Source organism: Phaseolus vulgaris, chromosome 8 (assembly GCF_000499845.2).
Source record: "Phaseolus vulgaris cultivar G19833 chromosome 8, P. vulgaris v2.0, whole genome shotgun sequence".
NCBI classification, from domain to species: domain Eukaryota; kingdom Viridiplantae; phylum Streptophyta; class Magnoliopsida; order Fabales; family Fabaceae; genus Phaseolus; species Phaseolus vulgaris.
In genome coordinates, this window is record NC_023752.2 from 39,362,068 (window position 1) to 39,432,287 (window position 70,220).

The 70,220-nt window shown below is 47.2% G+C and overlaps 6 protein-coding genes across 6 annotated transcripts; 3 read left to right on the forward strand and 3 right to left on the reverse strand.

The window, feature by feature from the left end:
* Window positions 1–1,948: 1,948 nt before the first annotated feature.
* Window positions 1,949–4,809, reverse strand: LOC137825099 (uncharacterized mitochondrial protein AtMg00810-like). The gene is made up of 3 exons (XM_068630774.1): window positions 4,643–4,809; window positions 3,042–3,972; window positions 1,949–1,987 (listed from the first exon to the last, which is right to left on the reverse strand). The coding sequence occupies exons 1-3, from the start codon at window positions 4,807–4,809 to the stop codon at window positions 1,949–1,951; spliced, it is 1,137 nt and encodes a 378-aa protein (XP_068486875.1).
* Window positions 4,810–8,924: 4,115 nt separating this feature from the next.
* Window positions 8,925–9,557, forward strand: LOC137825100 (uncharacterized). The gene has a single exon (XM_068630775.1). It carries the CDS (start codon window positions 8,925–8,927, stop codon window positions 9,555–9,557), a length of 633 nt encoding a protein of 210 aa, XP_068486876.1.
* Window positions 9,558–12,272: 2,715 nt separating this feature from the next.
* Window positions 12,273–13,307, reverse strand: LOC137825102 (uncharacterized). The gene has a single exon (XM_068630776.1). The coding sequence runs from the start codon at window positions 13,305–13,307 to the stop codon at window positions 12,273–12,275; it is 1,035 nt and encodes a 344-aa protein (XP_068486877.1).
* Window positions 13,308–19,795: 6,488 nt separating this feature from the next.
* Window positions 19,796–21,521, forward strand: LOC137825103 (uncharacterized). The gene is made up of 3 exons (XM_068630778.1): window positions 19,796–20,034; window positions 20,297–20,529; window positions 20,587–21,521. The coding sequence occupies exons 1-3, from the start codon at window positions 19,796–19,798 to the stop codon at window positions 21,519–21,521; spliced, it is 1,407 nt and encodes a 468-aa protein (XP_068486879.1).
* Window positions 21,522–34,336: 12,815 nt separating this feature from the next.
* On the reverse strand, window positions 34,337–37,952 carry LOC137826491 (cellulose synthase-like protein G2). The gene is made up of 8 exons (XM_068632467.1): window positions 37,193–37,952; window positions 37,016–37,123; window positions 36,579–36,701; window positions 36,089–36,301; window positions 35,897–35,996; window positions 35,622–35,791; window positions 35,185–35,532; window positions 34,337–35,084 (listed from the first exon to the last, which is right to left on the reverse strand). Exons 1-8 carry the CDS (start codon window positions 37,796–37,798, stop codon window positions 34,527–34,529), a joined length of 2,226 nt encoding a protein of 741 aa, XP_068488568.1. The 5' UTR covers window positions 37,799–37,952; the 3' UTR covers window positions 34,337–34,526.
* A 7,588-nt stretch (window positions 37,953–45,540) lies between these two features.
* LOC137825104 (uncharacterized) lies at window positions 45,541–46,254 on the forward strand. Its single transcript, XM_068630779.1, has one exon. The coding sequence runs from the start codon at window positions 45,541–45,543 to the stop codon at window positions 46,252–46,254; it is 714 nt and encodes a 237-aa protein (XP_068486880.1).
* Window positions 46,255–70,220: the final 23,966 nt, after the last annotated feature.

Sequence of the window (70,220 nt, forward strand, 5' to 3'; positions counted from 1 at the left end):
ACTGCCCAGTGCATAGCTAACTTAGGAGTGCGATCTCTACTGAAACTGGCGAGTTAGGGCCTTCATACACCTTCCCTGTGGTCTCGCCGGCCGCCTTCATAACCTGCTTCTCCTTCACCTTCGGCGATGTGCTTGTTCTGGCGATCTCCGACTGCTTGGTCGCCTGAGTCTGCATCTGGCGACTCCATCTGCAACCTGGCGATCGCCTATTCTGGTAAACTGGAAGTCGGAACACGCCAACTTAACAATCGGCGATCACACGTGCCTCCCGACTTCTTTCCTATCTGCCAACCTGGCGCCTTGTCAACACGCCTACACTGTAGCAGGATGCCACGTCATCACACCCGTCCACCAGGGCGGTACACTTTCATTATCCAATTAATATATCTTAAAATATAATATTGAAATAATAAAATAAATACTTAAATAGTAAAATAAATACTTTAGATAATAATGATTAAAATAAATAGTATAATATATAGAAAATATTTTAAAAAAATTATTTTTATTACTATTTATCATTATCAATATCTTATAATCTTACGCAATAAAAGGATAAACATATAAGAAAGTTTTACCTAGTATAAAAAATTAGTAAAATCCCAGTGAAAGAGAGAAAATATGTATACGATAATTTTATTTTTTTATATAGAAATGATTAAAAAGAAAGTTTAATAAATAGTTAAAAGATAAAATATTATATAAGTCATAAATTAAGAACTAGCGCCTTTTCTAAATATTACTTCAACCAGTGTTTTAAAAGACTAATGAAATTTTTTTGATTACTTATAAATAAAGTCAAACAATTTTTTTTTTTCGATTACTTAAAAACTAACTTAAATGACATAGGAAACATATTCAAAGTTTCATCTATTATATGTAATAGACGTATTATTTAAGTGTTATTTGACTTTTTCAAAGGTTATTTTTTAAAAGTTTAATTTTACTTATTTCATATTAAATTTTAAATATCTAAATATGATAGCGAGAGAAAATAAAATGTTAAACAAATTATGAACTATAAAATTTAAAATAGTTGTCACTAAATAAATGAGATCAATCTAGGTTGAATTTTATAAGAGTCAATACAATTTATTTACTAGATTTTAAAATTATATGATGCATGCGTTGTTTAATTCATGTATTTTTATATTGTATTTAATAATTTTATAAATACATACATAAATAAAACTATCAGTATTTAAATAGTTCAATCTATAAAACTTAATAATAGATTGTTACCCTTTTTCTATTAAATTGACTTTTATACATGCCTTAAACTTATTTTATAAAAAAAGGCCTTACTTGAGATAGACTGGGTATAAGCTCATGAAACAGTACATGACACATTTGTATCTCTAATCTCAAAGAATAGCTTAGAATATTTTTCAGAGATATTTGAATTTACACTAAATAAAACATGAAAAATGATATATATATATATATATTATTTAAAATATTCTATTATTTTTTAAATTAAACTTTATTATTTTAAGAAATTTATTATTGAAATGCACTATTTTATAAAAAAAATAGAAATACTTTTATAAATTATTATTGAAAATTCAAAAAAATTATACATTTAAATTTTTATTTATAATTTATAATATAATTATATTAAAAATATTTACTTATTATGAAATTTAATACATAAAATAAATGTATGGTATGTGGTAGAAGCTTACATATAAATTGGAGGGTATTTGCCTTTATTGAAACCAAGATGTACTCCTTCAAATCAATAACATTCTGGATTCTTATAGTCTATTTGGGAAGCATACCTATGTTCATTTAAAATAAAGAAATTGTTAAAAAAATATATATTGAAAAGTTGTGATAACAAAATTTGTCTTGCATACATTAGTGTGATGAGAGGATACAGGACCATGATAAGTTAGGGCCACAACCACCATTATTTTTTCACAAGAGGAACCCTACAAACCATTACTTATTGAGGTGACATGAAAAGTAATGGTGCAAAGATCATCTGAAAGATATGAATTACAGTCATAGAAAGAGAAGGAAGTTGTAAGATTCAACTAAAAAATATTTAATTTAGACTTTTCTGAAGGAAAGATTTTATTTAAATTTAGCCAATACATGATAGAAAAAGAAGGTTTACTTATTCAATGTATAGATTTTGGATTAAATGTAATATTGTTTCTTGTATAAACAATTATATTTTAACTCTTTATTAATAAGATAGATGATGCATAATGTTATTTCTGAAATATATAATTTCGATTTCAAATCTTATTTATGTCTCTGTCAAATATTAATTAAGTATTTTTTTAATAAACAACAAAAATTTTAAGAAATGTTATTAAGAGTTCTTATTCATATTTTTTTCTTCAATCACAAATTTTAAGAAAGAAATCTAAATAAATAAATAGATTATTAAATAATAATTGTATATATTAATTATAGTAAAAAGTAAACAATTACATATAATTAAGATTTTTGAGATAAACAATGAAAATGGTATAACGAAGAGTTATTCAAATAAAGTAAACCGAAACTAAGAACCAGAAAAAGAATAAACTATTTTTTAAGCTATCTTATTACTCGATTGAATATAAAAAAGTTAAAGAATGAGATTAAAAAGCATAAAAAAATAAAAATATTAAAAATAAATATTAATATGTTTCATAGAAACGATCTAATATAATAAAATTGATGTTTTTGTTATATGAAATACAATACTGGAAAAAAAAAATATATAATGAAGTTTGTGATAGAATAAGAAAATACCTTGTAAATATTTATCTTGATTAGATGTGTTATAAAACTTAAAATAGTATTTGTGTAGTATATCTGGTTGAAAGTGAAAATACTCCATGTTTATTCAATTGAAGCAATGAAACTTTTATGAAAAACTGTTGATAATTAATTCTAGTACATGGCTACGAAGTAGGACACGTACACCTAAGCACACCTAAAAAATAGCTAACTGCTAAACTAGTTCTACCCTGAGAAATAGGGTTTATTTAATTTAAAACAGAAAGATAAACTAACAATTCCTCCCTTAAGCTATAACTTACTGTAGTAATGTCAACTACTCCAAGCATTTGTCGAAGTTTCTCAAATTGTTCAAGTTTCACAGTATCCACCACCTGTTCTTGAGTATTGCAGTATTTCAACTGATCATTTACTAGATCTCTGAGAAAGTGAAATCTCACTGCAATGTGCTTACTACGTCCATGAAAGACAAGATTTTTGGACAGCTGAATAGTGGAGTTGTTATCACATAGAATTGTGATTGCTTCCTTTCTTTCAATCCCAAAATGTTCTAAAATTATATGAAGCCAAATGCATTGATAGGAACATGCCGCTGCAGCTATATACTCTACCTCTGTAGTTGATAGACTAACCACTGATTGCTTTTTTGAAGCCCATGATACAGCCCCTGAACCTATTATGAATACTGCTCCAAAGGTGCTTTGTCTGTCATCCAAGTCCCCAGTATAGTTGCTGTCACTATAGGCTGTGATTTCGGTCTTTCCTCCCTTTAGATATAGAATACCATATTCAATGGTACCTTGTACATACCTCATAATACGTTTTGTAGCAGCCCAATGTGATGCCTTTGTTGTAGCCATGTATCTGCTGATTAGGCTCACTCCAAACATTAGGTCTGGTCGGGTGACTGTTAGGTACATGAGACTATCAACAACTTGTTTAAATTTGGTGGCATCAACTGATGTTCCTTCATCATCTTTAGATAGTGCAGTGCCTGACACAATTGGATTGTGAACAAAGTTGCATTCTGTCATGTTGAACCGAGCTAACATCTCACGAGCATAACTTCTTTGGCAGATGAAAATTCCCACATCACTTTGTACCACTTCAATTCCCAATAAGTACCTCATTCTTCTCAAATCTGTCATGTCAAATTCTAATTGCATTGACTTCTTGAAGTCCTCACACATTTGACTACTATTTCTAGTGAAAATTATGTCATCAACATATAGACTAACAATTAGAATATTACCATGAATTCTTTTAATGAACATACTGTGTTCACTAGGGCATCGATCAAAGTGTTCTTTGGCAAAATATGCTTCAATCTTGCTATACCAGGCTCGTGAAGCTTGTTTAAGCCCATAACGAGCTTTCTTGAGCCGATACACTTGATTTTCTCTGCCTTTTTTTTGATAAATCCTTCAGGTTGCTGGACAAACACTTCTTCTTGAAGTTCACCATGTAAGAAAGCACTCTTTACGTCAAGCTAAGACTTCCCATGTGCCTTGAGCTGCCAAGGCTAGTAAGACTCGTATCGTATCAAGTCGAGCAACTGGAGCAAAAACCTCTGTATAGTCGATTCTGAACCTTTGAGCATAACCTTTGGCCACCAATCTAGCTTTATATTTCTCGAATAACCACTTTCATTTAGTTTGGTCTTAAATATCCATTTCACGCCGATAGGCGTAGTTTCTTTCAAGATCCACGAGTTCCCATGTGTGATTTCTTTCTATTGCATTGATTTCAACGTACATTGCATCTCTCCATTTTGGAATTTGTGTGGGCTTCTTCAAATGAGGGAGGATCTTCAGATTCACACATCATCATGGCTAGTAAACTCTCTTCCTCTTCTGCTATCGAGAGGTTAGTTTCATAATCAGTCATCCATGCAGGTGGTTACCTGTGTCTTGTTGCCCTCCCTTCAGCTGAAGGAGGATGAGATTCTGAGTCTGAATTAGGATTGATCAGTGCCTCTGAACTGGTGTCATGATTGATTGGAACATGTGGGGTAGAGTCTAGTGATGTATCTTCTAGAACTGTCGGTTCACCTTCTCGAGTACCATCCATGCACTCCTTTATATTGTCATGCCAAATCCAACTTTTGTCCTCCTTAAACACTACATCCCTGCTTATGATGACTTTATTGTTAGTAGGATTATATAATTTGTAAGCTTTTGATTCTTCACTTACTCCCAGAAGTATACACGGTTGACTTTTATCATCTAATTTGCTCCTTTTCTGATCTGGAATATGAACATGACCAATGCAACCGAATATTCGAAAGTAGCCCACATGTGGTTTGACTCCACTCCAAAGTTCTTCTAGAGTTTGGTGATCTATTGCAGATTATGGGCTTCGATTCTGGACGTGAACACACCACCGGAAAGCATCAAACCAGTACAATTTTGGAACACATTTCTCATGTAAGACTGCTCGGACTGCATTCAGGATAATGTGTTTCTTTCTTTCTGCAACTCTGTTTTGTTGTTGAGTATAAGCTCTGGTCTTTTGTCTTGAAATCCCTTGATGATTGCAGTAATTTGCAAACTCCTTAGAGGTAAATTCACCACCTCTTTCAATTCTTAGACATATAATGGAAGCGCTGACTTCTTTTTCAACACGAGCTTTGAAACTTTTGAATGCACTAAATGTTTCAGATTTTGCATGCAGAAAGTAAACCCATGTCTTACGAGAGTAATAATTAATAAAACTCAAAATGTACCTTTTGTTGCTGTGAGATGAGGGGGAAATGGGACCACACACATCAGCATGAATTAGTTGGAGTTTCTTCAAGGCTCTCCATGAACTTTGTCTCGGTATAGTGTCCCTATGTTGTTTTCCAATGATACACGAGGTACATATTTCTTTGGGAGACTTTAGAGGAGGTAGACCGATTACCAAATGCTTGTTGGCAAGTGTGCAAAGTCCTTGAAAGTTCAGATGAGCAAACCTTTTATGCCAAAGCTGTGCTTTTTGTTCTGCACCGTCACTCACAAGAAGGCACTGATAATTCATTGAAGATGTTAGGTAAAACATCCTATTTCCTTTCATGCTGGTATGAAGAAGTAATCCACAGTCCAGATGGAAAATTTTGCAAGTATCATTTTGAATCAACATCGCCAATCCTTTCTCTTGGAGTTGCCCTAAAATTAAAAGATTGGTTTCTGGCACGTAATATACATCTGTGATGATATGTGAGATGCCGTTGATAAAAACTGGAATGACCTTTACTGCTACTGCCATAGTGGTGTCATTACCAAGTTTGACAGTCTTGCACAAACCCTGTTCGTGTATCTTGGTAAACCATTGTTTATTTCCAGTCATATGATTACTACAACCAGAATCAAGAAACCAATTTTCTTGCTGCGCAGATAGATTTGTTTCTTTATATGCTACTAATAGTAATTCATCCTCTACCTCTGATGAGTCCTCACACATTGCATAATGCGCTTGTTTTTCCACTGGTTCCCGCCGGTTGACCAGGGACGTCTTTGTGCGTGGCTTATCCTCGCGAGCTAGGGCACCTCTGTTCTGCACCGTCTGTGAGTACATGAAAAGAAGTGGACAAAGGGGCGCCCTCGCGGCCGTTTGCACTCAGACGATCATGTCAGCTAGCGAGAAACATCAAAGGGACATACCTCCGTATCGGAACACCGTGAACGGATGTTCTGAAGGTGGTCAAATAACTGAGTAACTAATACTTTTTTCCCTAATTGCCTGTGCGTACAGTGGGTGCGCGAGTAAAACAACTAGGGTTTTCTGTGAACTAAAACTTGGATCAAAACTCGGATCCCCGTCTCAAACGTCTAAAGCCCCTTTTAAATGTCTAAAGCATTTAAAGCGTCTTAAAGCGCATTCAAAGCGTATAAAAATGTTCAAAGCATTTAAAACGTTTAAAGCATTTAAAGCATTTAAAGTGCTTTAAAGCGTTCGAAACGTAAACAAAATTAATGCGTACCTTAACGAACTTTTAAGAAAACATTGATGTTTCAGTGCTTACTGCCACGTATTCTTCTGACTTGATCGCTACTCTTCGTGGAGGGCCTTACAACGTCGTAACCCAACTTAGGGATAATCCATCGTGCAAGTCCTCCTGCTCGGAGTGCATCTGGCGCAAGGGGTGACTTTCTGGGTGCCAACTCATGCGCCCCAACCTCTAGTCACTCGCCCTGGGAGTGTATCTACCTTTCTCTCGTACCATGCACGTGGTTCTCCCCTGGGCATGACCCTCTCATGGGTCGTATTTGTCCCAGGGGTCTCCCAATAGTGGTGTGGGTACTTCACAAGTCAGGTTACCCCCTATTGGTACTAGAACTATGGCCTTGAAGCCACCTTTCTCTTCTCTTGATTATTGTCTTGAGGTACTGAGGCCTCTCGCGGTGTCGCCCCCTCCACGGTCTTTCCTACCCATGGGTATCGGGGGGTGACACCGTCGATGCCTTAACCTGGCGACGCCTACACCTGGCAGCGCCTCGTCCCGGCGACGCCTCACCTTGGCGACGCCTCATCTTGGCGACGCCTTAAGCGGTCAACCTATTGACTTTCTTCCCTTGGACGCCCTTGAGGGGTCCCACCATATGTTGACTTTGACTTTGACTTTCCTTTTCTTCATTCTTCAGCTTCTTCATCAATCTATGGCACGCTTAAAAACAACCACCAATCCTCCTCCCCTCGGGATCAACTACAAGGTTCAGTACCCCTGGGCCCCTGATGAACTCTTAGCTGAGTTCACGACCTTAACCACTGTCAGAGATGTGGAGGACCATCTGAGTGACCCACGGTTATACAATTTCAATGCTTTCTGCAGTGTCCACGACTCCCATGTCTCCGTTCGTCACGGCACCCCCGGGGAGCCGGTTTGCGTGGACGATAGGTCCAACAGTGGGAAACCCTTTTTCTTTCTTTACCAGACAGTGTTCAAACGCGTCGGTCTGCGCCTTCCCTTTACAACCTCCGAGAGGGAGCTGCTCACCGAAATCAACATAGCCCCTGCCCAGCTACACCCAAACAGCTGGGCATTCATTAGGGCCTTTGAAATTCTGAACGGGTATCTGGGTCTTCTACCCTCAGTGGACGTCTTCCTTCATTTTTTTTGAAGTGAAGAAACAAGGGAAAAGCCTCTGGTGAGCTTTTCTGGAATCGCTGGCAGGATACTCCTCACCCTTTTCCAGAACTCGTACAAGGGGTGGAAGGGCAAATTGTTCAGGGTGTGTTGCACCAAACACGACCCCACAGCCTTGGACGACTTCCCCTTATATTGGGTGCAAGAACCGAGGCTGATTAAGCCCAATTCTTTAGACGAACTACCCTCTGCTGATAGAGAGGTATGTGTGGCTTTAGCCAGCCTGAGAGTCGTCTTCAACACCGTGAAACTCATAGCTTGTGAGTTCAATGCGAGTGCCCTTTCTGGGTACTTTGGTAAGAAAATCTACACCCCTACTTATCTTTCTTATATTTGCCTCTGGATGTGCTTTCTCTGATTGTTGTGTGCGCTGTTCATCTGCCCCAAACTTCTGTATGTGCTATATGTGTGCTTTCTTGTTTAACTGGTGTTAGCTCTAACCCTTGTTCTCTTGTTTGTCTGGTGCAACATCAGTAATGGACTCCTCGAGGCGAGTTGCACTGGCCAAGACCTTGAGAGCTCGCCCCAAGGCAACATCTGCAAAGGCTGGCGCCTCCAGCACCCCCATTACTGAGTCCAACCTACCCCCATCACCAACACCACACACCGCCCAAACACCCAATTCTCCCCATTCTCTTCAAACTCCCAACTCACCCCCACCAATTGTTGCAGTCCCACTGGATGTGGCCGCCAACCTCACCCCAACCCCCCTTGACAAGGGCAAGGGTGTCCTTGTGGTCCCCTCCGATGACGAAGGCTCAGGTGAGGGGCAAGTCTTCAAGAGGAGGAGGACCAACAGAGTCATTACTTCACGATCTGCATCCCCCCAGCGTGAAGAATCTCTAAGGGAAAACCCTCCCAGCGCCACATCTCCCCCACCACAAGCAGGCCAAGAGGAAGGGGCAGAGTCCACACCCCTACAAACACAAACTGCTGCACAAGCTCCCCCCAGAGGTCTTGACGATCCCCCCTTGCAATCATGCAACTGATGAGGGGGTTCAACGAGAGGTCGCCGGGGAGCTCTTCTGGCGAAGCTAAGAAGGAAGGTATGCCCTACTACATGGGGCCCTTCCTGGCTATTGCACTCGATTGGCGCGCACAAGCAAAAACCAAGGCCATCGAGATGCAAACCCTTCAGGTTCTCAAGCGAGAGGTGGCCACCCTGAAGGAAGAAAAGATGAAGCTGGAGGATGCTTACCAAGCCTCCCTGGCAGAGACCCGGAAGGTGGAGGAAACGGCCACCCTGAGGCTGCGCGAGGCTGACCAGAAGCACGCCGACCTTCTGGGCTCCATGGCCCCTCTGCAGGCGGAGGTGACTGATCTGAGGGAGGTGGCTGAAACCTCCAAGGCCCTTGGGGTGAAGCTGAACGAAGTTGAGGGGGAGCTAGCTGCAAAGACTGAAGCTCTCAGCCTTCTCCAAGATGAACATGACAAATCCCAAGCTGGAGTGAGCAAGCTTCAGGTGGAGAAGGAATTCTTGGAAAAGCAGCTAGTAACCAAGGACTCCAAGATCGAGGAGTTGGAGAAAGCCAACCGAGACCTCCTCGACGACATGGCCGACACCTTTGATGAGGGGTTCAAAGAGGCTCTGGCCCAAGCCACATGTGAGAACTTAGGGATCAATACTTCCAACTGTGACCCTGGCAACCACATCGTCGACGGGAAGGTGGTGCCCCTTGACCTTGGAGAATGAGCTGCCCTCAATAGACTTCTATCTTGCTTGTAAATTTGTATTTATAACATTTTGAACTTTATCTGTAATTCTGACTCTTGACTCTGCTTAAATGTTATTCGAGCTTTATCTTTACATACCTGTGTACTTTCAGCTTCTCTTGTTCTTCCATCCGCCTATACTTTCTTTACTATATCGAATGTGTTACCCTTTATACATCTCTTCATCGCTGTTGATTTTAACTCTTTAGGTAGCACGCGACCTTCTTTCTTACCCTTCCCTTCTGAGTCGCGATGCATACCCTTCTCCTGATCTTTCATTTAGAACTTCATTCGGCCTTCGTATCTGCGAGGAATCTTCCTCATGAAGACGTCGCCTACCTCGTCATTGCCCAAAGGCAAAGGAAGATTCAACTTCGCGTATTTTTCTTGTCTTTGATAACTCGTGTTTTTATGCTTCTTCTTCTTGCTCTTCGAATTTCTCTTGCCTTCTGAACTTAGAAAAGTTTTCATCTTGATCTTTACTTACCTGTCTTGAGTCCCTAGGCACTTACTACGAAAGGTGTTGCTAGCTTTATCATCGCTTAAGATGAAAAAAAAGGGGTCTCATCTTCTTTTCTGGTCTCTACATCGCTCAAAGGCGAGGGAGAACTTGATCTCTTCTATGGCCTCAACGTCGCTCGAAGGCGAGGAAGACTTATCTATTCTTCTGTGGCCTCAACGTCGCTCGAGGGCGAGGAAGACTTATCTGTTCTGTACTGTGTGTCCACGCTCGAGGAGAGACCTGCTGAACGCAAGGTCGTATCGTCCTCAGCGTGTCTAAACACTTGGGACAAAGTCATGCTTTGATGCCCACGCCCGTGGAGAGTCCTATTACAGCAACACCGTATCGTCCACAGGGTGTCTAAACACCAAGGCAACTTAGCCCTTATCTCTGCGCGCTTGGTGCCCACACCTGGGGGAGGCCCACCCAGGGGTAGTGCCGTTCCGTCCTAGAGTGTCTGAAAACACCAAGGCGATCAGTGTCCTTGTTGCCCACGCCCAGGGAGAGGCGTGCTGTAAGCATCGTCGTATCGTCGCTGGTGTGTCTAAACACCAAGATGACCAGGGGTTTTGGTGATTGCGCCCAAGGAGAAGGTTTCCCGAAGGATGGCGTTTCTCCTCAGCTGCATGTATCTGCACCAAGTGACCTGGTTCTCCACTGCTCCGAAACTTCTTACTGCCTGATGCCCACACTCGAAGGAAACGCCCCCCGCCACTTCCTTGCGAGGCGTCTAAACACCAGACACCGGGGCTAGCTATTCATACCTAAGGAGGGGGCGTCCCGAAAGAATCCCTTAACCCCTGCTCAGGGACTAGACTCCCGGATTTTAACTTATACTGAACGTATCTTTTGTCTTTATCTCTGGGTATGAGCATGCGCTCCTGCTACTTGCTTTGAATTTGACTCCCTTATCTCGGCGATGCCTCATCTTGGCGACGCCTTAACCTGGCGACGCCTGCGCCTGGCGACGCCTGCGCCTGGCGACGCCTTCGCCTGGCGACGCCTACACCTGGTGACGCCCACGCTTGGCGACGCCTTGAGTCTCTGTTTTGTTTCTTAATCTTTGCTCTTACATCGTGTGGGAGGGAAAAACTGAGAAAAAGTTTTTTGAATTTCTTTTTTACTTGGGTGACCTCATTAAAAAACCCCCGAGATGGAAAAAGAGTGTCCCCTTTACAACTGTGTGCTTCATAACTTTCAACTGAAATAAAATTTTAAATTGGCCGCATTCCAGCTGTGTGGAATGGGACCCCCTTCTAGAGTCTCTAGATTGTATGAACCGTTTCCCTTGGCTTCGGTTACTCTGAAGGGTCCGGTCCACTTGGGAGACAACTTGTTCTCCAACTCGTAAGGATGAGCCTTCCTCATGACCAAATCACCAACTTGGAACTGTCCCAGCTTCACCTTAGAGCTGTACCGATGCTCTACTCTTCTCTTCACGGCTTCCGCCTTTATTCTTGCTTCCTCCCTGGCCTCGTCTAACATGTCTAGATTCACCTTTCTTTCTTCGTTGGATTCTTCTGCCACAAAGCTTAGGAAACGTGGAGAACTCTCGTGGATCTCTACCGGGATCATGGCATCTGACCCGTATACTAGGCTGAAAGGCGTCTCCATGGTGGAGGATTGAGGTGTGGTGTGGTAAGCCCACACTATTCTTGGTACTTCTTCTGCCCACGCCCCTTTAACCTTCTCAAGCCTTCGCTTCAATCCCCTCAGCAAAACTCTATTTGCTGACTCTACCTATCCATTCGTCTAAGGGTGTTTGACTGATGCGAACACCTGCTTGATTCCCACTTCTGCACACAGCTTCCCCAACTGTTGGCTCGCAAACTGAGTGCCATTATCTGAGATGAGACGCCTTGGCACCCCAAAACGACACACAATGTTCTTCCAAACAAAGTGTTGTACCTTGTGCGTAGTGATCTGTGCCACTGGTTATGCCTCTATCCATTTCGTGAAGTACTCGATGGCGACTATCAAATACTTCATCTGCCTTATCGCCAGAGGGAAAGGCCCCAGAATATCGATTCCCCATGTGTGGAAAGGCCATGGACTGTAAATCGATCTCAGCTCCTCCGAAGGTGCCTTATGCCAGTCTGCATGCATCTGGCACTGCTTGCATCGCTGGGCATATCTTACACAATCCTCCCTCACCGAAGGCCAATAAAACCCGGTGCGAATCACCTTGGAAGCTCATGATCTTCCCCCCACGTGGCTTCCGCAAATCCCCTCGTGAAACTCTGACATGATCCTCGCACACTCGTCGCCACTCACACATGTCAGAATTGGGTGCGTGAACCCATGCCTAAATAGTACTCCATCAACGAGAGTGTACCTTGCAGAGTTCTTCTTTATCTTCTTTCCTTCTCTGGGCTCTGCTGGGAGAATTCCGTCGGCAATGTATCGCCTATAAGGCGTCATCCACGTGTCGCCTTCCTCCAAGGCACATACATGCACGCACTTCTCTCTTTCGGGCGAGGCCGCATAGGTGTTGATGCGGGGTGCCCTCGCCGTATCTTGAATCATAGAGCGATGGCTCATTGGCTTTCCTCTTGCTGCGCTAATGTGAAGGACATCCACCCTATTGTCTGCCACAAACTTTCGTGGCGTTTTGAGCATCTCTTGGATGACTGTCCTCTGACTTCCCCCCTTGCCTGAGCTGGCCAGCTTGGCGAGCAGGTCAGCTCTGGCATTTTGCTCTCTAGAGACATGCACCTGCTCAAACGCAGCGAAGGCTCCCTTCAAAACTTCGACGTACCTCAAGTACGCAGCCATCTGTGGATCCTTTGCCAAGTACTCTCTTGTTACTTGCCCTGTGACCAATTGTGAGTCACTCTTCGCCAATAGGCTTTGCGCGCCCATCTCCTTGGCCAAGAGCATTCCAGCGATCAACGCCTCGTACTGAGCTTGGTTATTGCTTACTTTGAAGGCGAAGCGTAAGGCTTGCTCGATCAACACTCTGTTAGGCCCCTCTAAGATTATTCCAGCGCCACTCCCCTGCTGGTTGGAGGACCCATCCACTAAGAGCATCCACTGTGATCCTAACTCCACCTCTTGAGAGTCTCCTCCTGGTGAGAGCTCTGCCACGAAATCTGCATAGACTTGCCCTTTGATGGACCCTTTAGTTTCATACTGGATGTCAAACTCTGACAGCTCCACTGCCCAGCGAACCATCCTTCCAGCTACATTTGGCTTCTGAAGTAGTTTATGGATGGGGAGGTTCGTCATCACCACCACTGTGAAACTGTGAAAGTAGTGGCGGAGCCTCCTGGCTGAGAACACTACTGCCAGCGTTGCCTTCTCCAATGATTGGTATCATGATTCTGGTCCTTGCAAAGCCTTGCTCACAAAGTAGATGAGCCTCTGCACTTGGTCCTGCTCCTGGACCAGCACAGAACTGATAGCCCACTCAGTCACGGCGAAGTATAAACGTAGGGGGACGCTTGCCCGTGGCTTGCAAAGCACAAGTGGCGTCGCCAAGTACTCCTTCAACTTGAGGAATGCTGCTTCACATTCACCTGTCCATGCAAAAAGGCTATTCCTCTTGAGGCACTGGAAGTAGGGGTGACCCTTCTGACCTCCAGTAGACACGAACCTTGATAGGGCCGCCATCCTCCCAGTCAATTGCTGTACTTCTTTAACTGAGATTGGGCTCCTCATGGTGATGATAGCAGCACACTTGTCAGGGTTCGCCTCTATCCCCCTCTCAGTGAGCATAAATCCCAAGAACTTCCCCGCCTCGATGCCAAAAGCGCATTTCTCCGGGTTTAGCTTGAGGCGGTATCTGGCTATTGTGGCAAACAACTCTTCCAGATCCGCTGCGTGCTGCCCTTTCTCATGCGAAGTCACTACCATGTCATCTACGTAGGCCTGCACGTTCCTTCCCAACCTGGGTGCAAGGACTTTGTCCATTAGCCTCTGCTAGGTGGCGCCTGCATTCTTCAGCCCAAATGGCATCACCTTATAACAGTAACTGCATGTCTCTGTCATGAACGCCGTTTTACACTCATCTCTTGGGTGCATCTTGATCTGATTGTAACCTGAGAATGCGTCCAAGAAACTCAGCATTTTGTAGCCCGAGGCGCTGTCCACCAATGCGTCGATGTTGGGCAGCGGGTACGAATCCTTGGGGCACGCCTTGTTCAAATCTGTGAAGTCGACGCACATCCTCCACTTCCCATTCGCCTTCTTCACTAGAACTACGTTGGCCAACCACTCAGGGTATTGTATCTCCCTGATGTGCCCGGCGCTTAGCAACTTCTGCGTCTCTTCCTTCACGACGAGGCATCGCTCTTCGTTGAACTTCCTCCTTCTCTGCCGTACAGGGCGAACCTTGGCGTCCATGGTAAGGTGGTGGCACAAAAAATCCGGGTCGATGCCTGGCATGTCTGAGGTGGTCCATGCGAACACATCTAAGTGGCGTGAGATCACGACTGCCACTTCATCTTGTTCTTCTAGGCTCAACAAATGTCCCAGCTTGAACATCTTACCTCCTATCTGCCTTTCCACAACATTGTCTACTGGTTGGGGTCGCCTATCCCGCACGCTCTCTGCACGAGACTCATTTCTGCGATCTTCTTCTATAGGGGTCGCCCCATCGGGTGATTCGGGCGTCGCCTCCTCTGACGCTTCTTCCATGGGCGCATCCTCCTTGGGCGTCGTCTCCGCGTGTGAGGCCTCAACAGGCGTCGACTCCGCAGGCGTCACCTCTTCCAAGGGCTCTACCTCAATTGGCATATCCGAAACGGGCGTCTGCTCAAGTACCATGAACACGCATCTCTTTGTATTCAAGCTATTCTCATAGCATTTTCGGGCCTCCTCTTGATCAGATTTGATCATAATCACCTTGCCACTTAGATCTGGCAACTTCATCTTCATGTGGCGAGTGGAGGACACTGCCTTTAGCCTATTCAGCGCCGGTCTGCCCAACAAGATGTTGTAGGCCGAATTGGCGTTTACAACCAAGTACCGAATTGTCTCGGTACGTGACGCCGTTCCATCTGTAAACGTCGTCCTCAGCTCTAGGTAGTCTCGTATCTCAACTTGATTCTCCCCGAACCCATACAAACACCCGGTGTAGGGCCTCAGCAGGTCAAGGGACAATTGTAACTTATTGAACGTCGACCAAAACATGACCTCTACAGAACTGCCCTGGTCGACGAGAACCTTATGCACCTTCCTCCCAGCTGTGACAACTGAAATGACCACAGGGTCATTGTCATATGGGACAACATATGGGACAACATCTCGTAGGTCAGCCCTGGTGAACACAAGGTCTGACTCCCACTGGTCATCCGAATCCCCCTAAGCGACTGAATTCACTGACTTCACATACCTCTTACGCTCAAAGGCAGTGGGCCCTCCTCCAGAAAAGCCACCAGAAATGGTGTGCACTTCTCCATGGATCGGAATTTCATGCGCCTGATCCCCCTCTAGCACCACTAGGGCTGTGGTCGTAGCAGACCCAGCAAGATAATCTTTCAGGAAATCATTCTTCACAAGCTCATCTAACTGATAGCCCAACGCCAAACAGTTGTTGATATGGTGCCCGAACGCCTCGTGGAACTCGCACCACGACTCTTTGTGAGGTCCCAACACCTTGTCAGACTTCACCGGTGGCCTCAGCAGGTCAGCTATGTTGGGCACAACAATGAGGTCTTTTAGCTCCACCACAAAATTGTGCCTTAGCGGTCTATTTCCTTCCCTCGCTGGCCTGTTTCCTTCTGCTCGACCCCTGGGCTGGGGCCTCCTCCCCTTGTAGGGGCGTCTCCTTTCCTGGCTCTTCCTTCCTGTCGTGGCCTCATTGACCCTGGCGGGTTGCGCACGCGTCTGCATTCTTGGGCGCGCAGGCGCAACACTTGTTCGTTTCTCGTACACTTCACCCTCAGAGGCGATGTGTTCCGCCGCGCGATGCCTGATCTCATCGAAAGTTTTTGGGCGGTTGCGGATGATTGATTCGCAGAAAGGCCCAGGGTACACCCTCTTTCTGAATGCGTATACGATCATGGGCTCTTCTGTGGTCCCAACCTTCACCACTTGCGCCCCGAAACGATTTATGTACTTCTTCAAGGTCTCGCCTTGATATTGCTTCACGTCGAACAGGTCATATGAAACTGGTGGTGGAGCCCTGTTGGCTAGATACTGCTCTCTGAAAAACTGCGAAAGTTGCGCAAAAGACGTGATATGACCCTCTGGAAGGCTGATGAACCAGTCCATGGCCACCCCAGTCAAGGTGCTCATGAAGAGTTTCCACCTTACGGCATCGGAGCCGCCTACCAGCATCATCTGCGTGTGGAACGCAGTGAGATGCGCCTCAGGGTCCTCCATCCCTGTGAACGTCACCTTGGGCCCAGTGAATGTGTTGGGGATCACCGTCTCCAGGATCGGCTGCGAGAACGGCGTAGAAAACTCCCTTGGTGGAGTGAAAGGTTTAGGTTTATCTATGTTGCGTTGTCCTGTGTGGTCGCGCCACCCGTGGCACAACTCCTCATTTATGCGACACAGCTCATCATTTCTCGTCTAAGACGCTGCGAGATCCGCCTGCATGCGCTCTTGCTCAGCCTTCGACGCTGCCATTGCCCTTGCAATCCTTGCATCATGCCCATGACCTGCTGCATGGTCATCTATTCACTCTCAGCGTGCGTCGTACCTTGCCTCGTGGATCTCATCATCTGTGGTTTCTGGAACTTCTTCTAGCTGTCGTGCAACTCCAAGGGATAAAAAAAATCGAACGAACACGATCAAACTGTGGATCAACCAAAAGCAATCGGTGAAAACTGCACCAATTTCTCAATGAACTTGGTAAAATCTCGAGTGAACTGGGTTGGAAACTGCAATTGGAACTGAATTCTTGCGGTGGGACTGAAGTTTTAGATCGACCCCACGGTGGGCGCCAAATGTTCCCGCCGGTTGACTAGGGACGTCTTTGTGCGTGGCTTATCCTCGTGAGCTAGGGCACCTCCGTTCTGCACCGTCTGTGAGTACCTGAAAAGAAGTGGACAAAGGGGCGCCCTCGCGGCCGTTTGCACTCCGACGATCAAGTCAGCTAGCGAGAAACATCAAAGGGACACACCTACGTATCGGAACACCGTGAACGGATGTTCTAAAGGTGGTCAAATAACTGAGTAACTAATACTTTTTTCCCTAATTGCCTGTGCGTACAGTGGGTGCGCGAGCAAAACAACTAGGGTTTTCTGAGAACTGAAACTTGGATCAAAACTCGGATCCCCGTCTCAAACGTCTAAAGCCCCTTTTAAACATCTAAAGCATTTAAAGCGTCTTAAAGCGCTTTCAAAGCGTATAAAAACGTTCAACGTGTTTAAAACGTTTAAAGCATTTAAAGTTGATCTTGCCGGTTGACCTAGCGCAAGAGCGTTGCCTCGTCACGATCTTCGTCACCAACTTGACACCACGTGCCCTTCAAGTCCACACCACAGATAGTCGCTCTGAGAACCTGAAAACACAAGATGGCGCCTCTGCGGCTGGTGGCGCTCCGACGCTCAAGTCAGGAACAAGAACACCCAAAAACTGAGAGAAAACTATACTCTGTAAAACCGTACTAAAGTGCACTCAACCCAAAACAATGAGCCGTAATGAAAACATACCTCTGCAAATTCTGTTAAGTTTACCTTTATAGCTAGGTTTTCTCTCTCTCCAGGCAGTTACGCTTTGGACGCGTGGCTCGCATCCAACCCTGCACGTGTCATCATCTGGGCTGGGGTAACAGGTAGCACCCAACCCTACACGTGTCATCATCTGGCGGGGGTAACTTGAGCGTCACTTCTATGTAGCATCCAACCCTACACATGTCATCATATGGGTTGGAGCAACAGGTAGCATCCAACCCTACACGTGTCGTCATCTGGGTTGGGGTAACTTGAGCGCCATTCCTACGTAGCATGCAGTTGTGCAACCAAGTCTCCTACTCAAGGTGTAACCTAGCATGCAACACGCTCTGGAACGCCACCTAACAAGGCGAGTATCAGATGCAACAAAGTACACCATCTCTGTGATACTACTTGTCGCAGGTGCCACCTTCCTCTTCGCCACGCCATGCACGTTCTAACTGAGAGGAACTCGCCATCGACGAACGTCCACTCTGGGAATCCTGTCGTCGAGGAGCAAGCTGTTTACTCCAACTCATTTAACCTTCGCGCCTCATGCTGACGTAACGATGATCTTTACTGAACTCACATGCTTGAACTTCCTCGCCCGAACCCCCAATCAGCTACAACTGAGTTTACTGGTAAGTCCGGCGATGTGCTTCTTGCGGCGATGCCAGACCACCTGATCTTCCATTATCTAATACGTCGATGACACACAAACCCGGCGACAACCGACTATGTACACTGCAGAACGCCACTTCCACGAGCGGCGACTATGCTTACTTCTGAACCATTCGTCTTTCTCTTGTCCACGTGTTCTGCTGAGCACGCCCCACATAGTCACGTGCTGGACACGTCATCAGACCCGATGACCTGGTCGGTACACAAGCCCCCAGTCTTGTGCTGCGACTTGTTTAGCGAAAAGACTAAAGGGTTGAATTTCCAGCGACCTACGTGGCCTTACGGGTTGGCGCTCATACTGTTCACTGATTTGACACTTCACCAACCCCTTTGATCATATGACACGTGGACTTATCAACGACTATTATTCATTGCCGTTTGCGCTTCTCGCAACGTTCCAAATTCTTAAAAACTTCGCGCCACTTCACTGTTTCATTATCTTCTTCCTCACTCCAAACTCTCGAAACGCTTCAGCGAACGCTTCTTCTCCTTCAATCACCATCTTCCTGAACGCTCTTCTGATCATCAAAAGGTAACTTTTTTATCACTCCCGCTGATATTTGTTGCATTTTAATCGGTTTGCATCATCCATTAACTGTCTGGAGCATACGTTGTGGGCTGTTTTCGTTCTTTGCTTCGCTCTCTCCTGCGTTTAGGGTTTCTAGCCTTTTCTCCGCGAGCCCCCCTCGTCCTCTCTGTCTTCTCCTTTTTCTGTTGGGTCCCTCTGTTTTCAAGCTCTCATCTCTTCCTTTTTCATTTTCTTTGCAGCTCTTCTGATGGCTCGCTCCAAAGTCACTCCAAACCCTCCTCCATCTCCTCAAAACCCTCCGACGAAAACTCGAACGGCCAACCCCTCCTCCTCTCGCAATCCACCAAGGGATCCTAATATCCCTTCGAGCCAGGCCGTGAGACCTGCACCTTCACGACCTACCCAACTGCAACCAAACCCACCTCACACCAGCACAGTTGTGCGACCACTCCCAGACTATAAACAACTGTATCCCTGGGCCTTCTCAGCTTTGCTGGGTGAGACCTCCTCCATTAACACCGACCTCGACATCCTCCGCCTCAAGAAAGGTGATCAAGCTCACCTTTCTTTCAGCAAAGAACATGACGACAAAGTGGTTGTTCGACCTTGTCCTCCCGGAGAACCCATTTGCATTGACAGCTAAGGGAGTAATGGCAAGCCTTTTTGCTTTATCTATGCCACGATGTTCAAGAAAGTCAAACTCCGCTTCCCCTTCACTCGCTTCGAGAGGGAGATTTTGACTGAGCTTAACATAGCCCCCGCCCAGCTTCATCCCAACAGCTGGGCGTTCGTTAGGGCATACCAAATCCTTTGTGCACACTTGGGACATCCAACTTCGGTGGACGTGTTCCTTTACCTGTTTGAGGCCAAGAACCCAGGCGATCGTCTATGGGTCAGCCTCAATGGGGTTGCTGGGAGGTCCATCCTCTCCATCTTTCAGCAAACCTATAAAGACTGGAAGGGGAAGTTTGTGCGCGTCTGCTGTAATAACCAAGACCCCACTCTTCTCGACGGATTTCCCTTGTATTGGATGGACAAGGGAAAGAAAGAGACTAGCTTCAGGAGGGCTAGAGGGCCGGAAAAGATGGGGGAGCTCGACAAAGACCTGTGCAATTTCTGGAAAGGAGTTGCCTCCTCTAACGTAACGTTGGCCACCTCCTCCATCATCGCCTATGAATTTCACGAAGGCCAACTGGACGTTCATATAGGTTTGTCCTTCCCTCCTCCCTGAGTTCCCTTTCCTTGAATTCGCGTCACCTTGCTTTTTACATTGATGTCGTCGTTCTGATTCGCGCGTAGTCTTAACTAGCTAGTCCATGCATTAACTCATATTGCTTATTTCCTTGTGCATCATCAACTGCTTGAATTTGGACTGGTTTGTGATCGTTGGCTTCTTTGTGCAGATATGATGTTGGGACGGCTGAGCTGCGCTTCATAGCCAAGCTTCACAACCTGGTGGCGGGCTCCCAAACCGTGCCAAACTCTGTTGCAGAAATCGCCGCCGCCCAATGCAAACTTCTGCCAGCTGGCTCATCCACCGCTGCTGCTCTTCCAGCCCCCGAGCGGAAGAAATTACCACTCAAAAAGGCTAAGAGGAAAGCCCTCAGGGTTGTATCGGACGAAGAAGCAGATGAAAGTACCGAGGACGGGCTGATCTGCAAGTGAAAGAGGGGAGTTGCAACTGAACCACCAGCGGCTGAGGGCGCCCTTCCTGACTACGTCGAGAACCCCCCTAGCGCCTCCACGCCATTCGAGTCTGCTGGGGATGTTCTTGCTTCAAACGCCTCGGCCGCTGAAGTTGCACCTGAACAGCTTGCTGATATACAAGCTTCCTCTCAAGATGCAACAAAACTCCCCTCCTCACCACCACGCCTCGAGGCTCCCCTCGCCATCCAACCTTGCGAGGGTGGTGGTGAGAACCAACCTTCACCTCCTCCCTCAACTCCAGCTCTTCCAGCTGCTCTCCAGGAAGCCTTGAAGTCCTTCACAGTGCGCCTGAACGCCATGGTCGATGAATGTCTTCCTCAAATCGTCAGTGAAGGGCTAAAAGACTCCTTGGACAAGTTCGCGCTTGATAATCGAATCCGTCAGGAGGAGGCGACCACCGCGAGAGCCGAAGCCAAGAAAGTCAAGTGCGACATGATGATGCAAGGGCTCGAGTTCTCCCGGGTAGAAAACGCTCTCAACGAAGAGATCCGAAGTTTGCGCAAGGACAAGACTGAACTGCGCCGAAAACTGCACGACAAACTTCAGGACGCCGTCAAGCTAGAGAGCAAGCTCGTCCCTATGAGGGAGAAAATTGCAGAGCTGGAGGAGGCCCGAAAAACTGACGCCGAAAAGATGGCCAAACTCGAGAAGAGGTCAATCGAGAGGGAAACCCTTCTGGGGAAAGTTGAACAAGATCGGGACAAAGCCTCCAAAGAACTGAGCGAAACTGCTGCCGAGCTTGCCCAAGTTCGCAAAGAGAACAGCGGGGTCAGGAAGAAGGTCGACGAGCTTGAGCTTGAAATTGCCCAGGTTCGTGAAGAGAACAGTGGGTTCAAGACAAAGATCGACGAGCTTCAGCTTGAAGCTGCCCAAGTTCTTACCTTCGGCTTTGGAGCAGTTCGCCAAATTTCCCGACCTTGACCTCTCTGAGTTTTCGGTGTACAACGAGGTGGTGGATGGGAAGATCATGCCTCCAACTTAATTGCCGCTCCCATCTGCCACTTCAACTTTACCGCCTCTGAAACTCTTGTATTTTAACTTTGATTTATGTAATAACTTTCATTTTGCTCAAACTGTTTGATATACATGTGTATATTGTTCTCGCCGTTTGACCAGGATCGTCTTTGTGCGTGGCTTATCCTCGCGAGCTAGGGCACCTTCGTTCTGCACCGCTTGTGTGTACCTGAAAAGAAGTGAACAAAAGGGGCGCCCTCGCGGCCGTTTGCACTCCGACGATCAAGTTAGCTGGCGAGAAACATCAAAGTGACACGCTTCCGTATCGGAGCACCACGAATGAATGCTCTGAAGGTGGTCTAATAACTGTGTAACTAATGCTTTCCTTCCCTAATTGCCTGTGCGTACAGTGGGTGCGCGAGCAAGCAACTAGGGTGTGTGTGTGTCAACTAAGTCTCAATCCTCTCTCTTTCTCCTGTCTCCAACGTCTAAAGCTCCCTTTAAACGTCTCTAGCATTCAAAGCGTCTTAAAGCGCATTTAAGGTATAAAACGTTCAGCGCCTTTAAGACGTTCAAAACACTTAAAGCGTTTAAAGTGCTTTAAAGCGTTCGAAACGTAAACTTAATTACTTCGAATTAATCTTAATTACCTCATACCTGGCAAACTATCTAGAAAACATTGATGTTTCTATTCTTCCCGCCACGTGTCCTCCTGACTTGACCGTTATTCCTCGTGGAGGGCCTCACAGCACTGTAACCCAACTTAGGGATATTTCATCGTGTGATTCTTCATTCCTTGGAGTGCATCTGGCGCAAGGGGTGACTTTTTGGGTGCCAACTCATGCGCCCCAACCTCTAGTCACTCGCCTTGGGAGGGGATCTACCTTCCTCTCGCACCCTGCACCTGGTTACCCCTGGGCATGACCCTCTCATGAGTCGTATCTATCCCAAGGGTCTCCCTGAGGTGGCATGGATACTTCATGAGTCAGGTTACTCCCTACTGATGCTAGTACTATGGCCTTGAAGCCACCTTTCTCTTCTCTTTATCATTGTTCTGAGCCATTGGGGCCTGAGGCCTTCCCGAGGTGTCACTCCCTCCATGGTCTTTCCTACCCAGGGGTATCAGGGAGTAACACTGTCGATGCCTGGCTTGGCGATGCCTTGGCTTGGCGACGCCCTCTCTTGGCGACGCCTTGGCTTGGCGACGCACTCTCTTGGCGACGCCTTGTGTTGACGACGCCTTCTCTTGGCGACGCCTGATGCAGTCAATCTGTTGACTTCCTTCTTTGGGCCCTTTGAGTGGTCCCACCATATGTTGACTTTAGCCTTGACGTTGACTTTGGTCAACGCCCGGGGACGGGACGGGACGGTACATATATATATATATATATATATATATATATATATATATATATATATATATATATGCCTTCTAAGTTTATCTGTTGTGCGATCACCTGGTATAACTGGCTGGTTTTTACTCATATATATATATATATATATATATATATATATATATATATATGCCTTCTAAGTTTATCTGTTGTGCGATCACCTGGTATAACTGGCTGGTTTTTACTCAACCCAATGTACTTCGCACAAATTGGTACTTAATTCTCTTGAAATCACCTTAACTTAAACAAACCGTTAGTCTATAGCAATAACGTTTAACGCGAAATCACTTACTTGGCAGTAGGGGCGTAGGTCGATCTTAGCGTCTGAAATCTCGCTCGCTTGACCTGCCAAAGGATAAGCGTATTTCTACGTTATCGCCCAAAACTTCGTTGATCTGGCTCTCGCCGTGTAATCCTCTTTCTATTTCAATCTCAAAGCCATAGGCTTTCGGCGACGCCATTTTCCTTTTAACTGAAAACGTTCCCTGTGGGGCCACCTCATGATTTCATCTTTGCTCAACTGGAAGGAGAGATGCCTTTTGGATCTCCCTCTACCTTCCCCGAGTCTTTAACCTGGGATAGCTTAAGTCATTGTTCCCTCATCTGGGGGTAGAGCCGCCTTTCGGATCCTTCTCTACCTCCCTGAGTTTTAGAACAATGATTTAGGTGGTGAGGTGTCCTCTGCGAACCTTCCCCAGCCAACCTTTAACTTCTTCTTTTTAACTGGTCTTACTAGGTCAATATTGATGTTTCACTCAAGGGAAAAGGTGTTCTCATCAACCTTCCTTTCCCACACTTAAGATCATTAACAACCCTAACTTTTCAGATTTATCTTGCCTGAACTCACTCGAGGGTGAGAAGGGCTTTTACTGATGCCTCAACTTGCCCAGGGGTTACATCTCCTCCTCCCCTGGATGCACTGAGGACTTTCAAACTTGCCTCGATTTGCTTACGCAAAGAGGTCTTGTGATCTGCTCTTGCCTGTACTCGCTCAGGGCGAGGAGGACTTTTTAATCTCTTCTCGCCTGCGCTCGCTCAAGGCGAGGAGGTCTTTTTAATCTCTTCTCGCCTGCGCTCGCTCAAGGCGAGGAGGTCTTTTTAATCTCTTCTCGCCGGATGGCGACGAGAACTTAAAGAACTTTATACTTGTGCCTCTGATCGCCAGGTGCGATGAGGACTTAAAAAACTTTAGCTTATACCCCGATCGCCAGCTGGCGATGAGGGTTTAAAACTTTATGCTTTAAAACTTTGCACTGAATGCATGCAATCTGAATTCGCCGTTGCTTTAAATTACACCAGGGCGACAAAGTCTCTTTACAAAAACTTAAAAACGGTAAGCATGCAAACTTAATAACTTGGAAACTTTGATAAACTTCAAAACTTTCTTTATTGGTTGGCCTCATTAAAAACCCTCCTTAAGGAAAAAAGAGTGCCCCCTTGAAAAACTGTTTTAACTGAAACATCTTAAATTGTTCAAGTTAATTTCCACTTACAATGCCTTAACTGTAATAAAACTTGAGATGGGTGGCGTTCCAAGTGCGAGGAATCGCCCCTCCTTCCAGCGTCTCCAAGCGGTAGGCGCCGTTCCCGAGCGCTTCGGTTATTCTAAACGGTCCTGTCCACTTGGGTGACAATTTGTTCTCCATCTCGTATTGGTGGGCCTTCCTCATCACCAGGTCACCATCTCTGAATTGCCTCGGCCTTATTCTGGAGTTGTACTTGCGTTCAACTCTTCTCTTTACTGCCTCAGCCTTCACCCGCGCTTCCTCCTTGACCTCATCCAGCAAATCCAAGTTCATCCTCCTTTCTTCGTTCGAGTCTTCCGCCACGAAGTTTTGGAATCTCGACGAGCTTTCCTGGGTTTCAAATGGAATCATCGCATCACACCTATACACCAAACTAAACGGGGTTTCGTGGGTTCCCGATTGCTCAGTGGTATGGTACGCCCATACTATGTGGGGAACCTCTTCAGCCCAAGACCCTTTGGCCTTCTCCAACCTCCTCTTCAACCCTCTCAACAAGACCCGGTTGGCTGACTCCACTTGCGCGTTCGTTTGTGGGTTTTCCACAGAAGCAAACACCTGCTGAATCCCAACATCCCCACACAGCTTATTCAACAGGTGACTTGCAAACTGAGTCCCATTGTCTGATACCAAACGCTTGGGCACACCAAATCGGCACACAATATTCTTCCACACGAAACTCTGAATCTTGTGCGCGGTGATCTGGGCTACTGGTTCTGCTTCAATCCACTTTGTGAAGTACTCGATCGCCACAACCAAATACTTCATCTGCCTGATCGCCAAAGGAAAAGGTCCCAGTATATCGATTCCCCACGTATGGAACGGCCAGGGGCTGTAAATTGACTTCAGCTCTTCTGGGGGCGCCTTGTGCCAATCGGCGTGCTGCTGGCATTGCTTGCAACACTGGGCGTATTTCTTGCAATCTTCCCTTATCGTGGGCCAGTAATAACCTGCGCGGAGGGTTCTTGTTGCCAAAGCTCGACCCCCGATGTGACTCGCACAGATCCCCTCATGGAGCTCAGCCATAATCCTCATGCACTTCTCTCCATATACGCATACTAAAAGGGGATGTGTGAACCTAAACCTGTATAACTCGCCATCGATGAGGGTTGACCTGCTGGAGTTCTTCATTATCTTTCTGGCCTCCGTCGAGTCCATTGGGAGCACGCCATCCGCCATGTAGCGCTGGTACGGTGTTATCCATGTATCTGGCTCATGGATAGCGCAGACTTGCGTCATCTTCGTCTCCCCCCTGGACGTGCTCTGACTCTCGGCGTCCTCAGAGTCTCCTGAGTCAAAGATCTATGACTCCTCGCCGTTCCTTCCATTGACTTGCACACATGAAGAACCTGGTGATCTGCCATGAATGCTCGAGGTGTCTTCAAAGTTTCTTATATAACAGTCCGCTGCCTGCCCCCTTGCCCGAACTGGCGAGCTTGGCTAGCAAGTCAGCTCGGGCATTCTACTCCCTTGGCACGTGCACCACTTCGAACAAAACGAAGGACCTCTTCAACTCTTGAACATACTCCAGGTAAGCTGCCATCTGCGGATCTTTGGCCTGAAACTCACCCGTTACCTGCCCAGTGACGAACAACGAGTCACTCTTGGCCATCATCACCTTTGCTCCTATCTCCTTTGCCAACAAGATACCAGCGATCAAAGCCTCACACTCCGCTTGATTGTTGTTGGCTTTAAAGGCGAACCTCAGAGATTGCTCTATTAACACACCGTTGGGTCCCTCCAAAATAACTCCAGCCCCGCTACCCAGCTGGTTAGACGACCCATCCACAATGAAAATCATCCCCGGCGTTCTGCACTGTTTCAGAAGATAGCTCGACCACAAAGTCAGCGAAGATTTGCCCCTTGATCGGTCCCCGGGGCTCATACTTGATGTCGAATTCCGACAACTCCACCGCCCATTTCACCATCCTCCCAGCTACATCCGGTTTTTTCAAAACCTTCTGAATGGGTAAGTTAGTCATTACCAACACTGTAAAGCTCTGGAAGTAAGGACGCAGCCTCCTCACCGAAAACACAATCGTCAGTGCTGCTTTCTCTAAGGCCTGATACCTCACTTATGAGCCCTGCAACACCTTGCTAACAAAATAGATGGGTTTCTGGACTTGATCTTGATCCTGGACAAGCACCGCACTTATCGCCCTCTCGGTTATAGCAAAATATAACCTGAGGGGCATTGCCGCTTGTACCGACCAGGTAGTCGGAAGTGATGACGTGGCAGTAAGCGATAATATAGGCGTGTTGAGCGGAACACCTGGTTGACGGAAGGGAAGTACATCGGGGAGTCTGTGTAGTCGCCAATCGTTAAGTTGGCGTTCTCCGATCTCTAGCATATCTAACCGGCAGTCACCAGGCTTGTGTCATAGTCGCCGTATGTGAGCTTAGGCGACCAAGTGGTCAGAGACCGCCGAGAGGGGGACATCGCCGAAAGATCAGGAAGGCTTGCTTAGGGCCTTCAGAGGGTACGAGTACGAAGGACGAAGTTATCAGATGATCATTCCCTAGCCAGAGGTTGAGGCAAGGGAACAGTTTACCAGAACATGCACGATGAGAAAGTAATGCAGATCGTGATAGCGGCAGGCGAGACCACAGAGAAGGTGTGCATGGTGACACCCCGTGCTCGCCACTTAGAAGAGATCGCGCTCCAAGGCAGCTATGCACCGAGTTACTCCTTGCATGGGTAACTTAGTCGAACAGCCTGAAGAGTAGAAGTGACGCTCAAGTAGAGGACGCTCCAGATAGTGACACGTGTACAGCTGGATGCGAGCCACGTGTCCAGAGGGTCACTGACTTGAGCGTCGGAGTGCGATCGGCCGCAGCGGCGCCACTCTGTCTTTTTCAGGTTCTTGAGGAGAATCGAGGTGTGAAGGACGGAAGCTAGCGTGGTGCAAAGCCGATCTAGAGGGAGATACCTTTGACGTGGCAAGACTCTTGCACTCGAGTCAACCGGCAGGATCACCGCTTGAGGTTTGCACAGAATCGACGGGCTCGCCAAGTACTCTTTGAGCATCACAAAAGCTTCTTCACACTCCTTCGTCCAGACAAACCTGTTATTCCTCTTCAAGCATTGGAAGTACGGGTGGCCCTTCTCTCCACTGGCGGATACGAATCGAGACAGAGCGGCCATCTGGCCTGTGAGCTGCTGCACCTCCTTTATAGTGGCAAGACTCCTCATCGCCAGAATGGCGACACATTTGTCGGGGTTTGCCTCGATTCCCCTCTCCGACAAGAGAAATCCCAGAAATTTTCCTGCCTCCACGCCGAAAATACACTTATCAGGATTTAGTTTCAGCTTGTACTTGGCTATTGTAACGAACAACTCTTCCAGATCAGTGACGTGCTTGCTCTTTTCCAGAGATGTTGCGACCATGTCGTGAACATATGCCTGCACATTCCTCCCGAGCATAGGGGCGAGCACCTTGTCCATTAGCCTCTGGTACGTGGCCCTCGCATTCTTCAGCCCGAAAGGCATCACCTTGTAGCAATAGCATGACCTTTCCGTCATGAAAGCAGTCTTCTCCTCATCCATAGGATGCATTTTAATCTGGTTGTATCCTGAGAAGGCATCCAAGAAGCTGAGCAACTTACACCTTGACACATTGTCTACCAGGGCATCTATACTTGGCAAAGGATAAGAATCCTTTGGACAGGCCTTATTCAGATCTGTGAAGTCAACACACATCAGCCATTTCCCACTGCTCTTCTTGACCAGAACGACGTTGGCGAGCCATTCTGGATATTGGATCTCCCTGATATGGCCTGCTGCAAGGAGTTTCTGCGTTTCGTCCTTGATCGCCTGTCTCTTTTCCTCGTTGAACTTTCTCCTTCTCTGGCGGATTGGCCTGACCTGGGGATCCATTGCTAAATGATGGCACAAGAAATCAGGGTCAATCCCCGGCGTGTCTGAAGCAGACCACGCAAATGCATCCAGGTGTCTACTTATCACCTTGGCGATCTGGTCTTGTGTCTCGCTGTCTAAGGTTTTCCCCAGTTTAAACGTCTTGCCGTTGATCTTCTTCTCAAGCCACTCTTCCACCGGCTGAGGCCTCTTCTCGCTGGCGATCAGCGCTCTCGCAATACCAAACTCCCTGGCGGTCTCCGGGCAGTTTCTCTCTTCCTCCACCCGAGCGGCGCTCTCGGACCTCGCCTCGATATCCTCCATTGGCACATCTCCCTCGACGGCCACCTCCAACGCTATATCCACAACTCGCCGGTTTTCCTGCTCAGGCCCCACACTAAGGGGCGGCGTTGTGGTTACGTGGCATACAGATCTCTTGTTCTTGAGGCTGTTTTCATAGCACTTCTTCGCCTCCTTTTGGTCAGAACAGATGGTGATAATCATCCCTTCCATTGATGGTAGCTTGACCTTCATGTGCCTTGTTGAAGGCACAACTCCTGTCCTGTTGAGCGTTGGCCTTCCCAACATGATGTTGTATGTCGATGGAGCGTTCACGACAAGGTACCTGATCTTCTCTGTGCGCGAGGCCAAGCCATCTGTGAACGTCGTCCTTAACTCAATGTACCCCCTGACCTCCACTTGATCACCGACAAAACCGTACAAGCAGCCCCCATATGGCCTCAGCTGGTCAGCGGATAACTGTAACTTTTCAAAAGTCGGCCAAAACATCACATCTGTCGAGCTTCCTTGATCGACCAGCACCCGAAGGACTGTCCTTCCCGCCGTAACAAGCGAGATTACAATAGGGTCATTGTCATGAGGCACGACATCCCTAAGGTCTTCTTTGGTGAACGTGATGTCCACATCAGGTGAGTTATCCTCAAAGACCTCCATTGACATCACAGACCTTGCATACTTCTTTCGCTGCGATGCAGTACACCCACCACCCGAGAATCCACCAGCTATGGTGTGGATCTCGCCGTGGATGGGTACTTTGTGCTGCTGTCCCTCACTGCCTGCCGATTGTGAGCCTGATGATTGGCCCACTTGCTTCTCCAGCAAGTAATCCTTCAAGAACCCACATTTGACCAACTCGGCGAGTTGGTATCCCAAAGCCAAACACGAGTTGATAGAGTGGCCAAAGCTCTTGTGGAACTCACACCACGCGTCCGGTTTCGGTCCCAACACCTTATCTGTCGTCTTTTCAGGCGCTTTGAGCCTGGCAGCAATGTTCGGGATGGCGATCAGGTTAACCAACCCCATCACGAACTCATACCTTGGCGGCGATTGGGCTCTCTAGGCCGCCCTGGACCCTTTGCCTTGCTCTTCTTTGGATCGTAAGGATGATGCACCCTTTGAACCTTCTTCCCTGTCGCGACCTCCATCACCCTCCGTGGCTGGATCCTTGTCTGAGCGCGGGGCTTAGCTGGGGCCACATTTCCCCTTTTCTCGGAGACTTCGCTCTCAGCGGCGATGTGAGCCACGGAACATCGCCGAATTTCAGCGAACGTGGCGGGGTGACTCCTGATAAGCGATTCACTAAAGGGCCCAGGCAACACGCCCTTTTTGAAGGCATGTACAAACATTTCTTCATCCTTGTCTGGCAAGCGGACTATCTGAGCTCCGAATCTGTTCAAGAAATCCTTCAAGGACTCCCCTTGGTACTGCCTCACGTCGAACAGATCGTAAGACACCAAAAACGGTGCCTTGTTCACTATGTACTGCTCAACAAACATCTTGGAAAACTGTTGAAACGTGGTAATGTGGCCAGTAGGTAAACTGAAGAACCAGTCCAGTGTTGTTCCACTGAGAGTGCTCATGAACACCTTGCAGTAGACCGCGTCTGACCCTCATGAGAGCATCATCTGAGTGTGAAACGCTGTGAGGTGAGCCTCAGGGTCCTCCACTTCGGTGAAAGATGCTTTCATCACTATCGTATTTGCAGGGACCACCGTGTCCATGATCTCTTGAGAAAACGGCATGGGAAAGCTATGCGGTGGGGATGGGGGTGCAGATCTGTCCCCAATCGCACGCTCCTCCCGTCCTTGAAGAGCTTTACGCAGCTCTTCGTTGATTCTGTTGAGCTCTTCATTCCTAGACTGTGAGGCCACCAGCGCCTCGTGCATTCTTTCTTGTTCAGAACGCGATGCAGCTACGTTCTCCTACAACGTCCTCATCATCTCCATCACCTGCGTCATAGACACAGCGTCCTCTTCGTTTGACGGCGCGACTGAACTGGACCGCGTTGTCCTCATCCTTCCTCAGCAAACTCAGCAACTCAAAGAAACTCCAAACGAACAGTGAAAACTCCAAAAACCGACTGCGACAGCAAGCAGTCGAACAGAAAACACCAAAACTTCAACAAACTCGAACTGTGGTTGGGAATCACCTTTTATACGGCCCCACGGTGGGCGCCAGATGATCCTGCCGGTTGACCTAGTGCAAGAGCGTTGCCTCGTCACGATCTTCCTCACCAACTTGACACCACGTGCCCTTCAAGTCCACACCACAGATAGTTGCTCTGAGAACCTGAAAACACAAGATGGCGCCTCTGCGGCCGGTGGCGCTCCGACGCTCAAGTCAGTAACAAGAACACCCAAATACTGAGAGAAAACTATACTCTGTAGAACCGTACTAAAGTGCACTCAACCCAAAACAATGAGCCGTAATGAAAACATACCTCTGCAAATTCTGTTAAGTTTACCTTTATAGCTAGGTTTTTTCTCTCTCCAGGCAGTTACGCTTTGGACTCATGGCTCGCATCCAACCCTGCACGTGTCATCATCTGGGCTGTGGTAGCAGGTAGCACCCAGCCCTACACGTGTCATCATCTGGCGGGGGTAACTTGAGTGTCACTTCTATGTAGCATCCAACCCTACACGTGTCATCATCTGGGTTGGAGCAACAGGTAGCATCCAACCCTACACGTGTCGTCATCTGGGTTGGGGTAACTTGAGCGCCATTCCTACGTAGCATGCAGTTGTGCGACCAAGTCTCCTACTCAAGGTGTAACCTAACATGCAACACGCTCTGGAACGCCACCTGACAAGGCGAGTATCGGATGCAACAAAGTACACCATCTCTGTGATACTACTTGTCGCAGGTGCCACCTTCCTCTTCGCCACGCCATGCACGTTCTAACTGAGAGGAACTCGCCATCGACGAACGTCCACTCTGGGAATCCTGTTGTCGAGGAGCAAACTGTTTACTCCAACTCATTTAACCTTCGCTCCTCATGCTGACGTAATGATCATCTTTACTGAACTCACATGCTTGAACTTCCTCGCCCGAACCCCCAATCAGCTACAACTGAGTTTACTGGGAAGTCCGGCGATGTGCTTCTTGCGGCGATGCCAGACCACCTGATCTTCCATTATCTAATACGTCGATGACACACAAACCCGGCGACAACCGACTATGTACACTGCAGAATGCCACTTCCACGAGCGGTGACTATGCTTACTTCTGAACCATTAGTCTTTCTCTTATCCACGTGTTCTGCTGAGCACGCCCCACATAGTCACGTGCTGGACACGTCATCACACCCGATGACCTGGTCGGTACAAAAGTGCTTTAAAGCGTTCGAAACGTAAACAAAATTAATGCGTACCTTAACGAACTTTCAGGAAAACATTGATGTTTCAGTGCTTACTGCCACGTATTCTTCTGACTTGATCGCTACTCTTCGTGGATGGCCTTACAGCGTCGTAACCCAACTTAGGGATAATACATCGTGCAAGTCCTCCTTCTCGGAGTGCATCTGGCGCAAGGGGTGACTTTCTAGGTGCCAACTCATGCGCCCCAACCTCTAGTCACTCGCCCTCGGAGTGTATCTACCTTTCTCTCGTACCATGCACGTGGTTCTCCCCTGGGCATGGCCCTCTCATGGGTCGTATCTGTCCCAGGGGTCTCCCAGCGGTGGTGTGGGTACTTCACGAGTCAGGTTACCCCCTATTGGTACTAGAACTATGGCCTTGAAGCCACCTTTCTCTTCTCTTTATTACTGTCCTGAGGTACTGAGGCCTCTCGCGGTGTCGCCCCCTCCACGGTCTTCCTACCCATGGGTATTGGGGGGTGACACCGTCGATGCCTTAACCTGGCGACGCCTCATCTTGGCGACGCCTTAAGCGGTCAACCTGTTGACTTTCTTCCCTTGGGGCCCTTGAGGGGTCCCACCATATGTTGACTTTGACTTTGACTTTGACTTTGGTCAACGCCCGGGGACGGGACGGTACACCACTTGAGGGCACTCGTATTGGAAGTGTCCTAGTATGTGACACCGAAAACATTCTATGAGTGATTTATTTAGTGATTGTCTTCCACGACCTCTTCCACGACCACGACCACCACCTCCTCAACTGTATCCACGACTTGTTTCTGATCTGTTGTCATGAGTAATTTTCAGCACTTGTTCATCAAATTAAGAGTCCTGCATTCGCTACTCATGAACCATTAAGCTTTCATGGAGTTCATCAAGGCTCAACTTACTCAAATCATTGTATTCCTCTATAGAACACATAACATAATTGAACTTTGGGGTGAGTGATATGAATATTTTACTAACCACAGTACTTTAGTCCATCACCTCTCCATTTGACTTCATCTTATTGACAATACTAAGAGTGCGTCCCAGATACTCATCAATGGTTTCTACATCTTTCATGGTGAGTAATTCCAACTCACGTCTCAAGGCTTGGAGCTAAGCTCGCTTGACCTTGGTATTTAGTGGGGGGAACCTAGCAGAGGTATCCCATCTTCAATAATCTGCCACATCTCCTTGCTGCGTAAGAAATTCTCCGTGGTCATGGATCAAAACCCATAATGACCATCAAATTTCGGGATGACCGATTGAACAAATTTCTCTAACCCATACATCTTTTTTTTTCTCTGCTTATGCACTCACACTATATCCCAAAACCCACACTCCTTTCACTCCCGTTCACACCTTATCAAGCCCTTATGGAGCTCTGATACCAATTGTTATAAAACTTAAAATAGTACTTGTGTAGTATATCTGATTGAAAGTGAAAATACTGCATGTTTATTCAATTGAAGCAACCAGACTTTTATAAGCTCTTTACATGAAAAACTGTTAAAAACTAATTCTAGTACATATGGTTACAAAGTAGGACACGTACACCTATACACACATATGCACACCTAAAAAATTGCTAACTGCTAAACTAGTTCTACCCACCTAAAGAATTGTTAACTGCTAAACTAGTTCTACCCTGAGAAATAGAGTTTTATTTAATTTAAAACAGAAAGATAAACTAACATATGGATATTGGACCAATAATACTCTCGATAGAAAGAAGGAATGAAAATTGATTGTTTACTCGAGAGCAAATGAAACATTGAAAAAATACAAACGTACATTGAAAAAAAATAGTGACTAGTAACGTAGGCCATAATTTATATATGCAAAATATAAAAGAGGAGTATTTCCAAAAAGAATTAGAAGGAATTGATTTGAGAGTATAACTAGTTAAAATTTGAAATGGAAAAATAATAAAAAGAAAATTCATAGTAATTAAGAAGAGTGTTAACAATAGTCTCTTTAATACTTTTAAAATTTATAAAAAATTACAAATTTGATGAATCAGAACTGAGACTCACAAAAGTTTATGATTTCTATAAATTTTACTTGTATTAAACATATTATTTAAAAAACGTTTGTTGATGCTTGTTTATTACATGGACTGATGCTACTTCGTTCTATATTTATCAACGAGTTGATTAGCTGGTATTTTCAACCCAATCAATTAGCTAACCAGTTTTAGTTTTCCATTTTCTGTGTTTTGTAAGTTGGATGGAGAGGACATGCTAACACTGTTCTAGTAACTTTTTTTTTTTTTGAGAAAGATGAGATTTAAAGACATGATTTTTAATAAAATAAATTAAAATCTGAATAATGATAAAGTTATGTATCAACAAGAGAAAGAGATGTTATATTTAAAAGTGTGAATTCAAAACTTATAATATATGGGAGATTATATCAGTAGAGTCTCCATCACTTTATTTCATCCAACAACATCATGTTAGACTGTTACAATGCAGTCATATTCTCCATTAAGTAGCATTTCTGTACTCTAAAAACAAAGGTGGATGAATGTTATTGGGCACACAGAAGTGGTCTTTATACTTTCCTTAGTACAGAATAAAGTGTGCAAGTGATGGTTGTGGCCAAGATATTTGATGTTAGAAGGAGAGCTAGTGAGGGATAAATGCGTCCTACATCTTTCCTTATCACAAGCCCTTCAATTATTGGATAGTTGACAACAATGATATAAGCCGTAAGGAAAAGCTGTATGAACATCTGGTCCCAATTTCCCACTGATAACACTTTGTAGATTCCCCCTATGAAGCAAGATATGTTGATGGTGATGACTGCAACCATTGGGACCAGAAACATGTTTGATGTTCTAAAATCATATTTGTCCATTTGGTAAAGCCTAGTCTGTTCCTCATCCTCAACTTTATTGGTTGGCAAGAAACTAGCCTCTTTCAAACCACATTTCTTCAGTAGAGCATCCAAACATCCATATAGATGAGATGTGATTGATTCAATCATCCATATCCTTTGTTCATTTATCCATTTCCTGAATGTTCCTCCAGTTGAGAGGACTTCAACTAAGTGCTTGGTGAGAGCTGATAGAGGGATAAACAGAAAAATGAAGAAAAAGGGGTCTGAGACCTGACACAAAAGTAAAATCATGAGAGCTGTTTCAATATTTGAAAACTGATGTAATGAATTCAGGGAAAAAAAAAGGCATAGGAGAACATTTAATTGTTACCTTGGGGTACAAGGGAATTCCATTTAGTAGACAAAGCTGAGGGACAATTGCTAAACACCAAAGGGGCAAGCAATAGAGAGGGAAATATGTCAGTTCTGCATAACAAAGACTCTGAAGTAGAGACATCCTTAAAGGCCCAAATATAAGAGGGCACAACCTGCTTAAACCAATATCAAACAGTCCACAGAACCATCTGGTGCCTTGAACTAGTAAATCATTCAAATTAGTGGTACTATTTCCTAGAAACTGTGGCTGTGGTGGATCGCATAACACTGAATTCCAACCCTTGCAATTCAATATGAATCCGGTGTGAAAATCTTCACATACAGTACCATACAGGAAGCCAACCTGGAAGCATACTCCGAAAAAAGAAGTGCATTGTTTATGCTAGATAGATGAATTCAGTAATATGCATGGATTATAAAATATAGTCATACCTCTTTACCCCATTTAGTTCCAATTTCGTAATTACAAGAAGCCAATAGCAAAGTCTCTTCTTCAGGGAATGTACGTCCAACAGTGACTGAATCTGCAGTGCCCTTTTGGTTTAAGGATTTGATGAACTCATTGGATGTGCCAACATATTGTTGGAGTTCAAGGTCAGTGTCTAACATTCAAAACAAAATTGTATCAGTATGCAGTATGTACCTATGTATGTACATGTTCATCCCAAATGACCAAATTTCAATAAACAAATCATCATGCTGCACACCTTTGATTTTGTAATTTCCATATAGTGATTCCCTTTTTATATAGAAGCCTGTGCCAGACAATACCGGTCCCATGAGCCCATCCATACCTTGCCATAGAACCTAGGTAAAAGCTTGGTTAGATACAACGTTGTTTTGAAGATATAGATTCTACACAATGATATCAAAACTTAGAATTTTGTCTGATATCCTACTTTGTATGCTGATCTGTGCTGACTGTCATATATGTCGTTCTTGCTTATATTGTGATATTTCTGAGGAAATTGGACAAAAGCAAGTGAAGGAGATGTCTCGGGATTAAGGTGGAAACACAATGCTTGGCGTGCTGAAGCTGGGCTATTGCAGAACATGTCACAATCCAGCACTAGAATGTACGGAGCATTGCTTATCACAGCAGAGACTCGATACTGCAGGAATATATACATATTTTATAAGCATTCAAATAGCTTATTAGAAATCTGTAAAGCTGTTTGTGAATGGTCACTGTATACCCATGTTTTATTTAATAGAATCTTCAGATATTTGTTTGTCAGTTTTTGTAAATTGTATCAGTGACTGTCAAGATTTTCGCTCATGTAAGGTACTATTCACCTCGTTCCAATAGGTCGAGTCGCATAATTTTGTCCCTAGATAATTCCTTTAATAACACTACAGAGAGAGAGAGAGAGATGCAGGGAATCTTACAAGGGCATTGAGGGCCCCTGCTTTGAAATGGTGGGGATGAGAAGGCTTTTTCTCACGGGAAACATAGACAAGGAAGGGCAATTTCACTTGCTCTATTTCACAGCTGCTATTCTCCTGTATCACCTGCCATCATGAGTGTTAATTTGATAAGTTGGGTAATTGGATTTTCTCATGAAAATTAAATAGTTAACCAGGTGTCATGCAAACATGATTTTTTCTGTAATATCACTGAACACCATGCTGCTCATAGAAAATTAGCCATATATCTGTATATACCTAAAATAGGGATAAATCAATTTTGATAGCTTCTGATTCAAGCACTAATTAAGCCTAACATATAAATTTTGAATCAGAGATAAATGAGCTAATTAAACTTCAAATAAGTCCATTTTCAGATCTTTCACCAAAGAGTAATGCTGTGGATAACAGATTTATACCTCTATAATAGGTGGATGATTTTGACCTATTTTGCCAGTAATATCTCCAGAGTTGTCCTGGTTTTCTTTTACCCTTTTTATGTCTTCTTCAAAATCCTCATATTTTTCCTGCAGAAACTTGACTATCAATTATACAAAATTTCAGAGAAAATTAACTTCATCTCACTCAGAACCCACCTTGATCATTTTCTTATCTGCATGAAACTCAAAGCTCCCATCAAAATCACCACCTTCATTCTCTGAAATAGAAAAGTAAGCCTTGGGGCACCTACATTCTATTTTGTATCTTGTGCAGAAAGGAAGCCACCAACTTGCAAATTTCCAAGCCTCCTTCATGGCATTCAAGGTGACAGGTGAACCCCCATCATCAGAAACATACAGATGCAGCTTCTCTGGTGGGTAATCCAGTGCCATGGCCGATAACAAAGTGTTCATTACGTCCAAAGTGGGTTCCTTAGTGGGGTCTGCAGTGCATATGAAGACATCTAGGAGAGGGAGATTGTCATCTTGAGGTAATCTTTCAGGAAACACAGTTCTGGAAATGGGGTGCCAACGAAAAGCTTGATGAAGAATCCAAATGAAGGAGAGAATGATTTCAGAGGCAAAAACAAGAAGCCAAGGGAACAAAGGGGGTTCTCGGGTCTGTGGATCCTGAAAGAAGAAACACAGCCTATAATAAACCAAGAAAGAAAGAGCAGTAAAATGGAGGAGCATGTATAGTCTATTGGTGAGAACCAAAGACTTGTTGACATGGCTAAGACTGAGAGGAAGAGTCTCCCCCATCTTTCTTCCTTCCTTCCAATGGTTTAAAGGTTTATATATATTTATTCTTCTAGTTCATTGAAATATCGGATAGAAATCAAATCATGACAACCTTGAACACTTAGTCATTCTGGCACAAGACGTAATCAAAAGTTGTTTGTTTTCTTCCGGTAATAATGTTATAAGTGAGACTGATGGGAATTCATGGAAAAAGTCAAAAATGTCCTGCCCATTTATTTATTAAGGATAATGTTATAAATAATTGGAGCCATTAGAATGACAATTTCAATCAATGAGTTATCTTACTTTCTTGTTCATTTTATTATTTTACCTGTATAGGCAAAGAGGGTCTAAATAGGACTTGGGATTGTTGTACAATTGCTGATGTGTTGGTGATCCTCTAATTTCTTCCTTTGAGTCTTCTTTCACAAATGTTGATGCTTGGTTAGGGGTGACCTAAAAAAGGTACTCCGATGATCAAGTAAGTATGTAAAGAGTGTATATTGGTAATTGATTAAAGCGTACTCTACGCTTCCGCAGAGGGTTTATTTATAGTGTTGGTCATGGGCCCTTGTTATGATGGTCAAATTTTAGTTATTCGCTGATGTATATCGTGATCCCTGATTTTGTGTCATCTTTCAATTAATCAGTTTTTAGCTGATTTTTCAAGAGACGAATTATGACTCATTAAGTGCTATTGTAACTATCCTTACTGCCATTTATTGCATGTCTTAAGGTGTCCTTTGACTCGGGCGTGTTGAAGATGGGAGCTTTGATGTATCAAATCCACATGAAGCCTGAAACTGTGCTGCTTTCTGGGTTTAAGTTTAGTTTAAGCTATTTAGAATCTTTGTTAAGACCAGTCCTTGAAGCCTGCACAAAGCTTGATTAAATCTGTTTTAAGAAACTAAGTGTTTTTCCGAGCAAAGAGAAAACAACTGGTTGATTTGTCAAAATAATAGGTTGTTTGTCACTTAGCTGGCTAGAAGTTTTGAAACTGCTTTTTGAATAAGTTGTGTAACTGTTTGACTCATTCAACCGGTTAAATCGTGGTTTCAACCGGTTAAATGTGTGTTTTCGTAAATATTTTTTGAAAACTTGTTTTAACTGATTCAGTTGTTCAAATATGCTTTAAACAGTTGTTTTTCAATGGCTATAAATAAGACTTTCATTCAAATCAAAGTATACAACAAGTATTGATTCAGATTTGAGAAAGAGATTTGGTTTTTGAAAGTGTTTTTTTTTAAAAGAGCAAGAGTGCTTTCAGGCTTTGCTGTGGTGACAAGTGCTAATCATAGGATCTCTAGTTCTGTAATTCCATGTGTTTTCTATCCTTACTTAGTGTCTTGTAATTGTACTTCTTTTACATACTGTTTGTGTTTGAAATTCTGTAAAGGCAGAGGTTGTTCTGTCTTGAGGTGTGAAGTTTCTCTTAAACTCTCTAATTGTTTGATATTTTCGTTGCTATAAACAACCGATTACAACTCAATTTTAACTAGTTAAAATTCTGATATCTGTTTCTTTTGGATTGTTTGATTGCCTTCCTTAAGTGCTTATCTGAGTTGTTTGTTAAAGATTCATTCTAAACCAAGCATTTGCGAAAATCTTTGATAAAACAATTCACCCCCCTCTTGTTTAAGCCATCATTTCTTACAATTGGCATTAAAAGATAGGTTCTTGAAAATTACTCAAGTCCTTGTTTCTGTTTTTCTGAAAAATCTTTTTTTGAAAAACTGTTTCATATAGTTAAAAAGTTTTCATTTTGGGAAGGTGCTTCTTTGAGTAAACCACCTCTGTTTTGTGGTCAAAATTACCCAATTTGGTGCATAAGAATGAAGTTTTTTATTCAATCATTAGATAAGGACATTTGGAATATTATTTCAAATAGTGCCTACATGCATGTGCCTAAAGAACATCTTGTCTGTATAGCAAAGAATATAATTGTCTCTGTTCTAGATTCTGATGAATTGCTCAAGATTTCAGAATGTATCTTAGCAAGGAAATGTGGGATACACTTGAGAAATATCACAAGAATCAAAAGAGTGCCTTGATGGACAAAGAGGAATCTTCTGCTGATTCATTCTCTTCAGAAATCAAGATTGAAGTCTGCCTAATGGGCAAAGAAGAATCTGGATCAAACCAAGTAAGTACATCTTCTTCCAAAAATTGTGAAAATTATTTTCAACTTCTTAATGCTTTTCAAGAAACTCATGAAGAAGCTAAAAAGTTAGCCCTTTTAATAAATCGATTGAAAAGTGAAAACAACAAGTTGAAAGAGAAAATCACAGTTATGGAAAATGATTTAAATCATTCAAATGAAGATTTCAAAAATCTTGAACTGATTTATCAAAAGTCATCTTGCAAATGTCATTCAAGTTTTTGTGAAAATTGTGAGTCCTTACAAAAGAAATTTTTGTATCTTGTGAAAACGATTGATAAAATTTCAAAAGGAAAATCAAATCTTGAAGATGTGTTAGCATCTCAAACATGTGTTTTTGGGAAATCTAGTTTGGGCTTTAACCCTCAAAGCAAACAAAGTGGATGTTCAAAACCTTTTTCAACTTTCACTAAAAATCAATCGATTAAAAAGCCGAAACAACCGGTTGTTTGTTGTTTCTACTGCATGGAAAAGGGCCACTTTGTTAGGTTTTGTAAAATCAGGAAGTTTTCTATTCCTAAAGGTATTCTGAAATGGGTTCCTAAGGATCCTAAGGCTCCTTGGAAACACATTAACACTCATGGACCCAAATTTGTAAGGGGACCAGATCTAGCAACCTGATTTTGAATTTTGTAGGGATTCTTGGAGAGAAAACATCACATATGGTATCTTAATAGTGGTTGTTCCAAGCATATGACTGGAGATGCATCCAAGTTCATCAATATTTCTCTCGAACAAGATGGGCATGTGACTTATGGTGACAACAACAAGGGAAAGATACTTGGAAAAGGAACCATAAGCAATGAAAGTAGCTTGCTCATTCATGATGTTCTTTATGTTGAAGGTTTGAAGCATAGTTTGCTGAGTATCAGTCAACTCTGTGACAAAGGATATCAAGTCACCTTCAAGACAAATTCGTCTGAGATTCGATTACTGAATTCAAAGGATGTTCTGCTCATTGGTAAAAGGTCTAACAACGTCTATTTGCTTGGCATATCTAGCTCTACATCAATAGGTTGTCTTCTATCAAAGCATGAGGAATCATGGCTTTGGCATAGAAGAATTGCACACATTCATATGAATAATTTAAATAAACTTGTTTCAAATGAACTTGTTCATGGCTTACCGAAACTCAAGTTCGAGAAGGAACATGTGTGTGAAGTGTTGAACAAGATGCTTTGAGGTCTCCAAATCAAAGAGGAAAGCTTGAAGACCATATTGTTGGGTGTGTGTGTGTTATCTAGTTGTTTGAAACTTGTTAATTCACTCCTTAAGATGATCCAAGTTCATTTGAATCTTTAACCTTTTGAAAAGATGACTTTTCCAAAATGTTGTTGAAATTTCAGCAGGTTGTTTTTTTGTTTTACCTTAGTAGTTTCAACATGTTGAAATTTCGAAACAACAGGTTGTTTTACCTTAGCAGTTTTTGAAAAGGTTTTGAAAAGCTTGACTTTGCTGTCAAGTCAATTCAATCGATTGTTTCGACAAAACAATCAATTGTTTTTTTGAAAACCTTAGCATAATTCTGTTAAGTGATTTTAATATGTTTTAAATGATCCTAACTACCTTGGCTCCTTTATTAAATGTTTTTGACCACTTGGTTGGTCTATATAAAGGTAGTTTTACGCTCCTAATCTTGAAGTAAGAGAAATAGTTTATCAAAATAGTTTTTCCAAGGATTGAAAGAGCTTTGGATGATTCTTAAGTGTGCTGAATAGGATTGGGTTGTAATTCTGAACTTTAAGCTTTGTAATACCCAGGTGTATTTCCTTTTTCGTTGATTACTGTATTTCTGTATTTGTGTTGCCAAAGAGTGTTGTGTGTTCTTGAGGTGTTCAAGATCAACATTCTTGGTGTGGTTTGCCAAAGGTAATGTGTTTCTTGAGGGGTTTAAGGTCACTACTTTGGTGTGTGGTGTTTGTAATCTGGTTTTGATTGCATAGTGGTTTACCAGTGGCTTTTGGGGACTGGATGTAGCTCTTGGTGTAAGAGTGAACCACTATAAATTGTTTGTATGCTTATCTCTTACCATTAACTCTTTAAATTATGTTTTAAAGTTGTTTAAGTTCTAACTGGTATAAACAACTGATTGTTTCGAAGAAACAACCGATTGATTTTTTGATATCATCTTAAAACAGTTTTGGGTCTTTGTTTCCTTAATTATTTTCTTTGTAATTCAACATTGAATTTCATTATACTTTCAAAGTTTGCGAAAATCTCTTATAAACAATTCACCCCTCTCTTGTTTAAGGCCATATACTCTAACATGAAGCATGTCAAAAGGGGAAACAAACTAGAAAATCTTTTAATTTGAAAAATTGTGTTTCAACTTCAAAATTCCTTAAGCTTTTGCACTTGGATCTTTTTGGTCCTTCTAGGACTATGAGCCTTGGAGGAAATTTGTATGCTCTTGTGGTTGTAGATGAATTTTCTAGGTTTACTTGGACTCTTTTCCTACACTCAAAGAAAGAAGCATATCCAGAATTCAAAAAGCTAGCAAAGAGACTGCAGAACACATGTTGTAGCAACATAGGGGCTATCAGAAGTGATCATGGAGGGGAATTTCAAAACGAGAAGTTCATAAGCTTTTGCAACAAGCTAGGAATCTTCCACAACTTCTTTGCACCAAGAACACCTCAACAAGATGGAGTGGTGGAGAGGAAGAATAGATCTCCAGAAGAGCTTGCAAGGACTATTTTGAATGATTTTGCCCTACCTAAGTGCTTCTGGGTTGATGCTATGAGTATTGCTTGCTGCGTGATGAACCGTGTGCTAATCAGACTTATCTTGAAGAAAACCCCGTGTGAGCTACTGAATGGAAGGAAGCCAAACATAAGTCATCTGAAGGTCTTTGGTTGTAAGTGCTACATCCTGAATAATGACAAAGAGAGCTTGGGTAAGTTTGATGCTAAATTAGACAAAGGTATCTTTCTTGGTTACTCTTTATCTACCCATGCTTATAGGCTCTATAATAAAAAGCTTATGACTGTTGAGGAATCTATAACCCAATCCAGATTTTCCAAAAACACAATTTTTAGATGCTAGCACACTCTCAAAGATGGATTGGCCTTTAGAAAGCTTATCCACTGTTTTAACAAGACAGTGGACCTTCTTTTCAATATTTTCGCATTTTTCACAAACTAGAGTATCACACTTGCAAGAAGAGTTTTTGTAAATGATTTCCAGATTTTCAAAATCCATTTTTGAATGTTCTAAATCCTCTTCCTATGTCTTTACTCTGTTTTCTAGCCAGGTGTTCTTTTCTTTTAACCGATTGTTCAAGAGAGCTAATCGGTTGGCTTCTTCATGCGTTTCTTGAAAGGCTTGAAGCAATTGACCATAATTTTCAGAGTTTGAAGAGTTTGATGAACTTACACTACTTGAGTCATCCTCCCTTCTGGCCATGAAGCAAAGATTTAGGCTTTTCTTATTTTGCCTTCTTTTCCTTCTTGCTTAACTCTTTGTCATTGCTTCCTTTGGTTCATGAGCAGCCTTGAGTGTCTCCCACATTTCCATAGCAGTTTTGCACTTTGATATTTTGAAAAATTCATTAGTATCTAGTGCAGAAGCTATAATGTTTTGAGCAGACCGATCAAGCTGGGCCATCTTACATTCATCATTTGTCCATTTGGACAAGGGTTTTGCAATGAAAGAATTATCCTTTTTGAACTTTAGAATTTAAGGACCATTCTCAATTGAATCCCAAATTCTTTGATCAATAGATTCAATAAAGATTTTCATTCTTGCTTCCCAAAACTTATAATTCAATCCACAGAATAAAGGTGGTTTGTAGATTGAAGCACCTTCCTCAAAAGATAGTTTTCTAGCCATAGAAAAAAGGTTTTTGATCAACTTGAATAACTTTCAAGAACCAAGCTCTTGATGCCAATTGTTAGAATATATGGCCTTAAACGAGAGGGGGGGTGAATTGTTTAAGAAAGATTTTAGAAAACTTTTGTACCGTCCCGTATTCGGGCGTTGACAAAGTCAAGGTCAAAGTCAACGTAAGGCGCCGCCTAGGTGAGGAAACGCCAAGTAAGCATCTCCGAGGCAGGGCGTCACCGAAAGGAAGCGTCGCCAAGGTAAGGCGTCGCCTAGGTGAAGGCATCGCCAAGTCAAGGCGTCGCCCAGCTAGGGCGTCGCCAAGGCCAAGTGTCACAGAAGTAAGGCAATCACAGTGTCGCTCCCCGATACCCATGGGTAGGAAAGACCATGGAGGGAGCGACGCCGTGGGAAGGCCTCAAATCCCGATAATCTGGGGTAGTAATGAAGAGAAGAGAAAGGTGGCTTCAAGGCCATAGTAATAGCACCAGTGTAGAGCAACCTGACTCGTGAAGTGCCCCTGCCGCCCTAGAGACGCCCTTGGGATAGATACGACTCATGAGGAGGGTCACGCCCAGGGTAGCCAGGTGCAGGGTACGAGAGGAAGGTAGATACGCTCTCGTAGTGAGTGACTAGATGTTGGGGGCATGAGTTGGCACCCAAAAAGTCACCCCTAGCACAGATGCACTCCCAGGTAGGAGGACTCACACGAGGAAATACCCTCAGATGGGGCCACAACGCTGTGAGGCCCTCCACGTGTACAACAACCAAGTCAGATTAGAAACGCCATTTTGTCAGGTACAAGGTAATTAAAGTTATTTAATACAGTTTCCGTTTTGAGCGTTTAAGGTACTATAAATGCTCCCAAGCGGTTTAAACGTCTTAAATGCGCTACGTTTTATAATTAAATGCGCTTTAAGGCGCTTTGAATGCTGGAGTAGCTTAAATAGCGCTTTGAATGTTGGAAACGGGGTTCGAACTTTTGGCAGACTTTCCCAAAATACACTCTAGTTGCTTGCTCTAGTCTTGAGATTACGGACAAGGGACTAGAGAGAAAGAGGGTGAGATTGTTTTGCCAGAGGGAGAAAGATACACAGAACAGAGTTTCATTATACCACCTTCAGAGTGCCAGTCGCGGTGCTCCGATACGGAGGTGCATAGTTTTGGTGTTTCTTGCTAGCTGACTAGAGCGTTGGAGTGCAAACGGCCGCTAGGGCGCCCTTTTGTCCTTCTTTGCAGGAATCCACAGGTGACCAACGGGAAGGAGTCCCTAGCAGACGGGTGAGGTCGCGTACAAAGACGTCCCAGGTCAACCGGCCGGAACATTTGGCGCCCACCGTGGGGCCGATATAAAACATCAGTCCCATCGCAAGTTTGAGAAGACCTATCAAGTCACCATTAACGTTGGAGGAAGTTTGAGGAAACAGTGAAGAATGAGGGGTACCACTAGACAAGGTACTGCACGCGCTGCGAGTGAGGAAATGTCCATGATATGGCGGAGTCGAAGATAGAGCAAGAACGCATGCAGGCGGATCTCGAAGCCTCGCATGTGAGGAACGAAGAGCTCCATCGTGTAAATGAGGAGTTGCGTCGGGGTTTGAGGAACAATCAGGGGCAACGTGAACATGATGAGATGGAGCACCTCACCCCGCCAAGGGAGTTTTCCACTCCCTTCTCGCAGGAGATTCTGGATGCGGCGATCCCCAACACGTTCGCGGGGCCCAAAGCGATTTTCACTGGGATGGAGGATCCCGAGGCGCATCTCACTGCGTTCCACACGCAGATGGTGTTAGTAGGCGGCTCCGATGCCGCAAGGTGCAAGCTCTTTATGAGCACGTTGACAGGGATGGCAATGGACTGGTTCATCAGCCTTCCAAATGGCCATATCACCTCCTTTCGGCAGTTGTCGCAGCTGTTTAAGGAGCAATGCTTGGCGAACAAGGCCCCGCCGCCGGTTTCCTACGATCTGTTTGATGTGAAACAGTATCAAGGGGAGACCCTAAAGGAATACATCAACCGCTTCGGGGCCCAGGTGGTGAAAGTTGGTATGTCGGAGGAGCCTATGATTGTGTATGCCTTCAGTAAAGGCGTGTGTCCCGGCCCTTTTTGCGAATCTATTATTCGCAATCGCCCAAGGACTTTTGCTGAAATACAACGTCGGGCGGTGGAACATATCGCCTCCGAAGGAGAAGTGTGCGAGAAGCGAACCAGCATTGTGCCCTCCCGCCCGAGGGCGCAGACGCGGATTCAGCCCGTCAAGGTCAACGAGACCACAACGGGGAGGAAGAAGCCGGAGGGGAGACGCCCCTATGAAACCAGAAAACCCCAGCCCCGGGGTCCAGCAGGAGGCGATCGCCCGGCCAGGGAGAGGGCAAGGCCGGCGAGATACAACTTTGTAGTAGAGTTGAAGGACCTGATCGCCGTGCCTAATATAGCCGAGAGGTTGAGGCGACCGGCGAAGACCGATAAGGTGTTAGGGCCTCGGAAAGACTTTTAGTGTGAGTTCCACGAGGCTTTTGGTCATCACATCGACAACTGCCTGTCGTTGGGTTACCAGCTAGATGAGCTAGTGAGAAGCGGTTTTCTGAAGGATTATGTTGCAGAACCCGCCACGACCGCCGCCTTGCCGGCGCCAACGAAAGAACAAGCGCACGAGATGCCTGTTCTCGGCGACGTCCACACCATTGCTGGAGGTTTTTCCGGCGGGGGACCCACCGCCTCCCAGCGAAAGAAATACGCAAGGGGGGTCAACTTGATTGAGGAGAGAATCTCAGGTGATCCGTGGGAGTCGGACCTCGTGTTCACGAGGGTGGATCTGCGGGATGTCGTGCCGCACGACAATGACCCCGTGGTCATTTCGGTTGTCACGGCTGGAAGAAAAGTGCACAGGGTTCTAGTCGACCAGGGAAGTTCTGCAGACGTCATGTTCTGGTCGACGTTCAACAAGTTGCGGTTATCTCCCGACCTTCTGAGGCCCTACACAGGGTGCCTATATGGGTTTGCAGATAACCAAGTGGAAGTCCGAGGCTACTTGGAGCTGAGGACAACGTTCACAGATGGGGAGGCCTCGCGTACCGAAAGCATCCGGTACTTGGTCGTAAACGCCAACTCTGCCTACAACATCTTGTTGGGCAGGCCGGCGTTGAATAGGCTGAATGCAGTGGCCTCCACGCGCCATATGAAGATGAAGCTGTCAGATCTCAGTGGCAAGGTGATTGTCATCAAGTCGAACCAGGAGGAGGCGCGAAAATGTTATGAGAACAGCTTGAAAACGAAGAGAGGCGTGTTCATGGTGTTTGAGCGTCCGCCAAGTGTAGACACGACGATGATTGAGGCGATGCCCGCTGGGTCAACACCTAACGAGGCCATACTCGTGAGGGCGACGCCTGAGGCAGATACACTCATGGAAGAAGGCCCCGACGACACGGCGCCCGTGGAAAAGGCGGCGCCCGTTGAGGATAATAGCAGGGATCAGCAGGCGGCTAACGTGGTGGAACGAGAGATTGGCGGCAAAACGTTTAAGCTAGGGCGTTTGCTGAGCCAAGAGGAGCAGGAGGAGGTGGCAGGGGTGATTTCACGCCACTTGAATGCTTTCGCATGGTCTGCCTCGGATATGCCCGGCATCGACCCTGATTTCCTATGTCACCACCTTAGCTTGGACGCCACGGTCCGCCCCGTGGGCCAAAGAAGGAGAAAATTTAATGATGAGAGGCAGCTGGTGGTAAGGGAAGAAACGCAGAAGCTGCTGAGTGCTGGTCATATCAGGGAGATTCAATACCCTGAATGGCTGGCCAACGTCGTCCTGGTGAAGAAGGCGAACGGGAAGTGGAGGATGTGCGTGGACTTCACAGACCTAAATAAGGCATGCCCGAAGGACTCGTACCCACTGCCCAGCATCGACGCGTTGGTGGACAGCGCCTCCGGTTGCAATGTACTTAGCTTCTTGGATGCATTCTCGGGATACAACCAGATCAAAATGCACCCGCGAGATGAGAGTAAAACTGCGTTCATGACGGAGACCAGCAGTTACTGTTACAAGGTGATGCCTTTTGGGCTAAAAAACGCGGGCGCCACCTACCAGAGGCTGATGGACAAGGTCCTAACGCCCATGTTTGGAAGGAATGTATACGCCTACGTGGATGATATGGTAGTAGCGTCGAAGGATAGGGCACAACACGTGGCGGACCTAGAGGAGTTGTTCGTCACTATATCCAAGTACCGCCTCAAGCTAAACCCCGAGAAGTGTGTCTTCGGGGTAGAGGCCGGTAAGTTTCTAGGTTTCATGCTCACGGAGAGGGGAATAGAGGCGAACCCCGACAAATGCGTAGCAATCATCGCCATGCGAAGCCCGACGTCAGTAAAGGAAGTGCAGCAGCTGACGGGGCGGATGGCAGCGCTCTCAAGGTTTGTTTCTGCTGGAGGAGAGAAGGGGCACCCATATTTCCAGTGCCTCAAGAGAAATAGTCGTTTTGCATGGACTGATGAATGCGAAGCGGCTTTCATCAAGTTGAAAGAATACCTGGTGACGCCACCGGTCCTCTGCAAACCGGTAGCAGGTGTGCCCCTCAGGCTGTACTTCGCGGTGACAGAGCGAGCTATCAGCTCTGTGCTGGTCCAGGAGCAGGACCAGATTCAAAAGCCCATCTATTTTGTGAGCAAGGCCTTACAAGGCGCGGAGACGAGGTACCAGGCGCTGGAGAAGGCAGCGCTGGCCGTGGTATTTTCAGCCAGGAGGCTCCGCCATTACTTCCACAGCTTCACAGTGGTGGTGATGACGAACCTCCCTATACAAAAGGTATTGCAAAAACCTGACGTAGCTAGACGAATGGTGCGCTGGGCGGTGGAGTTGTCGGAGTTTGACATCCAGTATGAGCCCAAAGGATCCATCAAAGGGCAGGTGTACGCAGATTTTGTGGCAGAACTCTCGCCCGGGGGTGAACAAGAGGTGGAGGCGGGCTCATAGTGGTTGCTCTCGGTTGATGGCTCCTCCAACCAGCAAGGAAGTGGCGCGGGAATAGTCTTGGAGGGACCAAATGGCGTGCTGATTGAGCAAGCTCTACGCTTCGCCTTCAAGGCAAGTAATAACCAGGCTAAGTACGAAGCCCTGGTTGCAGGGATGCTCCTGGCTAAGGAGATGGGCGCACAGAACCTTTTGGTGAAAAGCGACTCCCAGCTGATTACGGGACAGGTATCAGGCGAGTTCCAAGCAAAGGACCCGCAGATGGAGGCGTATCTGAAATACGTCCAACTGCTGAAGGGAGCATTTAGAGCTCTTGAGTTAGTACATGTCCCAAGGGAGCAGAATGCCAGAGCTGACCTGCTTGCCAAGCTGGCCAGCTCAGGCAAGGGGGGTAGGCAGAGGACAGTAATACAAGAGACACTCAAAGCTCCGCGTAAATTCGTGGAGGATAACAGGGTGGACGTCCTCCAGATTTGTATAGCAAGAGGGAGGCCAAGGAGTCATCGTTCTTTGACCCATTAGCATTAGCACATACGCGGACACGCCCGAAGGAGGAAGGCACGCGCAGATATGTGCTTTAGCCGTGGGAGACACCTGGATGACGCCATACAGGCGGTATCTGGCGGATGGGGCTCTCCCAGTGGAGCCTGAAGAGGGTAAGAAGGTTAAGAGAAATGCCGCAAGGTACACTCTGGTGGACGGAGTGTTGTTCAGGCACGGGTTCACTCACCCTATCTTAACGTGCGTAAGTGGTGACGAGTGTACCAGAATAATGGCGGAGCTCCACGAAGGCATTTGTGGGAGCCATGTAGGGGGAAGGTCCTTAGCCTCTAAGGTGGTACGCGCAGGTTTCTATTGGCCAACAGTAAAGGAAGATTGCGTGCGATCCATATACAGCCCGTGGCCTTTCCATACGTGGGGGATTGACATCCTAGGTCCATTCCCATTGGCGATAAGGCAGATGAAGTACTTGATCGTTGCCATCGAGTACTTCACCAAGTGGATAGAGGCGGAGCCCGTGGCCCAGATCACTGCGCACAAGGTGCAACACTTTGTTTGGAAGAACATTGTGTGCCGCTTTGGCGTACCTAGGCGGCTGATATCCGATAATGGAACCAGTTCGCCAGCCAGCAGTTGAGAAACCTGTGTGCTGAGGTAGGCATCAAGCAAGTGTTCGCATCAGTCGAACATCCCCAGACTAACGGGCAAGTAGAGTCAGCAAATAGAGTTTTGCTGAGAGGGCTAAAGAGAAGGCTAGAAAAGGCCAAAGGAGCGTGGGCGGAGGAGGTGCCAAGGATTGTATGGGCATACCACACCACGCCCCAATCTTCCACCATGGAGACGCCTTTCAGCTTAGTGTATGGGTCGGATGCGATGATCCCGGTAGAGATACACGAAAACTCGCCACGCTTCCAAAACTTCGTGGCTGAGGAATCCAATGAAGAAAGGTGGGTGAACCTGGACCTACTAGACGAAGCCAGGGAGGAAGCCAGAATAAAGGCCGAAGCAGTAAAGAGAAGAGAAGAGCGACAATATAGCTCTAAAGTGAAGCCACGACAGTTTCAGATTGGCGACCTAGTTATGAGGAAGGCTCATCCATACGAGCTGGAGAATAAGCTGTCTCCCAAGTGGACCGGACCCTTCAGAATTACCGAGGCTAAGGGCAATGGTTCGTACAACCTAAAGACCTTGGAGGGGGGTCCCATTCTGCGTAGCTGGAATGCAGCCAACTTGAAGTTTTATTTTAGTTAACTTATGTAAGCAGCCATGTAACGATCTTGTTGAAGGGGACACTCTTTTTCCCTTTCGGGGGTTTTTTAACGAGGTCACCCGAATAAAAGAAAAAATGAGTTCGAGAAAAACCTTGCCTTGGTTTTTAGTCTTTATCTTTTTCCCGTTCGAAGCGGCGACAGGCGTCGGCAATAAGAAGGCGCCGCCCAGATAGAAGGCGTCGCCAAGAAAGAAGGCGTCACCAAGAGAAAGCGTCGCCAAGGTTGAAGGCGTCGCCCAAGCGTAGGCGTCGCCAAGAAACATAACGAAGGAAAAACGCACAGTATATGAAGTGTGTGCAAAAGTAAAGCGGCGTTACAGAAACCAAGCATGGTACAGTGGAGTTAAATTTACAAGTAGTGTTCGAGATAAATGGGAGTAAGGCGAATAGGGCAAACATTACATGCCCTGTGCCCATACAAAAAATACAAACGAACCACTCTTCAGTGGCCTCCGGAGTCGGCATGGGAGGAAGACGAAGCCCCGCTCTCAGCCCGCAGAGCCCGGGTAAGTTGTGACCTCCGCTGCTGGTTTATCTTCGAACCTACACCAAGGGAAATGAACATGTTAGAGACACCATGAAGCAAAACATACCCAGATTTAGAAAGCATCAAAGGCGGAAGTCTCTAAGGCAGCCACTCGTACATACATACTTCTCTAGGGTTCCAGCGTTGAACTCCAAACTGATCAAGGTGGCGGAGTCAAAACCCCCCGCCTCAGCTAGGATCCGGCACACCACCTGGTCGTTCGGGGTTAGTTTCTTGAAGGGTTTGGACTTGAGGGCTCTCGTCTCCCTCACCCAGTACAGTGGAAAACCATCTAGGGCGGAGGGCATGAGATCAGAGCAACAAACTTTGAAAAACCTACCCTTCCACCCAGTGAAGGAGTTTTGGAAAGGGGTCAGGAGAACCCTGCCGGGAACATTACTGAGGGTCACCCAGAGGTTGTTCCTTTGCCTCTTCACCTCAAAGAAGTGAAGAAAGATATCAACCGAGGGTGCACACCCCAGAAAACCAAAAAGTATGTCAAAGGCCTTGACAAAAGCCCAGCTATTAGGATATAACTGGGCCGGAGCAGCATTAATCTCCGTCAATAGTTCCCTCTCAAACCTGGAGAAGGGCAGGCGCACGCCGATGCTCTTGAAAACCACCTGATAGAAGTAAAAGAAGGGGACCCCGTCGTTGGCCCGTTCATCTCCGCACACTGGCTCCCCTAGAGTGCAAGGGAGTACGGCAATATCGTCGTCGTGCCTCTTCGCGAAGGCACGGTAATCATAGGAACACGAATCCCCTTTGTGTTCCCTTATGGCCCTGGTAGAAAGCAAGCATGAGCACTCGTCAAGGGGCTCGCTCGAGGCCCAAGTATACATGTCCTTGGGGTTAACCCTGGGGGGAGGAACGTGAGAAGACATGTCGGAACAGTATCTGGGAAGGGTGAAGGAGAATGACTCGCTGGAAACGCAGGGGTAAAACGTTGGCTAGAACGAACACCAGAAGAACTCTTTGCGAGAAGAGAAGACACCAGAAGAACCTGTTGCGGGAAGAGAAGTGGTGCAAGTAGGTTACGAAAGCACAGAGATGATGAGGGCAGGTTCAAGATTTTGAAGATCTAAATATTGCGGTTAGAGCGCCAAACGACGCAAATGGGAGTATTGCAGTTAGAGCGCCAAACGACGCAAACGGGAGCACCGTGCGATCGAGCCACGTGGCAGAGGATGGGAGGATGATCCTGGCACCACTGGTTAACGCTAAAAAAATGTTGTATCGACAGAATGCCCGAGGGTACGATGCGTAGAAAATGTGAGGATCAAGTCAAGTGAGGGAGCGTCCCATCATCCATACGAGAAACGCCACGTGGATGGCACGGGCGAGACCTTGAGCTCTTCGCTACCCCCAGGCGTCGACCAGAGTCAAAGTCAAAGTCAATGCCAAGATGAAGTCAACGACTTAACCGCACCGGGCGTTGCCAGCATGAGACGCCGAAGGCGTCGCCAGTAGAAGGTGCAGAAGGCGTCGCCAGCATGAGACGTCGAGGACATCGCCATTGCAAGTTACTAGCGGCGTCGCCTCCCCGATACCCACAGGTAGGAAAGACTGTGGAGGGAGACGAAATCGAAGAAGTCAAAACTAGTCACTAGCGGCGTCGCCTCCCCGATACCCACAGTTAGGAAAGGCTGTGGAGGGAGACGAGATCGCCAAATGCTGAGTGAACCACTGGCAGGGTTGTTCCCCAATACCCATGGGAAGGAAAGACCATGGAGGGAACGACCCCCTGGAGGGCTTCGAGCCTTCCCAGTGTTTAGCGTTTCTAGAGACCCTGGAGGCGATTCGGCGCTGCTGTAGCAGGCCTCTCCTTAGGCGTGGGCGCCGGGCACCAAGAATCAAGGGACAGATCGCCTTGGTGTTTGAGACACCCCATGGACGATACGGCGCTGTTAGGCAGGCCTCTCCATGGGCGTGGGCATCGACGCGAGACCTTGTCCCAAGTGTTTAAGACCCATAGTAGGTCTCAACTTTTGCGTTGCAGCAATGGTAAAGCCACCGACGCCTTCACGAGGCAGAGGCCTCATAGATACGAAGGCGGAACAGTTTCCGAGGTACGCGATAGGAGCAAGGCACCGGGTATACAAGGTCGCCCGACGCAGCGAAAGAAACGGGTAGAGTACAGGAAAAGCAATCGAAGTACGTGAAGGTGAAAAATGTAGGTAAAATCATACAGACGAAATTTGATAACTCAAAGGTACAAAAATTGTCATGCAAGACCCATAGTTGTGACGAAAGTGCAAATTGTTCAAAGAAGTTACAAGTTCATCGAAAGGGGGCAAAAACAAGTATAAAGTGCAAAGGAGTAAAGGTGGCGGTTGAGGGCGGCTGTTCAGTCTTCCAGCTCGAAGGGCACGACCTTCCCGTCGACGATGTGATGAGTGGAATCGCAGCTAGAGACGTCGATCCCCGGATTCTCGCAGACGGCTTGGGCCAGAGCCTCTTTGAACCCCTCCTCGAAGGTGCCCGCCATGTCGTTGATAAGAGCTTTCTTGGCCTTCTCCAACTCCTCGATGGTGGCATCCCCAGAAGCTACCTGTTTCTCCAGAGCCTCCTTCTCCACACGGAGCCGGCTGACCTCGATCTGCAATTTGTTGTGGTCAACCTGGAGAAGGCCCAATGCCTTGACTTGGGCAGCCATCTCCCCCTCCATCCGCTCCAGTTTTTCAGCCTGCCCACAGCACTGATCCTGCAGGTCCTTCTGAAGCTCGTCGGAGGCTTCAACCATGTCCTGGAGGCTTGTTACTTGACCTTGGAGAGTGACTTCCCGAGCGTAGAAGTCGGCTTGTAGCTCCATCGCCTCGCCCAGCTGCTTTTCAGCCTTCTCCTTGGCCTCTTGCGCCAACTTCAGAGAGGCTTGGTAGGCCTCGTTTTGGCGTCCCAGAGCTTTCTTTTCCTCCTCCAGAGCAGTCACCCTTGCTTCCAGGGCCTGGAGGGCTTGTGTGTTTAAGTTCGCGTTTCTAGCTTGGGCGCGCCAGTCAAGGGCCACGGCCAAGAAGGCTCCCAAGTAGAAGGGCATCCCTTCTCTCCTGTCGGAACCTTCTGGCATTAAACCCCCATGGAAGCCTCTCATCAGGTGCATGATGGGAGGAGGAATAGCAATGAGATCAGGAGCGGCGGAAACGGAGGCAGGATCGGCGGGAACCTCAGCAGGTGTGGGAGGCGGAGCAGATTCAGCCCCTTCACCTATCTCTTCTTGGACTATGCTGGGAGGAGGAGAGGTAGCACTAGGGGGGCTGTCCCTGAAGGAATCCCCTCCCGGAAGTGTTGCCGCTGGAAGGGAGGGAACCCTCGCAGCTTTCCTCCTCTTGAAGGATACCACGCCATCGGAGTCCTCATCATCGAAGAGGATCTCCAAAACCCTTTTTCCTTTGTCAAGGGGGGTTGGAGCCAGTGATGAAGCCATAGCCAGGGGGACTGCGGCGATGGGCGGAGGTGATCCAGGTGTTTGAAGCGGTTGGGGGCTATGCGAGGGTGGTGAAGATGAGCCTAGTGGGGCTTTGGTAGTGGTTGGTGGTGGTAAGGGCAAGGTTGATGAGAGGATTGGGTCAGCAGCAGGGGCGGAGGAGGCGCCAGCCTTGGCGGCACGAGCAGCCTTCAGCGCTTTCGCAAAGACCATCCTCTTGGAAGCATCCATCACCGATCCTACATTCAGACAAACCAAATAGCAGAAGTTAAGGCTAAAGCAGTTATACAAATCCGCAAAACGCGCAGATGAACGAGACATAAGGCATTTAGCACCGAGGAAAACAGGTGGAGGAGGCCAACAGGGCAAACATGACGATGTAAAACACAGATAACAGAGGGCAACAAGAGAGGAGCCTCCCTACCAATGTAAGTGGACAGGGAGTGGGCGTTGTACTCGCACGCGATGAGCTTCAGCGTGTCGAAAACGATTCCCAGGCCAGCCAAGGCCTTGCACACCTCCCTATCAGCAGGGGACAGCTCATCCAGGGCCTTGGCCTTGAGCATCATGGGATGCTCTGTCCAATACAGAGGGAAGCCGTCCAAGGCTGTGGGGTCATGCTTGGCGCAACACACCCTGAAGAATTTTCCCTTCCAGCTTTTGTACGAGTTCTGGAAGAGGGAAAGAAGGATCCTGCCAGCGATCCCGGAAAAGCTCACCTAGAAGTTTTGCCCCTGCTTCTTCACCTCGAAGAAGTGTAAAAAGACGTCCACAGAAGGGAGGACGCCTAGATACCCGCAAAGAATCTGAAAGGCCCGAACGAAGGCCCAGATATTGGGATGCAACTGGGCAGGGGCCGTATTGATTTCTGTGAGGAGTTCCCTCTCGAAGGGTGTGAACGGAAGGCGTACCCCGATGCGTTTAAATACAGTTTGATACATGAAAAAGAAGGGGTTCCCTTTCCTGGGCCTGTCGTCCACACACAGAGGTTCCCCTGGCCTGCCGGGACGAACGGAAATGTGGACATCATGGGTGCGGCAGAAGGCATTAAAATTGTACAAATGGGGATCACCGCGATGGTTCTCCAAGTCCTGAAAGGTCGTCAGAGTGGTGCACTCATTTAAAAGCTCGTCAGGGGCCCATGTATAGAGGGCCTTATAGTCGGTCTTGGGAGGAGAACCGGACTTTGGTTTCAGGCGCACCATGATGCGGATAAATAACTGGAGAAAGAAGAAAGGAAAAGGGTTTTAACAAGCGATGCCAAGGCAGAAAAGGGAACAAAACCCTAGAAAATGCCACCCACACGAAGAAACCCAGAAAGGAGGAGAAGAGAACGGAGGAGCGAAAGGATGCAGAAACGCAGAAACATAAATAGTCCCAGGCAGTTCAATACACAGCGATGCAATGCGACGAAGAAGAAGAGTCATGGGGATGGAAAAATCATACCTTTTAATGTCGAAGTGTGGAAGGAATGGAGGCGCGAAGAAAAGAGCAGAGATCGCAGAGAAAGAGCTTGAAGGCGATGAACAGTGCGGAAATACAGAGAGAATGGATGAAACAGTGGTTTGAGCGCGGGGTTTTGGGTAACTTAAACGTTACATTTGCAACCCAAGAGGCGCTAATTGGGGACCGTGTGATCGAGCCGCGTGTCAAAGGATTAAGCGCTCAAGGGAAGCGCAAGGGACTTTAGAGGCTGACCGTGTGATGAGCCACGTGGCGCGTGATTAAGCGTGGCCCCAAAAGGTGTTACCTTCCCCGCTTCAGAGGATGTCCAATCAGCCATTAAGTGCACCCCCATGGTTCAGAGAATGTCACATCAGTAGTTCGAGAAGTGTTAAGTCAGCAAAGAATGACACGTCACCAGGGTGACACGTGGATGGCGTGGGCGAGACCTTAGTCTTTGCGCTGAAGACAAGTCTTCAGCTTAAGACTAGGGGGCTTGTGTACCGTCTCGTATTCGGGCGTTGACAAAGTCAAGGTCAAAGTCAACGTAAGGCGCCGCCTAGGTGAGGAAACGCCAAGTAAGCATCGCCGAGGCAGGGCGTCGCGAAAGGAAGCGTCGCCAAGGTAAGGCGTCGCCTAGGTGAAGGCATCGCCAAGTCAAGGCGTCGCCAAGGCCAAGTGTCACAGAAGCAAGGCAATCACAGTGTCGCTCCCCGATACCTATGGGTAGGAAAGACCATGGAGGGAGCGACGCCGTGGGAAGGCCTCAAATCCCGATAATCCGGGGTAGTAATGAAGAGAAGAGAAAGGTGGCTTCAAGGCCATAGTAATAGCGCCAGTGTAGAGCAACCTGACTCGTGAAGTGCCCCTCCCGCCCCATAGACGCCCTTGGGATAGATACGACTCATGAGGAGGGTCACGCCCAGGGTAGCCAGGTGCGGGGTACGAGAGGAAGGTAGATACGCTCTCGTAGTGAGTGACTAGATGTTGGGGGCATGAGTTGGCACCCAAAAAGTCACCCCTAGCACAGATGCACTCCCAGGTAGGAGGACTCACACGAGGAAATACCCTCAGATGGGGTCACAACGCTGTGAGGCCCTCCACGTGTACAGCAGCCAAGTCAGATTAGAAACGCTATTTTGTCAGGTACAAGGTAATTAAAGTTATTTAATACAGTTTTCGTTTCGAGCGTTTAAGGTACTATAAATGCTCCCAAGCGGTTTAAACGTCTTAAATGCGCTACGTTTTATAATTAAATGCGCTTTAAGGCGCTTTGAATGCTGGAGTAGCTTAAATAGCGCTTTGAAGGTTGGAAACGGGGTTCGAACTTTTGGCATACTTTCCCAGAATACACTCTAGTTGCTTGCTCTAGTCTTGAGATTACGGACAAGGGACTAGAGAGAAAGAGGGTGAGATTGTTTTACCAGAGGGAGAAAGATACACAGAACAAAGTTTCATTATACCACCTTCAGAGTGCCAGTCGCGGTGCTCCGATACGGAGGTGCATAGTTTTGGTGTTTCTTGCTAGCTGACTTGAGCGTCGGAGTGCAAACGGCCGCTAGGGCGCCCTTTTGTCCTTCTTTGCAGGAATCCACAGGTGACCAGCGGGAAGGAGTCCCTAGCAGACGGGTGAGGTCGCGCACAAAGACGTCCCAGGTCAACCGGCCGGAACAACTTTTAAGCTTAGAATGAAATATACTTCAAGAAAACCTTGATTAAGAATTTAATTTTTCAAAACATAAAGCAAAAGTGTTCCCGCCGGTTGACCGTTTGCTCCGTCAAAGATACCTGAAAAGAAATGAACAAAAGGGCGCCCTCGCGGCCGTTTGCACTCCGACGATCAAGTCAGCTAGCGAGAAACATTGATCCTGCCTGTTGACCAGAACGCTGGGAACTGCCTCGTCAAGGGATCGACGTGTGCACCGCTTCAAACCTCCGTTCCTCGTCGAGATCCACCTCAAGAACCTGCAAAGAAACAGAGCGGCGCCGCTGCGGCCGATCGCACTCCAACGCTCAAGTCAGTGACGGTATCACCAAATACTAAGAAAACAAGAACCGTGCAAATCCTCTCTCACAGCCAGCTCTAACTCGCAAGCGTAAAGTGTATAAACTGAACGTGCGTACCTCAGAAAGTTCGTTAAGAACTCTTATATACCTGGTAGCTTTCTCTCTCCTGGCAGTTACAGACTTGACACGTGGCTCGCATCCAACCGTACACGTGCCATCATCTGGAGGCTCCCTGACTTGGCGCTGCTTCTACTCTCATTTTGGCCAAGTTACCTATGCATGGTACTGCCTAGTGCATAGCTAACTTGGGAGTGCGATCTCTACTGGAACTGGCGAGTTAGGGGCCTTCATACTCCTTCCCTGTGGTCTCGCCGGCCGCTTTCATAATCTGCTTCTCCTTCATCTTCGGCGATGTGCTTGCTCTGGCGATCTCCAATGACTAGGTCGCCTGAATCTACATCTGGCGACTTCATCTTTAACCTGGCGATCGCCGATTCTGGTAGCTGGAAATCGGAACACGCCAATATAACAACTGGCGACTACCTTCCCTTCTGCCAACCTGGCGCCTTGTCAACACGCCTATACTGTAGCAGGATGCCACGTCATCACACCCGACCACCAGGGCGGTACACAAGCCCCCCAGTCTTAAGCGAAGACTTGTCTAGCGAAAAGACTGAAAGAGCCTACGTCAACACCGATCTATGTGGCACTGACGCAGAATTCCAAGCGGTTGTACCTTTTGCTGCTCTGACGCTCCACCAAACCCTTCACTCATCGATCGACACGTGGCTTCATCAACGGCTCTCTTCATTTGCCGTTTGCGCTTCCTAAAACCATTTCGAAAAACCCTTAAACCCATTTCGCTCCACTGTTCCATCACTTCCTTCGTGCTTGCAACGCTCTAACTTCCTTCTGTGAAAACTCTCAACGCTCTTCAACGCTCTAGATCACCATCTTCCTCCATCGTCTTCCTGATCATCGAAAGGTACCTACTTTCCTTCATCTGCTGGTTTCTCTTGCATTTTCACCGATTCGCATCATCCTGTAACTGCCTGGTGCATACGCTGTGGGTTGTTTTTCCATTTCTCCTTCTGCGCAACTTAGGGCTTCGTTAATCGTCGCAACGAACCTACATTCGTTCGTTTTTTACCTTCCTTCTATGATCGAGTCAGCCTCTGTAACCCCCTGATCATTTTTCCTTTCTTCTTCCTTTGCAGCTGCTATCATGACTAGCACAAAGATTACCCCGAACCCTCCTCCTTCAGCACGAAACCTTCCTTCACAAGCACACGACCCAACACAAGTTCGTGGCGCTTCATCTTCGCAGGCTGAGAGGCCTGCGTCTTCCCAACCTGTCCTGGCCTAGGCGACTCCACCTAACGTTGGAGGAGCCCCCGTTCCCCTGCCCGACTTCAAAACTTTGTATCCCTGGGCCAACTCGACCCTTCTGAGGGAGACATCCTCCGTGAACACTGCGGGAGCAGTTTTGCGGCTGACTAAGGGGGACGAGATCTATCAATCGTTTCACAAGGAGCACGACGAGAAGATGATGGTGCTGCCTTGCCCCGCCGATCTGCCCGTGTGTGCTGATGACAAAGTAAGCGCCGACGGGCCCTTCTGCTTTGTCTATACGACTCTATTCAAGAAGGTCAAGCTCAGGTTCCCTTTCACCCGATTCGAGAGGGAACTTCTGACCGAGCTCAACATTGCTGCCGCCCAGCTTCACCCCAACAGCTGGGCGTTTGTTCGAGCTTTTCAAGTAATGTGCGACCACCTGGGGTTGCCCGCGTCGGTGGATGTGTTCTTATTCCTCTTCGAAGCCAAGCACCCAGGAGACCGCCTGTGGATCAGCTTGAACGCGATTGCTGGGAGGTCCATCTTTACCATCTTCCAGCAATCGTACAAAGACTGGAAGGGGAAATTCATCCAAGTGCGTGCGAATGACAAGGACGCCTCCCTTCTCGATGGCTTCCCCTTGTACTGGGTGGACAAGGGAAAGAAGGAGTCCAAGAGCTGCTTCAGGAGGCCCAGAAGTCCTGACAGCATGGGAGCATTGGACAGAGACCTCTGTCTCTTCTGGAAAAGGGTGGCGGACGCCAATATAACTTTCCTTACCACCACCTTGATCAGCTTCGAATTCTACGAAGATCAGCTAGAAATTCAAATAGGTTAGGACATTTGAACTATTGCTTTGATACTGCTTCTGTTTAGCTGTTTCTGGGCGTCTTGTGCGTTATGCGCAAGACTTTGGTTTTACCTTTCCTGCACATATCATCTGCTTTGCTGTTTTACTACCTTATGCACTTATTTTTTTCCTTGAGTTAACCCATGCATTTTCGTTGCATGCAGACAACATGTTGGGCAAAGGCATGCTCGCCGAACTGAAGGCGCTCGCCCGAAACCACGGGTTTGCGACAGGTTCCCAAACGATACCCAACTCAGTGGTGGGGTCTGCCATCGTCCACGGGCGGTCGCCACCCAAGGAACCTGCCCAACGCAAGAAACTGGTCCTTAAGAGACCCAAAAGGAAAGCCCCTCAAGTCATGCATGAGGAGGAAGAAGAGGATGACGAGGTCACCGAGGATGGCCTCGTTACGAAGAGGAAGAGGGTGGCACCTTCTTCACCACCTGTCCCACCCCCTCTTCCAACCTCAACACCACCATCGACGCCTGCTCCCCCTCCAGCATCGCCAACACCACAGGCTCCTCCCTCACCAGTCCAAGCGGTTCCACTAGCCACTGCGCCACCTGCAGTTGAGGCCCAAGAGCCAAATTTCCTGGAGGACCCCCCAAGCGCCTCTATGCCATACGTGTCAGCTGGAGGGGGCCCCCCTTCAAACGCTTCAGCTGCAGAAAATGTTCCAATCGGGGATGAGGTTGCTCATACCTCTCCGATTCTGATCACCGAATCCCCGATCCCGTCGCCACGCCAGGAAGCAAACACTGAAGAACCTGCTAAGGAAGGTGGCGACGAGAACCCACAACCGGCCCACCTGGTGCCTCTCCAAGCCGCAAACCTTCCCCTTGAGGTCACAAGGATGTGGGAGCCTCTAACTGCCAAGCTGAAAATCATAGCAGAGGATATCCCAGCGATCATAACCAGGGCTGTGGAAGGCTCAACCAGAAGGCTCCAAGATGACCTCTTCAACCTCAAAACCGAAAACAGCACCATGAGGGTCGAGGTGGAGAAGTTGTCCGCCAATCTGACACTCGCGGAGATGGAACACTCCCGAGTAGAAGACGCAATGAGCACCGAGCTCAGATTGGCGCGCCAGGAGGCCACTGACCTTCGCCGCAAGGTTCACCAACTTGCCCAAGAAAAGGTCGAGCTGGAAAGCAAAATTGTGCCTCTTCGCGCCAGGGCGGTCGACCTGGAGGCTCTCATGAAAGCTGACGCCGCTAAGGTGCAAAAACTTGAGCAGAGGTCGATCGACCGGGAGAAACTACTTAGGCAAGTAGAAAAGGCGAGGGACGATGCCATGGCTGATCTCGTCGAGGCCAACAAAGAGAAGGGAAAGGTGGCTGCTGAGTTGGCCCAAGCACAATCGGAATCTAAAAAGGTTACTGAAAACCTTCTCCAGGCTCAAGAGACCAACGAACAACTCAAAAAGCAGGTTGAAGAGCTGGAGTAGCAGAATAAAGAGCTAAAAGAGCAAACTGAAGACCTCAAGAAGCGGATTGAGGAACTTCAGGGGCAAATCGAAGAACTTAAGCTAAACTCTGCTCAGATTCTAGCTGCTGGATTCGAAGCTGCTCGGGAGCAATTCGCTTGCCTATTCCCCGACCTGGATCTCAGCCTGGTGTCACTGAACAACGAAGTAGTAGATGGAAAAGTCGTTCCTGCTGAAGACTAATCAACTCTCCTTCATCTGCCACCTCTTTGTGCTTTCCCTTGTATATACCTTGTAATAAACTTCTTGTATATGTGCCTTTAACAGATGCTTATCTTAATGACAAAGTTTGGATATTCCCTCTCCTGACTTCTTTAGGCGCTTTAACCTTCTTTGCATGTTTAACTTCGTCGGATTTAACTTAATGATTTTGCAAACACGACTTCTGACTTAACTGCTTCGAACCACTTCAAACTTAAGCAATAATCACTTTAACCAACTTGTACTCTTAAGGCACTAACCTTATCGTAAGAATACCCTTCAAGCAACGAACTGTAACCCAGTTATTGGCTCAAAACACCGTCCCACTCGACCTGCTTTATCAAACAGGTTTTTCGACCTTCTCGCCGCTGTTTGAACTCTTCCCAATCGCCAAGAACTCTTGGTAATATCAGCTTCTTCCCAGCCTCATGCTTTGGCAATAGTTTCTTTGTCTGGGTGTAGAAGCGCCTTTTGGGATCCTTCTTTACCTCCCTGAACTTCAGAACAAAAGACCGGTTAACTAGGCGTTCTCTTTGAACCTACCTTAGCCACCTTCCAAACTTCTTCCACCCTCCGCACCATACCTGAACTCGTTCGAGACGAGAAGGATTTTATCTTGCCTAAGCTCGCATGTATGCGAGAAGGTCTTTAACTCGCCTGAACTCGCTCATCGGCGAGAAGGACTTCATCTGGTGCCTCAACTTGCCCAGGGTGTACATCTCCTCCCCCCTGGATGCACTGAGGACCTTTTCTCTTTCTCGCCTGCGCTCGCTCGACGGCGAGGAGGTCTTTAACTCGCCTGTACTCGCTCAACGGCGAGAAGGACTTTATCTGGTGCCTCAACTTGCCCAGGGTGTACATCTCCTCCCCCCTGGATGCATTGAGGACCTCTTCTCTTTCTCGCCTGCGCTCGCTCGACGGCGAGGAGGTCTTTATCTTGCCTCTACATTGCCCCAGGGGTTACATCTTCTCGCCCCCAGAAACACGGAGGACTTTTACTGGTGCCTCTACATTGCCCCAGGGGTTACATCTTCTCGCCCCCAGAAACAAGGAGGACTTTTACTCTTTCTCGCCTGCACTCGCTCGACGGCGAGGAGGTCTTTAACTTGCCTCAAAACGCGCGAGGGCGTTGAGGTCTTTCATCTGGTGCCTCCGATCGCCGAAAGACGATGAGGACTTTGAAAACTTAACTGGTGCCTCCAATCGCCGAAAGACGATGAGGACTTTAAAACTTAACTGGTGCCTGCAGTCGCCGAAAGACGGTGAGGACTTTAAAACTTTAACTGATGCCTCCAATCGCCGAAAAACGACGAGGACTTTAAAACTTTAACTGATGCCTCCAATCGCCGAAAAACGATGAGGACTTAAAAACTTTACTGGAAGACATGCGATATATCTTTTCTTGCCTTAAATCACTTACAAGTGACAAGGTCTTTCTTCAAAACCTTTGGAAAACAGCAAACATGCAACCAGAAAACGCCTTATACTTCGAAAACTCTTCTTTTATTGGGTGGCCTCATTAAAAACCCTCCTTAGGGAAAAAAGAGTGCCCCCTTTCAAACTGTTTCATCAGAGACATTGTATTATGACTCTTGTGTTTGTCTTTACTTACAAAGCTCTTAACTATAGTACAACTTTAGGTGTGTGGCGTTCCAGGTGCGGGGAATCGCCCCTCCTTCCAGCGTCTCTAAGCGGTAGGCTCCGTTCCCGAGCGCCTCGGTTATTCTGAACGGTCCAGTCCACTTGGGTGACAGTTTATTCTCCATCTCGTACTGGTGGGCCTTCCTCATCACCAGATCGCCTTCTCTAAACTGCCTTGGCATCACCTTCGAGTTGTATCTTCGTTCGACCCTTCTCTTCACGGCTTCAGCCTTCAACCTCGCCTCTTCCCTGACTTCATCCAGTAGATCCAGGTTTAGCCTTCTCTCCTCATTCGAGTCTTCCTCCACGAAGTTCTGGAATCTCGACGAGCTCTCCTGAATCTCTACTGGAATCATGGCATCACACCCATAGACCAAGCTGAACGGGGTCTCATGGGTTCCTGACTGCTCGGTGGTGTGGTACGCCCAAACTATACGGGGCACCTCCTCAGCCCAACTTCCCTTGGCTTTCTCAAGCCTTCTCTTCAAACCTCTCAACAACACCCGATTGGCTGACTCCACCTGGCCATTTGTCTGAGGGTGCTTGACGGATGCAAACACTTGTTGAATTCCCACTCCTTCGCAAAGCTTCTTCAACAGGTGGCTTGCAAACTGCGTCCCATTATCCGACACTAGGCGTTTAGGCACTCCAAACCGGCACACGATGTTCTTCCATACAAAACCTTAGATCTTGTGTGCGGCGATCTGGGCCACCGGTTCTGCTTCAATCCACTTGGTGAAATACTCAATCGCCACCACCAAGTACTTCATCTGCCTGATCGCCAGTGGGAATGGTCCCAGGATGTCGATTCCCCAAGTATGAAACGGCCAAGGGCTATAGATCGACTTCAACTCCTCGGGAGGTGCCTTGTGCCAGTCGGCGTGCTGTTGGCATTGTTTGCAACACTGGGCATATTTCTTGCAATCCTCTCTCATAGATGGCCAGTAGTAGCCTGCACGGAGAGTTCTCGCGGCCAGAGCTCGACCCCCGACGTGGCTTCCGCATATACCTTCGTGGAGCTCTGCCATGATTCTCGTGCACTTCTCGCCGTGTATGCATTCCAGGAGTGGGTGAGTGAACCCGAACCTGTACAGATCGCCATCAATCAATGTGTACTTGCTGGAATTTTTCTTCACCTTCCTAGCTTCTGTCGGATCCAGCGGGAGGAGGCCATCTGCCAGGCACCGTTTGTACTGTGTTATCCAAGTGTCTGGCTCATGGGTGGCGCAGACCTGCATCACATTCACCTTCTCTCCTCGACACGCTCTAATTCTCGGCGATCTCAGAGTTTCTTGCGTCAAGGACTTATGGCTTCTCGCTGCTTTCTCCATCGACTTGCTTACCTGAAGGACCAGGTGATCTGCTACAAATGCCCTTGGCGTCTTCAGAGTTTCTTGAATCACCGTCCTCTGCCTACCCCCCTTGCCTGAGATGGCGAGCTTAGCAAGCAAGTCAGCTCGGGCATTCTGCTCTCTGGGCACATGCACTACTTCAAAAGAGGCAAAGGAACTCTTCAATTCCTGCACATACGCCAAGTAAGCCGCCATTTGTGGATCTTTAGCCTGGAACTCGCCTGTTACTTGCCCCGTGACTAGCAGCGAGTCACTCTTAGCCATCAGCACCCTAGCTCCCATCTCCTTGGCCAGCAGAATTCCGGCGATCAGCGCCTCATACTCTGCTTGATTGTTGCTGGCTTTGAAGGCGAACCTCAGAGATTGTTCGATCAGCACGCCGTTGGGTCCTTCCAATATGACTCCAGCACCGCTGCCCTGCTGGTTCGACGATCCATCCACCGAAAGTACCTAACGGAAATCGTCTCCTTCAACCCGCGTCGCCTCTGATGAGAGCTCAACCACGAAATCTGCAAAGATTTGCCCTTTGATCGGGCCTCGGGGCTCATATTTAATATCAAATTCTGACAACTCTACCGCCCACTTCACCATCCTTCCCGCAACGTCGGGTTTCTTCAAGACCTTCTGGATGGGCAGGTCAGTCATCACCAGTATTGTGAAACTATGGAAGTAGTGGCGCAACCTCCTCGCCGAAAACACCACAGCCAGCGCAGCCTTCTCCAGGGCCTGATATCTCGTTTCGGGGCCCTGCAACACTTTGCTCACAAAATAGATAGGCTTCTGAGCTTGATCTTGATCCTGGGCGAGCACCGCACTTACCGCCCTCTCAGTTACAGCAAAATACAACCTGAGAGGGATTCCCACCAGCGGTTTGCACAGAACCGGCGGGCTCGCCAGATACTCCTTCAGTTTGACGAAAGCTTCCTCGCACTCTTTCGTCCAAACAAACTTATTATTGCGCCGCAGACATTGAAAATAGGGATGTCCCTTTTCTCCGCTAGCTGACACGAAGCGAGATAGGGCTGCCATCCGACCTGTTAGCTGCTGGACTTCTTTCACCGTAGCTGGGCTCCTCATCGCCAAGATGGCGGCGCACTTATCAGGATTGGCTTCTATTCCCCTTTCAGTCAAGAGGAAACCCAAAAACTTTCCAGCCTCCACGCCGAAAATGCATTTCTCCGGATTGAGCTTTAACTTGAACTTGGCGATCGTCGTGAACAATTCTTCCAAGTCTGCAACGTGCTTGCTTTTTTCCTGCGAGGTCACGACCATGTCATCGACGTAAGCTTGCACGTTCCTTCCCAGCATCGGTGCAAGTACTCGATCCATCAGCCTCTGGTACGTGGCCCCCGCGTTCTTCAGCCCAAACGGCATCACCTTATAGCAGTAGCACGATCTCTCCGTCATGAAGGCTGTTTTCTCTTCATCCATGGGATGCATCTTGATCTGGTTGTATCCCGAGAAGGCATCCAGGAAACTCAGCAACTTGCACCCCGCAGCACTATCGACCAGGGCGTCTATGCTTGGTAAAGGATATGAATCCTTTGGGCAAGCTTTGTTCAGGTTGGTGAAGTCGACGCACATGCGCCATTTCCCGTTACTCTTCTTCACCAGCACGACATTTGCCAACCATTCAGGGTACTGGACTTCCCTGATGTGGCCTGCAGCGAGGAGTTTCTGTGTTTTGTCCCTGATCGCCTGCCTCCTCTCCTCGTTAAACTTTCTTCTCCTTTGCCGCACTGGCTTCACCAAGTTGTCCATCGCCAGATGATGGCACAAGAAGTCGGGATCAATCCCGGGCATGTCCGAAGCGGACCATGCAAACGCGTCCAGATGCCGCTCAATCACCTTGGCGATCTGGTCCTGGAGCTCAACCTCCAGAGATCTTCCCAGCTTGAAGATTTTTCCTCCGATCTCCTTTTCGAGCCACTGCTCGACAGGTTTAGGCCTGGATTCTCTGGCGATCACCGCCCTGGCGATTCCCTGCTCCCTTGCTTCCTCAGGGCGATTCCGCTCCTCTTCCTCCTCCACCATCTCCACATCTCTTCCGGCGGCCTCCTCTGTTACCGTCGATCTGGGCTTCACACCGGGAGGTGGGGTGGTTGTTACATAACTTACTGATCTTTTGTTTTTCAGGCTATTCTCATAGCACCTTTTCGCTTCTTTCTGATCAGACTTGATCGTGATCACCACCCCTTCCATGGACGGCAACTTTACCTTCATGTGCCGAGTCGACGGAATGGCGCCTATCCTGTTAAGCGTGGGCCTTCCCAACAGGATGTTATATGCTGAAGGAGCGTTTACGATGAGGTACTTGATTTTCTCCGTCCTCGACCCAGCCTCATCAGTAAACGTGGTTCTCAGCTCTATGTACCCCCTGACCTCCACCTGGTCACCAGCGAACCCATATAGGCACCCTCCATAGGGCCTTAGCTAGTCAAGGGGCAACTCCAGCTGCGTGAAAGTCGGCCAGAACATCACGTCTGCCGAGCTTCCTTGGTCCACCAGAACTCTGTGGACCTTCCTTCCCGCCGTAATCAACGAAATGACTATGGGATCGTTGTCATGAGGCACAACGTCCCGAAGATCCTGCTTGGTGAACGTAATGTCCACTTCCGGCGAGTGGTCTTCAAACATATCCACTGTCATCACCGATCGCGCGTACTTCTTTCTCTGCGATGCGGTGCATCCACCACCTGAGAAGCCCCCTGCAATGGTGTGGATCTCCCCGTGGATAGGCATCTCGTGTTGCTGGGCTTCTCCACCTGCTGGCTGGGAACTCGACGCTCCCCCCGTCCTCCTGTCCAGCAGATAGTCATTTAGGAACCCGCTCTTGACCAGATCGTCGAGCTGATATCCCAAGGACAAACACGAGTCCAAAGTGTGGCCAAAACACTGGTGGAACTCGCACCAGGCATCCGGCTTCGACCCCAGCACCTTGTCGCCCACCTTCTCAGGCGCTTTCAACCTAGCAGATATGTTAGGAATGGCGATCAGGTCCGCTAGTCCCATAACAAATTTGTACTTAGGCGGGCGATTGTATTCCCGGCGTGCTGGTTGCTGGCGCGCTTGGCTCCTTCCCTTGTTCCTCCTATCGTAAGGATGGCGAGTCCTCTGGTCCTTCCTGGCCGCCGCTGCTGTCTCCAGCACCCTCTGCGGCTGGATCCTGGTCTGGGCGCGTGGCCTGGCGGGAGCCACGCTTCCTCTCTTCTCGGCGACTTCATTCTCGTCAGCGATATGAGCCACCGCAAGTCGCCTGACTTCAGCAAACGTCGCAGGGTGAGCCCTGATCAAGGCCTCGCAGAATGGTCCTGGCTGCACGCCCTTCTTGAAGGCAGAGACCAGCATTTCTTCATCCTTGGCCGGCGATCTGACCATCTGCGCCCCAAAACGATTCAGGTATTCTCTGAGGGACTCTCCCTGGTACTGCCTTATATCAAACAGATCATAAGACACCCTGGGCGGTGCCTTATTCACGATGTACTGCTCGACAAAAATCTTCGAGAACTGTTGGAAATTGGTTACGTGGCCGTTAGGCAGGCTCACGAACCACTCTAACGCCGTTCCCTGGAGCGTACTCACGAACATCTTGCAGTAGACGGCGTCTGACCCTCCTGACAGCATCATCTGCGTATGGAACGTGGTGAGATGAGCCTTAGGATCCTCCACGCCGGTGAAAACAGCCTTAACCGGAACCACGCTCGCGGGAATGGGCGTGTCCGTGATCGCCTGAATAAAAGGCATGGGAAAAACACGAGTTGGCGACGATGGCGCAACCTCTTCCGCGGCAGAACGCCCTTGCTGCTCCTGAAGAGCTTGACGCAGCTCCTCAGTCATCTTACTGAGCTCCTCATTCCTGGCGCGAGAGGCGACCAGGTCCTCATGCATTCTCGCCTGCTCTACGCGTGAGGCTTCCACAGTTGCCTGCAACGAGCGCATCATCTCTGCCATCTGCGCCATGGTCATGGCGGCGGCGCCTTCAGCAGCGACAGGTGCCACGGGCGCAACCGGACTTGAGCGATTGCTTCTCATTTTTCTCATGAACTTCAGCGAATCACAGGAATGCCGCGAACAACACTTCAACCACGATCGAATCAGCGATCAATCGGAGAAAACTGTGCGAAACTGCGCAAGAAACTCAAGAACACCGTAAACCTTCAAAGAAAACCACAACTTCACCAGAAACCCTACGAACAACCGATCGAGCGAAAGAACTCAAACTCCACCGAACAAATCACGCGCAAACGGCAGGAAACCTCGCTTCACCGAACAAAACTCGAAACGAACGGTGGAAAAATGCGAACTCACCGAACGAAACTCAGACAAACAGCGGACGACGGTTGCACCAACACACAACCACGCAAAAACTTCGAAAACCTCCACGAACTCACGCTGTGGATGGGAGTAAGTTTTACACGGCCCCACGGTGGGCGCCTGATGATCCTGCCTGTTGACCAGAACGCTGGGAACTGCCTCGTCAAGGGATCGACGTGTGCACCGCTTCAAACCTCCGTTCCTCGTCGAGATCCACCTCAAGAACCTGCAAAGAAACAGAGCGGCGCCGCTGCGGCCGATCGCACTCCAACGCTCAAGTCAGTGACGGTATCACCAAATACTAAGAGAACAAGAACCGTGCAAATCCTCTCTCACAGCCAGCTCTAACTCGCAAGCGTAAAGTGTATAAACTGAACGTGCGTACCTCAGAAAGTTCGTTAAGAACTCTTATATACCTGGTAGCTTTCTCTCTCCTGGCAGTTACAGACTTGGACACGTGGCTCGCATCCAACCGTACACGTGCCATCATCTGGAGGCTCCCTGACTTGGCGCTGCTTCTACTCTCATTTTGGCCTAGTTACCTATGCATGGTACTGCCCAGTGTATAGCTAACTTGGGAGTGCGATCTCTACTGGAACTGGCGAGTTAGGGACCTTCATACTCCTTCCCTGTGGTCTCGCCGGCCGCTTTCATAATCTGCTTCTCCTTCATCTTCGGCGATGTGCTTGCTCTGGCGATCTCCAATGACTAGGTCGCCTGAATCTACATCTGGCGACTTCATCTTTAACCTGGCGATCGCCGATTCTGGTAGCTGGAAATCGGAACACGCCAATATAACAACTGGCGACTACCTTCCCTTCTGCCAACCTGGCGCCTTGTCAACACGCCTATACTGTAGCAGGATGCCACGTCATCACACCCGACCACCAGGGCGGTACAAACATCAAAAGGTGACACACCCCGTATCGAAACACTTGAACAAATGCTCTCAGGGTGATCTAAAACTGTACTGAAGGGCTAAAACCGTGTTGCCCTAATTGCCTTAAGCCCATAGCTGGGTGTGCCGTCAAGAACAATTAGGGTTTGTGCTCTGTGTGTGTAAGCTCTGTGTAATTGTGAGAATTAGGTTAAAACGTTCTTCCCTTTCAAACGACCCAAGGCCCCTTTTTATATACCTTCTGCATTTAAAGCGCGT

Excerpts from the sequence above, each read along its gene's own strand:
- LOC137825100 (XM_068630775.1), top strand. The coding sequence starts at position 8,925 with ATGGGGCCCTTCCTGGCTATTGCACTCGATTGGCGCGCACAAGCAAAA.
- LOC137825099 (XM_068630774.1), bottom strand. The coding sequence starts at position 4,809 with ATGGATGGTACTCGAGAAGGTGAACCGACAGTTCTAGAAGATACATCA. Across the intron at positions 3,973-4,642 it reads GGGAGGGCAACAAGACACAG|TCTATATGTTGATGACATAA; the intron begins GTAACCACCTGC and ends TCTAATTGTTAG. Across the intron at positions 1,988-3,041 it reads GAGTAGTTGACATTACTACA|ATGATCTTTGCACCATTACT; the intron begins GTAAGTTATAGC and ends CATATCTTTCAG.
- LOC137826491 (XM_068632467.1), bottom strand. The coding sequence starts at position 37,798 with ATGGGGGAGACTCTTCCTCTCAGTCTTAGCCATGTCAACAAGTCTTTG. Across the intron at positions 36,302-36,578 it reads CAGGGGCCCTCAATGCCCTT|TATCGAGTCTCTGCTGTGAT; the intron begins GTAAGATTCCCT and ends ATATTCCTGCAG. Across the intron at positions 35,997-36,088 it reads AGCACAGATCAGCATACAAA|GTTCTATGGCAAGGTATGGA; the intron begins GTAGGATATCAG and ends GCTTTTACCTAG.
- LOC137825103 (XM_068630778.1), top strand. The coding sequence starts at position 19,796 with ATGGGGTTGCTGGGAGGTCCATCCTCTCCATCTTTCAGCAAACCTATA. Across the intron at positions 20,035-20,296 it reads AAGGAGTTGCCTCCTCTAAC|ATATGATGTTGGGACGGCTG; the intron begins GTAACGTTGGCC and ends TTCTTTGTGCAG. Across the intron at positions 20,530-20,586 it reads GGACGAAGAAGCAGATGAAA|CGGCTGAGGGCGCCCTTCCT; the intron begins GTACCGAGGACG and ends CTGAACCACCAG.
- LOC137825102 (XM_068630776.1), bottom strand. The coding sequence starts at position 13,307 with ATGACGAACCTCCCCATCCATAAACTACTTCAGAAGCCAAATGTAGCT.
- LOC137825104 (XM_068630779.1), top strand. The coding sequence starts at position 45,541 with ATGGTGTTAGTAGGCGGCTCCGATGCCGCAAGGTGCAAGCTCTTTATG.